The following is a 72,089-nucleotide window of genomic DNA, read 5'->3' on the forward strand; positions in this document are numbered from 1 at the left end:
CTGGCGACAATGTTAATTTTGCAATTAACTGCGTAATATTACGTCAGAAATATAATGTAATAAACTTAAGAATACGTACAAAATATGTTTTATTTATAAAAGAGATTGTGAATTATTTTTCCGTTACCACAGAAGACTATGAAAGTGATTACAAATTAAAAAACTCGAGTGAGTTTGTTGTGGACAGAACTCAGATCATGGCGCGTTTGGATCCCTTGTTGCTTTTAGTTTAAAGCTGTCGTTATAGAGGTGCTCAGTTGAATTCTAGTTTCCATGAAATTAGGCTTCTCTACCATCCTTCTCATTACGCACACAAGTGATCAGTATATATAATCCTTAGTGGATAGTAATAAGAAGAAATGAATGCACAAAGTATAACTTCACGTCTGTGCGCACACCATCGATCGTTCCATCACACCTTATCAATTAATTTTTTTCTTATTGGCCCCCGCTATTGGGGGCCTCTCGTACCCCTAACTTTTTGAGATTAGGGACTTTATTGTTCAATAATTTTTTTTTCAGTCTTTTCTTTATTTATCACTCTCTTTCACGTGTCACAATATCTTTCATTCTTTACTTTTGTCCTTCACAATATCTTTCGTTTTGCTCTTTTATACCTTCTTTCTTTCCTCGGCTTTCTTCCATCATCTTCTTACTCTAAGGTACATTTTATTTATTTTTATTCTTTAATTTTATCTTATATTTATTTTATCTTTATTTACACGTTTATTTTACTTTCTTAATTCTTTATTACACATTTCTTTTTCTATTTCTTATTATTAGTTTATTACAATTTATTTTGTGCAGAGTTTTATTTCTTTCAACCGCATCACTCGCCACCCCACGTGCGAAAGATAGGAATGATGGGCGACGGTTGTCGTCGCCCATCATAACGGCGATGCTCTCTATGTCTATCTTTAGCTTTGTTTTAGTCTCTAGGGCACTGCGCATCCGTGCATGTGCCACAAGGTGGGCCACGGTTTGGTCCACGTCCGGTTCGCAGTAGCACGAGGGGTCCTCCTTGGGCTTGAACCTATGAAGGTACTTAGAGAACCCCCCGTGTCCCGTGAAGAGCTGGGCCAAGATCGCGTCCACCCTGACCTTGCGGAGCACACGCCTTATCAATTAATTACACACTACGAGGTTTGCAAGCCGGACCGAGGTGCGCGACAGAGCATGGGCAAGTGTCAATCATTTTCTGAAGGCAGCCGCAATGCGGTCAGCCGCTGATCATTTGCTGAACAACTGTAAACCGCACGGCTGGTTTTAATTATAATATTAATTATTTTCACTTGCAATCGCGAGACTACTTGTTTAACTGATGTTCCAACTCAAGCGGTTGTTTAGGGTTTGGGGCCTAAACTGACTTCAGCGACTGCTGAGGCGGACGATGGTTCGACATCGTCTCAAATTATTGAAATAACACAACGGGGGTAATTAAGTATTGTGACCAACGTTGACCCCGTGAAGGATATTTCAAAATAACGTAACACAAGGGACTGTGATGAACGGAGTAACAAAAGCCTTTCACCGGCTCACAGGACAATCACCTAACGAGGTTTTAGTACAAACAAAGCGTTGGGTCGTAACCATCATTTCAGCCGCAAAGCGTCCGTCCCCGGATAAAGATCTCCTCAATATATTTCCAACAAGAGAGGTAGGAAGCAATGCAGTGTAGGATTCACTGCGCGTGCCGCTGTGTGATCCCCACTCCAGAATCTTTAGTATAGCGTGAATAGCTCATATTCTGGGATGAGCTGTAGGTGTTATTTACACAGCGTTAGAACTTCCTGACCCTCACCAAAGTACACAACAGCCGTCGAGAGAGTTTTAGTTGGTAGGAATCCTGTATAACCCTATTCTCTCCACAGGACGCAGCGTGTACACAATAGTTACCAGGACTGTTGTGGATATTTAAAATCTATACACGGCATGTATATACGCTTGCTTGGAACCACAGCATTCGATTAGTACAGGGTGGCACAAAATTTACGCAATGTTAGGTTGTGAAAGCTTATCTGACTTTCACAGCTTCGTAAGAGTCAGGGCTGTCAGCTATGTCATGTAACAAGAACCATGTGAGCAATATGCGATGGAAAAACGATTTTCTCTTGATGCGTCATATTCGCTGTGAGTCAGACATACATGAGGTGGCTTTCCTCGGCTGGCGATGGACAGGCATCGATTAGTTATCGCCCGTATTGTGCAGTAATGAAGTTCCAAGACGAGGTCAAGGTTTACACGTTTTATGTCGCTCAATACTCGAACACGCGGCCTGCAGTGAACCTAATTTCGTCAGAAGAACCAGTTTCTCGTCGACGTTGATCCATGCGTGAGTCAAATTCTGTGAAAACAGTAAACTTTTAATGTCTTTTGACTTGACAAACAGATTTAAGGTAAAAAAATGCCACAAGATTCAGACACAGAATTTTAACAAACCTGTCTTATATGGACAAGCCCTAAAGCGCCATTAGGCTCAGAGACGGGTGGAGGTGGCCGATGGAGCGATTTCAGCAAGGGTTCCAGCGGTAGTGTGACATCTGCTAAGAGGTCATTATGATTCGAAGATTACCCACAAAACCAGTACAAAACAGTTTTATTGGTTACGCACCTTTAAACCGGTGCACTAAGTTATGTTATTTACTTAGTCGTGGTTAAAATAGTAGCCTGAACCTGTCTTCTAACTCGCAGGAGAGCTACTACATATATACTTACATTCTGTATCCAAAAATAAAATCTCATAATCTATTTAAAACAACAGATTATTATAAGTAGAAAGGACATTTAAAATACCAGTACGAACGCATTATGTGAATATAAAATAATTGTCGAGAGATATTCCCGCGGTGCAACTTGTTTCGAATCATGAATATGAATCAATATTGCATAATTTCGCGCGCGGGCGCTGGTGACGACGCGGCCGGACGTCGGCGCGTAAACAAAACAAACGTTCACCTCGACGACGAGCGGCCGCGTCACGCGCCCCGGCCCTTAGTGTCGCAGACCGACTGCGCTCACGCTCCTGGATTTCTTTTTCTACGCGATCGGTGCTTCTCCCAGTAATTTTGCTCCACCTTCAGCAGGCTAAAACTTGATCACAGTACCGCACAAGCCCACGCACGTCACCTTACATATGGGTGAGCGTGTAAGGTGACGCGCATCTCACTATGAATATCAATGCATGTATGGAGTCTTATAATATTGTAATACACTAGCAATCGAGTTAAGGTTCAGTCCTTTCATCACCATCACCATATTAATTGACGTCCACCGCTAAGGATAGGAACAGTCTTGCGGTGCCTGCTTCCATCGACTTCCCGCGACCTTAACAATGTCGTCAGTTCTTTAGGCAGTCGTTAATTTGAAATGCTCAACCCTTATTTCACCAGCGCAAGCTGAGGTCTACTCGTCGTTCTTTGTGACCATAACCTTCAGTCACCAAATAAAGAGTCTAGGTGAGCGATTTTAAGAACTAATCCAGTGGAATAACTTATCTATAAGTCAAATCTCCCGTGGTTGGCCACAAGTTTCTTCACCACCATTTCGGTGGTAGAAAGTTCACACCCTGACAAGACTCTCTCCTGTAGATTTCCAATAGGACCGGAAGCGAATTACATTCAGCGTCTTTCGAGGATCTTAACAGGATCGTCTCTTCATTTTGTGGGTGGTCATACTGACGAGTTTAGAGGTCATAAGAGGTTTAAGAATGAGCACCATTAACGCCTGGCCAAATCAAAAAAAATATTCTAAAATGTAATGGAATTTGATAACTAAATTTTAAATAACGTACAGGTGTAACGATTATTATTTCAATTTAGATATTTTAGGTAAAAAAAAAATAGTTCGAGTATCACTAAAAATTAATCGTTCGGAAATGCCGACAGGAAAGCGGCACGCGAGGGTATTCCGAGCACGACGCGCTTTCCGCGGGAAAACCGCGGGGAATCGGCCGCCATCTTGCGACGCGTGCGCGACACAGATTCCGAACGATTGTACGAACTTACGTGTGGTCAGTGCCGCGCGCTTGCGAAATTATTAATTATGGTAATCGGCAACGAACTGGAAAAACATGAATCTGACGAGTTAAAAAAAAACCGCGCGGTGATGTATTGTTACCGTAGGTGCTCCTAGATGAAATCATTACGGCTTTGTAATGATTACTCACTTTATTTTGTAATTTTAGAGAGTCGTAATAGATTTTTTGTGCAGGGGGCCGTCCCAGTGATGCATTAGTGCGCCGGCCTTGACTCTCGCGAGGGCACGCTTCATTAAGTCAGTTACTTCGCTAACTATAGCACCATAACAGCAACAGTATATCCTTGTTTGGTCGTAAAAAATAGGTTTGGATGCCTACATATTCCTACCCGAGGAATACACGAGTTATACGATAGGCGGGACCATCAATAAATTTTGTTAAGTCCTTTTAAGATTCGTTGCGCCGTCGCAATTCTTCTAACTTATATATTGCGTGCAAAGTGATATGTGTTGTCCGGGTATGGGGTACATCTGTGGTAATAGGTATAAAGGAGATCTTACACAGAATTTTGCCTTTAGAAATCATTTCGGTAGACTCTAAACGTTTCAGAGATCTTTTTTATTAAAATAACTACCAAAAACCCAACAGCCAATAAAAACAGCACAAGTCATTTATGTCCACGTGTCTATATGTCATAATTGCAGCTATAATGAATAATTACCGTTACGATCTGTTCAATTTCGTAACTGTCCGCGGAGAATTCTTATGAAATATTGCGTACTCTGAGTCATTGGATTTGTAAAAGTGGCATCTAGCGCTATTTCTGCAGAGACATCATCATTTAATTCTTTTCGTATAAATAACACACGTTTTGTCTTCTAACTTACTGTTTATAAAGAGGATATAGAAATAAATTACATCTTAATCTCCTCTCGTTAATTAAATTACAAAAAAACGCCCAAACATAATTTATGTATTTACAGTTAGTTAACGCAGCTTTTTTGTTAGTAGAAATAAATAAATGTATTAGCAGTAAATAATCGCTTTATTAAAAAAGTTAAATACAAAATATCATAGCAAAAAATATTTATTGATGTGAAATATACCGAGAAGCGAAATAGTTTATTAACATCATCTAGCGGGAATATATGGCATGACAAGCAATAAGTTTTAAATGCGTTCGCTAGATGTCACTGCATGATATTTAAGTGGCTTGCCTTCGAAATTTATTTAGCTTACACTTCAGTCGACAGCACGGCGCACAAACCATTCAGCTCAATAATATATTGTCATTTTATTACTAAACTAACTACAAGGTATGGTTGACAATTGTGCGATATACACGTTCTTAACACCTAATTATAAAAATAAATCCATTTTTATTTTAAATTCTCTTCGTCAAACCAATACCTACTATTTGTATGTGTGATAATTCTACTTATCTCTGCTCTTACTTTTTCTCCAGAAAATTACTTCGTGGTTTAATTTAAGGTTGAATGTGGTAAAGGAATTATGAATAAGATTTTATTCTAAAATTATTGGAGAGCGTTCTTAGCCAATATCATAAAGTTTCATGTCATGTAAAATGTGCAGTGCGGAGGTGGGAGTGCAGCGACAGGAGGGCGCAGCGCTAGGGCGCGTAGGTGAAGAGCTCGTAGTCGCGCACGGTGAAGCTGTAGTCGGGCGCGAGCGAGGCGGGCGCGGCCGCGGGCGCGGCGGCGGGGTCGCCGTACGAGTGCAGGTTGCTGTAGCTCTCGCCGTTGCTGTTGCAGTTGTGCGTCAGCAGCAGGTCTGCGCCCGCGCCGAATATCGGCCCGCAGCTGCGCCGATGATAACAATGACAAACACTTTGTGAAAAGTTTTAATATATTTTCGATAGATGACGCTGTTTCCAAATCACTGAGAAATTAAATTTTTATTGCTGCCGTGATTCTAAATATAATATCCTAAAAGAGCAACATCCAACCAGACCTCAGTTCGATTTGTTGCTCAAGCATTTGCGTACCCAGTCGCGCCATGAGCATGATGCTGCATAAACCGATGCATCCGCCATACGACCGGTTCAAAATCCTATGTTTGTGTGAATTAAACCGTATGAATGTTTCTTTCGGAACATTATACTATTAAAATCACATTACTGTTTGTACACCAGTGACAATAGTATGAAGGTTTTCCAATCGCGTGACGCTTAAATTAGTGGCGTATAGCACTTTAGCCATTACTCGAAGTCCACAGTCTGTCAGAAAGACAATTATTCTGGTTCCTGTCGAAAATCGCAAATGAGTAATTAAGTCATATAATATAAAGGTTCAAGTGTGACAGTTATAAAAGTAATAATCCGAGCCCAAGTTTTCCAGTTTAATTATTATACAAATTTAGAAACACTATGCTGAGAGTAATCAAGTTTCAATAGATGGCGCTGAAATTAATAGTTGAGCAAGAAACATTTAAACACCACGATCAGAAATATTAAGATAAAAAGTGTCATAGTTTTAGGTCAGAGTACAGGGCGGACACTCACTCGGGGTGGTGGCAGAGCGCGAAGGGCTTCTTGAGCAGCGGGTAGCGCGCGGGCGGGTCGGCCAGCGAGAACAGCAGCCCGCGCTCCGCCGGCACGTAGCCGCCCGCGCCGCCCGCCGCCCAGCCCGCCTCGCAGAACCCGCCGATCACCTCGCCGCGCTGCAGCTGCACGCCCGAAACAGAACATCATCATCATCATCAACATCCGGCATCGCATTATACCTGTGCATGTACCCTTCACTTTTACTACCCGCTGCACGTCGGTACCGTACACATGTAAAAGGCAACCCTCAAACTATTTGATCACCACGCCAGCGATACACGATAGCGAGGAATAGATCTCTCCCAAAGATCGCCACTAAGACCGGGCTTTGACTATGTCGTTGTTCCCTAGTGAAAGCCTACACCTGATGCCTCTACCACTATGGTCGTCACTCAAAAATTCTGAAATATAAAACCGTGGTGTACGAATGTAGATGAGGAAAGAAAGGCGAGGTATAGGAGAAGATATGCAAGTGAGGAAAAAAAACGTGAATAATTTAAGGAAGATACACATTAAAAATTGTTAAATTTCATTTTCTGTTTCTGTTAAATTTAAGTTTCTGGTTCATTTGTCTCAGCAGATTAGAATTTCTAGCTTCTGACAGCTTATTATTTCTGCATGTAAATGCCTACTTAAACAAGGATAATTTAAATTTCGTACATTAATACGTATTGAGGGAAAGTCCCGTGTCGTACTCGAGGTGAGGGTATTTACCTGCACCAGCAGCAGAACGGGCGCGACGCCGTCGCAGTGCGAGTGGAAGGCCTGCGCGGAGAAGCCGTGCGCGGAGGCCCGGAACACCAGCCGCCAGCTCTGCTTCGGAGTGCCACACCTTTTCACGCAGTGAATAAATGTAGTTTCTTTTGTAGAAGAGTGATACGTTTCAGTTAGGATAAAAAATCAAGTATCTAGTACTTCAGATCTCTGCTTCTAAGGTTCTATACTCCGGTAATATCTATTTGGTAAATTGACAGTATGTTTAATATTTGTTGTAAAACAAGAAACACGCCAAAGTAAAATATTGATTTGTGCTGTATAAAGTTTTAGAAGCAATGAAGGCAGCTTACCAGTTGTTGATGAGGGACTGGAATGCACTCTTGTCCTGCTGCAGTATCACGGAGCCCACGAACATATTTACCGCGAGCCTGAGACCGAATACAATCACTGAATATTACATTCGGATCCACCTCGCTGGCAGGTGACAGGACTTGTACACAATGTAATATCTACGCGACTAATCCCACTTGGAGAGCAATGTTTGGGTAGGAATCGCATCAGGACTTTGTTTAGAAAAACCTAGAGACGATAAAGTATTAGTTCCAGTAGGTAGATTAAAGTGGACCAAGGTTCCTCACCTCTCATTAAGACCACAGCCAGTAGACGCATTGCCTCCCCCCAAGGTCGTCATGGTGACGGTTATTATGTTATATACCTAGACGGAAGACCAGCCTCAAGGTGTACAGACAATTTCATTAAAGTCACCTGAATGCAGACTCCTTCCTTCTAGAGAAAACCTAAAGAGGGAGGCTAAGGCCCAGCAATAAACATCCAACAGCTGACATGATGATGACGAGGAACAAAAGGAAAAGAAAAATACTGATGAAGTCACCGTCGTGGACCAAAAAGGCAGGGAAATTATGTGTGTGCTCGTTAATGAGACATTAAATAGGAATCTCTGTTATCTATTTGTATATATTTCGATTTTATTTTGGGTTCCAATAGGGACAGCATACCTGCCTGTTTGTACTGAATTCTTGTTATTAGGCTATGTTACTTAGAGCACAGAGACCTGGGCTGCGTGCGCTTGTCGGGGTCGGGGCGCGGGGCGGCGTGCAGCGCGGCGCGCCGGTAGCGCTCCAGCGACAGCTCCATGGGCACCGCGCCCGTCGGCTCCACCTCCTCCGCGAACACCGCGCTGTCTGATAACCAAACAACGCGTCAACAACACTTGTACAGTTGGAGCCAAAAAAAAACTCTGATACATCGTACTTTTGACCAGTACAACAATATGTCAAAAACTTAGTTTAAATCTAAAATTAAAAGTACAGTACACTATTAAATAAATTGTTCAAGAGTTTTTAGTCAATCTAATTGTGTGGAACTCGGTTTGTTGACTCACTAACTTAAACTTAAATAGACCGGCAAAAGTAATTGACGATTCGAAAGTGCGTAAAAATGGATATTTGATTAAAGATATTTCGAATTTTGAAATATATAGTACATATTTAGTTCACTTTTAACTACGTTTAAAGCAATGAATATAAAATTGATTAATTTTATGTTACATTAAACAGGCAAAATGGGAAACTTCTGATATGATGGCGGGATTTTTTGCTAATGCTAGTAAGGTAAGGTGATCAGTGGGCGCGAAGCTGATTACCAATGAGCAGCAGGCGCACGTGGTGCATGAGCGGCGCCAGGTGCAGGCAGACGCGGGCGCGCTCCTCCTCCGTCCAGTGCGCGGCGGGCTGCGTCACGCCGGCACGTTGTTTGGCCCACGCCAACGCGCAGCGCCACACCTCCTCCTCCTCCAGGCACAGCTGTAACACATACGCTCCGCTTTAGAAGCAATCTTATTCTACGATTTGGAAAGCTTATCTAAGCATTATCGTAAGGTGCTGCCAACCTTCACTTAATAATATCTTAATTAATAAAAGAAAAAATATTTTACATTTTTACACTAGCAATATGCATTTTAAAGAACGTGTTTAAGGGCAACAAACAAATTAAAATTGAGTAAACTTAAAACCAAAATTAACGTATACCTGTACTGTAACTAATAAACTGTTTAATTTCTTTTTTGTCAGTTAAATTCTTTACCTTTCTTGCTAGAAAAGAGCGTTATGGCTAGGTATCAAGGTATCCTCGTTTGAAGTATAACTGCTTTACTTTAAAATTTATAAAGATAGATTTAGATTTAAATTATTTCTTGTCAATTATATTAAAGTGCATATAAATTTAAAAATTTAATAAATCCAAGTAAGAAAACCACATAATATTTAAAAAAAATAAGCTTCATATTTAACATGTCAGCCTCCCCCAACGTTGGTGGTGACGGACCTTGCGTTGCCCGTATCCTACGATTCTGCGACCTTTGTCGCAAGTGCACCCGCACCGCCCGCGCCGCCTGTACCGACTCAGGGTCGCTACTCGAGAACCTTTCGATGCCATCAAAATTTATTCCAAAATATCGTAATTTTGATTAAATAAATTATAACTAAAGCGCCTGCGAAAAAATAATCGCAATGTTTTCAAAGCGCTGATAGACGAACATTGCTAGTTAGGAGCGAATGGAATCAATGATTTTTATCCCGTACAGAGTCCGAAGAAATAAGTTTGATGAGCGCCTCCTTGGGCAGGTTGAGGAATGCGTTGGTCTTAACGCAGTCCGCCGCGTTGTCGCCAATGAAGGCGATGCAGCGCTCCATGAACGACGACGCGCTCTTGCCGCCTGCAAATTGACAACAAAACTTAACAAGTGGCGGTGCTTTTGCTACACGGTAGCAACTGGTAGACCCGCATTCTGACTTCATACAAAGATAAAATGAAGTATTAAAGGATTATTTTAAATTTTTAATTACATTTGTACCGTGTATTTTAAAATAAAATTACTTTTATGTCTTTGTTTACGTATGTTTCGATTTAACTTTTAACACAAACTCAATTATGTATATTATTTAATGTAATTTAAAAATCATATATACTTTTTATTAAATAAAATTCGGTCTGTTAGTTAAAAAAATATATACTCTTTCATTCGTTTAAATAAGAAATGTAGTACTGTAATGTGTGTAATGTAGTACTACATTATAATAATCCCTTATGCTTATTGATCTCAGAAATCTAGAAACCGTTAAATAACAAATAAAAAGTAGGTTATAAATTTTATTTTTACTGGCGTTCGGTTACCTTTATGTTATTACTGCGAAATAAAGGAAATATTTTAATATTCAAACACATTCTTTGACAAATATTTGTTTAATACAACCATTTGTTGATCTTGTTTCAATCAATATAATCATAGACATTAATATATTCAGTACTAGGCGAACCCATTTATGCATTGCTGTGTAACATATTTAAAAAAAATAAGAGGCACTGTTGGTACCCAAAACTGATAAAAAATCAATACCTTCCCAGGGATGTAGTGTAGTGTAGTGTAGTTGTATGGTTTTTATCCATATAATCCATAGAGTACCAGACAGACACACATTCATTTTATATATAGTTTAACACAGTACAGTAGTATAAGTGTTGCAAGACTCAAAATGCTATCAGAATCAAAAAGCTCTTAAAATCAATTTAATTAATAAACTTTTTCAAAGAGATTAAAACTACATTATTAATGTCTAGCATAGACAATAAAACCTAATTGTAATGTTTTCTGTAGGAAGTGAATCTGCCATCTATGCAACCATATTGCTGTGCAGCTCATTATGATTTTAAAGTTAAAATACTTTCGTATACTTAGTAAACTGCAATCTATGAGCTCACACTCGGGTAAAACAATGTAACAGCAGGGATCTTTGACTATATAGCACACTAAACATAGTGAAGCTATAGCCAAACAAGTTTGGTGGAACTGCACAACAGAATTATTTTTTTCTTGCAAATTTTTAGCTATTACATTGCCATTTCTGGTCCAACACCTGAATGTTAAAGGAAGAGTGTTAGTCTCAAGACAAACAAATAGCTATAAAACTGATTGTTATGCATACACCTCCATACAGCAGCCATAAAAAACCTGTTCAGAAGCTTAATGATGGAAGAAATTAGAAGTCCACATGTACTAGCCAAAGACAATTCCCTAGGACCATAATCCTCAGCAATGACATTAATATTATGAGGAGAAATACAACCAAGTTAAATGCAATCACAATTAATTTTGTGATTATGCAGTTCTCCTTATTATCACAAGTTACTACAACACTATTTATAAAATCAACAAACTATAGGGAAAACTGCATTTAACTAATATAGTTGCACATATTTATAATTCTTCATAAAAATTAATAACTCTTTTGCAGATAACTGTATGGTAATACAATACATTCCTGTACAATGTCTAAATTATCATAAAATATATTTAAAAAGTTAATTGTAATAAAAGTGTGAATGATTTTTCAAGTGAAGCTTGAAATAAATTCAGTAAACTAATGCTCTCACTCCTCCAAACACAAAGTGTCATGGCAATATTTAGCGAGAGCAGCAGGGGGCCCCAGAGGCGACTGGAGCATTACCACAACCACTCTGATAAGAGTGCACAAATGAGAAGTTACCACAAAATACCTATTTGTGTTTGTATTTTCAGAGCATGGGGTATTTGAAAGCTTAAGTTGAAGAATGCCAATATAGGCGAGCTTAATCTGATTCTAGTTTTGTCCCATTTGAGTTATTTCAGATTTCTTCTCATAACATTCCAGCAGTCACTGTAAATGATTAAGGTAGATATAAATAAAATTTAGTCAGTAAATCTTCGGATAATAAAATTGCAGGATCAAGTGAAAATTTTAGTTTTAAAAGTTTGTTCTACTATATGTATTTATTCAACATTCCAGATAACAGCTTAAAGTTCAAGCAATGATGTTGTTTAAGCAGCATAAAGCAGGCTTCCAACAACATAGTACTAATAATACTCTAGCACTCAATCTCAGGATATAATAATTTAATTCTTTCTAAAACACTACATTGTAACTGACAGAATTAATTATTTAATGATCTAACTATACTACACTTGGTCTTATTTTCAGTACAAAAACTTGGCATCTCAATCATTCACTTATTTAATGATAATTGATAGTCATTTAATTTATCTTAAACATTACAGCTTTGTGAAATTAAATATGCTAAAGTATTGTATAAATTATTAAGGATTTAATGAAGATAGATAAAAAAATTGTATATATAAAAATATTTTACATAAGTCATAATAAACTATGTAATCAAAATCCCAGCAAACCTTTATAAACTGCACAAAATTTATTCAAATTATTTACATACATGCATATAAACAGATAATTTATAACAATAGAGTCTAGTGTACACTTCGTGCGAGTGATTGTTGGGAAAACAAATGAAAGTCGATTTGCAAATCTTAGTTTAATGAGGAAAATAACCTGCGCGGTACTTAGATTCACGAAGAAATAGAACTGCGTGCACAATTTCCTTACAATTCACTTATCGTCTAGGAATGTTCGATTTATTGGTAACATAACCTAATTCTGATCACACGGACGCGTTAGGATTCACATTCTGAATGAGCGTTATGTTGTCGCCCTTCATCATAATTCTCCCGATTTGTTTTCGGTTTTTCGTCTTCACGTGAACCTCCTCCGCGTCGTCTAGCACAATGTTCATATATTCGTCGAATCCCACGATGTGCCCTTCGATTCTCAAGTTTACGTTTTCATACAACCAAATCTGTACTCTACTTCTATTTTGTAAATATCTGAAGATCAGGTTAATGGGCTGTACCATAACCTTTTGTACTTTCGGAGGGCCTTTGTAAGCCATTTTTGTGTTTTTATTGTTTATTTAAAACTATTCACAGAGCTAAACCGCCAAAGCCGGGCGAAATACGCGCTTGTCAAAAAAGGAAGCCGTGCTGACATAGAGAAACAAATATGGCGACGTCGCTATCATAGATTAATTATCATAAACGTAGTTTTATAAAAGTTAAGTTCTAGTTTTGCATTTTCTCTCCAGTTTCTATATTTATATTACATAAATTAAATAATAGTCTGTTATGCTGTGTTGTCCGGATATAATAATAAAAGGCATTTCAAAAACTTTGGTTGACAGATAGTGACCACAGACAACAGATCAAATAACGTTTATTTATCGAACATATTTACTTACGTTCGGTAAAGTTAATTTTTACTACAAAAATTGTCTATTATTTAGTACACATTAATGATTCAATTCTAAAGTAAAAATAAAGTAAAAGAGAAAATTATCATTAAAAACAAATGTGTCGGCCAAATGCCTGTCGGAGAATTTCCGCTTACATTGCCAGTTATATTTATTTCTAGCTATTATAATTCCCTAAGATTAATTTCTGATAATGATATGAAATTTGAAAAGCTTTAAAACATTCGGAAGTAGTTTTATTAGAAAATCGTCCAATGTCTATCAAGCTACGATAGTATAAAATACTAGCAAAATATTTCAACGACTAATAGAAATACTGTGTGCTGTGCGGTTTACAAGAAATCAATTATATACTAAAATTATTACAGCTATATTAACTTTGTAAAAATATCACAAAAAAATCGTTCCTAATCACAATATGTTGAAATTTTTACTTCCAAGTGATATATTTAAAGTTAATAAATAATGAATAGTGTTTAGAATTAATCAACTATATAGAATAGATGGTAATTACAAGTTAGAAAAATTAACAAATAGTATTGAACATAGAAGTGCAAAAATGTGCGATGGCCGGGAATCGAACCCGGATCAACTGCTTGGAAGGCAACTATGCTGACCATTACACCACCATCGCCCATACTTAAGATGCTAAAATAATTAAATATATTACAAATTCATGTTTCTTACCAGGTCGATCTTGTATTTCCATAGCAGCAGCTAAAAGAGTACACGCGCTCTCTACACTCAGAGTAGACGTAACGTGATCTTCGCAGGCTGCTCGAAGATCTTCCAAACCCAAATCGGCCGCCAAGGTCATCATTTCGAACACGCCGGAATCTTGCAGTAAAAGCTGCCGAGATAATTAATTTTCAATGCAAAATTAAACTATTTTAAATATCATGGCAATATGTTAAATATTATTCTAATAGTTAACGCTATCTGTTATAACATTTGAAAAAATATATATATATTTTTTTGCTAATTTAAGTAAAGTAATAAACTTTATGCTTTATTGGTAGACCAATTTCTTCATTATTTGTTTGAAAATTTTTTATCATGTAAAATTAAAGATAAAAATACAAAAAATGCTTTGCTTAGAAAAGCTGTAACAATTTATAATTGTATTTCTTTATGTTAAATAAATCAAAAGCGTAGAAACAGAATATTTGCGTATGAATATAAATAGTGTTTTAACAAAATAATGTATCGTGGTACCTTGCCGGTGTAAACGTATTGTATGAAAAGCCGGAAGGTGTCGGGCTGCACGTGTGGCATTCGTATTGGTGTGGGCAGTGCGCCAACAGATGGCGTCACTGTGCACCCAGGAATTCTGCATATCTCGCCACGCTTTGTATTCTGGAAGCTTTTGCACCTACATCACGGTAATAAAATAAAATACTTTAACAAACACAATATATTATTAAACTCTAATAATAAATAAATAAAATTATAAACAGTCGTAATTAACCCGAAGGATGCAATACAGGCATGCAACTCTAGTGCAAAAATGAACAAAAATTAAACATTTTTTACAATCTAAATTATTTGCATCGAGAAATACTTTAAAGTCGACAGTTGATTATTATAATGCACGCTTGTGATGATATTTCGATATACTATATAGTATATTTTATTATTTAATAAACTAATTAAATTAAAGAAAAAGCGAAAAATGTATGTTCTGTTTATTTTTATTCTCTGCTGTCTTTTAGTTCAAAAGCCTATGTAACCATTCCAGTGCATTAAAGCACAGGTAAATTCGTCTAGAAGAAATATTACAGTGAATAATAATTTTTTAAGTAACTTATGCTATACATAAAAAGATTTTACTGAAAGAAGTATTTGAATACTCAAAATGTAAAATTAAATATATAATATATATATATATATATACATACACATATATATTATTGAATAATAATTATTGGTATATTTTTTATGGTTCACGGTAAAAGGCCATCGATTCCCGAAATATATTTTTGTGTAAAATAAACCTATGGTGTATGAAACGAAACATTGAAATATACGCAGTATAATGATATTTTCGCTTCGAAAATCTTGTTATTCTAATTTGATTTAATATTCTGTATTACACATGTTAGAAAATATATATCTAAATATAGATATATATTTTATAATATATAGGTCTTATTACATGAGGCAATTAAATCCAGACGACCATGGTATGGAAACATAAGTTATGTATTATAAATTCGGTATAATTCGTATTTATTTATACATTTAATGAATTAAAAAATTAACATAGCTCAAATAGACTTCCTGTGGCTGAAAAGACGATGATGTGATTTTATTGCGGGTCAATAGAGTTTCTAATTGCCTTGTATTGGTCACTTGCACAACTAAGCTGAATATATTAAACCGTTATTGGAAATTTTGCGAAGGTAATTGCAGTAAGTGAGAAGAAATGAATATCTAAGGAAATAGTTTCATCAAAGGAACGTCTTCTAAGTTATTGAATAAAAGTATAATGCAATTTGTCCCGGACAGTCCCGGCCGGGGCTGCCCCGGCTCGCCCCGTTCGAGTTGCGGTAATTAAAATCCAATAATCCCGGTGCAATTTATTAGTGCACTGTTCTTGAGCGCAGCTCTGCCGGAAAAGCTCGCGGGTCGCAGTTGCTAATTTTTCTTTTCACTTTAATTCAATTATATTCATTACTCGTGTATGTTAAGGGAAGAAAAAGAAAGAAAAGTGTGGTAGAAGCCAGGCCAAAACAAAACCATTGTCAATTTTTTGACGTTTTTTCTGCTGGCGTCGTTTCTTTTTTATCAGGTTCTCACTGCTATTCAAATGGTATTTGCAGATTCAACAGGCTTGAGGTGGCACGGCGCAGAGTGAGTCCCCCAGGGGCGCTTGGGCTCGGTTCGCTGTAAACTACTATTTTACCAAATTAGGATGCTGCCGAGCTCTTAGATCGCTTCGGTGACCTCTCTATAGAGTAACTAAGCGCAAGGGCCATCACGAGGGAACCTCAGCTTGAGCTATCACTTGTCAGTAATATCCGTTTAGCATTCCGACACAAGGGCATCCGATGCTGGAACCTGGGCTTGGCTGGTTGCTATTGCCTGCCCGCTGACGTTTGCAGCTCTATCTGACACCGATAACCAGCTCTCATGGTGATCTTAACTTGCATTTACTATCCAATGGCACTATTATATATTTGCATTTATATTTTTATTGGTATATTTCATTTAATTTTTTATTATATTATTAAATTACTATTTTATTCAATGTCGTCGTCGCTTTAATCCATAAACGTCTACTACAAGGCATAGGCCTCCACCGAAGATATCTATGAGAGGATGTACTGTACTAGCCACTCCTGGAGAGTAGGTTGGCGACGTGGTCTGATGTTATGGTTGGCGGAGGAGATGGAGGCTGCTGCCACGCTGCAAACTTGCTTGTGAGCAGTGGCAATCCTATATAATTAAAGTACGAATCATATATTGATATTTCGGGAATGTAACTCACGACCTACACTGGCAACTGTCAATCCTCTACCGCTGAACTATAACTGCTAGTGAATGTAACCAACGGATATATATAAAAAAATAATCAAATAACTTTCGATGCCCTTACTGAAAATTAGCGTTGTACAAGGGGTTAAGCTGCACGGCTGTACGTTGCTGTGCAAGAGTTGCCATTATTGGTACTTTAACTTTTTTGTCTTGCTTATTACAACTATAATAATTCTAGTAATTTGATGCATAATTTATTTGTTATAGTTGTAAGCCAACTATTAACCTTTCTTTTCTCTCTTCTTTTCTTTTCATATTGCCTATTTCGATACTTGTTATATTAAAGCACCATTTGGTAACTCCCGCTGTTGTGATATCTTCAACTCCTCGTTTTCTTACCGTCCACTTTACCAGTAATTATAAAACGTTTCAAGTAGTCAAGCGAGCAATATGACACTAATATAGCAGTAAACGTTGAAAGCAGGTTGTAGGTAGATAAAGAGCTCTGTATTTCCAGTATATGCTGTACAGAGATGTTTCACGGGTAAGCTGTTCATGGTTGTGTCGATATACTGTATCGTCACAATTTTCCATTTACTATTAATTAAAATGGAAGTTGTTAAACAAGACATTTTTATGAAGGTGGCAGCCCTGCGATACGGGTTCTGGCATAAGTTATGTGCGAACTTGAACGGCGCCTAAATATATTGAACTACCGGGCGTCAGGCGTGCTGGTGGACGACAAGTCCTTTTTTGTTATGCAAATTATTTTTTAAAAGCCATTTAATAATCCTTTACTATTTTATGGTTTTTTATACCGCAAAAACACGAACTAGCTTCTAAGACCGGTTAAAATATTGATAATGTTAATGTTATGTATCCGAACAGATAAAATATTTAGTGTGTTTATCCGAATGATGTTGCCTTTTCACATCTTTATCACATTCTCCCTTTCTATCTTGATCGTTGACGTAAAGATAACGTAATAAATAATTATTGTAATAATAAAACATTATTATAATGGAATAGTTTTGATCGGTGCAAGTCGAATTTGAGACAGATGAATAAAGAAGGAAATTATCTATTGTTAAAAAAAAAATGTTGCGTTTTGGTATTCTCGTAACATAATTAGGATTCATCCATTCTTATCATTTGTGTACGTTATGACAGAAATGCCAAGAAAGCCCGAATTATTAAAAACTAAAATCAAATTAAACTTCCAAATAATGGTAAAGGTCGACTTAAATCTGCGAAGGTCCTTGATAGTTGTGAGATCCTTGATTTGAGAAGATCACACAACAAACTCTATCATACTATTACATAAAGTCCTGGTTACTGAGAACAGGACCAGAGTATTCATAGCTCTACATAACGACTTCGTGCAGCATGGCAATACGAAGTGATCTCGTGTTACGGTCGCATTTTAAAAATCGGTCTTTTCTAATTTTATTTAAAGTCGATTTCTACTGAAAATTTCACATCATTATTGTTTCAGCCATACATACCACAGCTGGACATAAACTCCCCTCCTAAATTTCCAATAAGACCGGTCCTCTGTAGTATAAGAAGATTCTGTGAAACTGTTTTGCACTGAAAATGTGTTGCTGACACCAAAATAATTTTAGTGATAACAGAGTTGTTATAAATTCATTTAAAAAACTTTAAAATTAAACGGTTTTTTGATACCCATATTGTGGTGGTTGTGGAAAAATATGTAATACGCCATTTTGTATCGGCGGCCATCTTAGATTTATAATGTTATTGATTTTATTATATTGTATTGTCATCTAAATTAAATGTGTGTATACCAAATTTCAGATCAATCTGACACCGGGAAGGTGCTTAAATTTCAATTTCTAATTTTGACCCAAATAAACAAATTTCGTACGGATCGAACTAAATAAAACCGTTTAAAAATCGTGAATTTAAAAATCTACTTCGTGTATTTCTCCAAGAAATAAATTAATTCAGTTGTTCACAGCGAGGTATGGAGTCGCTCTATTGTAAAAGTATCCGTCCATATTAGTAGGGTCCAGCCTCGCTTCCGAAGTAAATATATTAAAAGAGATGGCGTCCCCGCGGGCGAGGGTATCCAATAACCCGCTCCGATGGCCAATATCATAGCTCGCCGACAATATTTGCCGGCGGCGCGGCCGCGGATGGAGACGCTCTATGAAGCCCCCGCTCCGCTGCTAAATATTTACCGGCTCTTTACTTGCGACGGGCAAATATACGACGGTAAAGCGATATTTTAAATCGATCTCCTTGGACACGCTCAAATAGGGATCCCGAAGTTCTTTACTATTTATGTGAGACGTGATTTTGCTTGACTAGCATGTGGATCAAAAACATAAACAACTGGAATTTTACTTAGCGGGCCTCTCCATGTTTTTCCGAAAATCCGAGATTCGATTTTGAACCATAACAATGTGAACATAGCTAATGAGGGCTGTTTTATGTTTTAAAGTGAAGAGAGTTATGAAATGTAGCGCTGGTCTATTTACCATCAAGGAAAAGTCATTCCATACGGCATTTGAAAATTCCGCGGGTTCGAGGCGTTAGGGCGCAGAGGTCGCATACCGTAAGACTTCTTTTAAGGTAGCGAAGCATGAGGGCTCCCGTAGGAGCCGCTACATACTACTGTTCCACCAGGTTGAAAAGCCGCAGACCTTTTAGATCATTTCAGTGGACGATCACACGATGATAATATCTGCTTAGTAATCCGGAACATAGGCGTTTTCATTTGTATAAGCAATGTAAATGGATCGACGGAGGCAGACCCGAGCACAGCGGTGGAGCGATCCCGTCGCCCCAAATTCCTGTATCAAGCCATCAATCAATGGTAGCGAAATGTAATTAATCGGCGCGTCTCGTCTGATCGCTTCGCAAAATTTACCCAACATCATTAATCAGCGCATTCTGCGGGTGTGCGGTGTTCTAATGGTTGTAACAGACTTACATCAACAGAGATTGTTTTTTTAAACAATTACTTAATGTTCATTTTATAACGATCTTAAGGAGAACAAAACGCTTTGGGCTGCGTTCAAGATATATATTTCTTTCGCTAAGTTTAACTTTGATTCGTACAGTTAAACTTTTGTAGTTTGTGCTGCGGTGATAAGTTACTTGTTTAAAAGCTTTTATACCTGTGTATATAAAGTGATCACCCTGACATATTTTATTTTAGTTCATATCTTTATCGGATTGCATCCGGCCAATAACTTCTGACGGTACAATTAAAGGAGGCGAATGTATAGCTCAGTTGGCAGCGAAAAGTTTTAATACCTATTACTAATCACACTGCATTAAGTGATCGCCCTGAAATATGTTATATATATTTTAATTTCTAGCAGTATAAAGTCTTTTGCAAAGAATTTTAAAAAGCTTACGGAACAGTACAGTTTGTCCTGTGCACTACTAAAAGGAAATATTACACATTACACGTTGGATCATTTTCCACCATCGAAGTTATATTCTAAAGGCACTAACAAAGTAGACAAAGTTAGTATTTATATTTTTTATTTATCCGGTAAGCACTTACCTAATATATATGTTCTGCTCTTATCTGTTTTATGCAGGTTCTCTAGCATGACTTTTTGCAGTTGCTTTGAAATATGGAATGGTATTTAGTTATAGTATTTAGTTATATGCTTAGCTGCAGCACCCTTGAGCTGAAATATAGTTTGCATAACACAATGGTGATCACTCTGACCTAAAGCTAAAATGTACCACTAAAAAGAATTCTCTTCGTACTGTATTTCTGAACTAAGAATATAAACTTCCAAAAAGCAGGTTCATCAGAATTTATAATTGTTTATATCGCATTACCGTAATTATTTTAACGCATGTTCTTCTCCGGTGCTTTTTAAAAATATCAATATACAAGTAATGGGCAGTGCTTTAAGCAAAAAAAGTATTATATGTAACTAAGAGTATCACACAGGAAAATATCCTCTCTCTTACAAAATTATGCAATGTTCAGAAAGCATTATAATCTACCATATTTCAAATATTTCCTATACAGCATAAGGTATAAGGATTCTGTCAAGAGAAATGAAATATGAGCTGCGTAATTTAGTTAAGAATATGTAAACGAAATGGGATAACGGCCCCGTCGCTCGAACACAATTCGTATGGGGCCGCGCGGGGCGGCGCGGGGGGCGCAGGGGGCGCGGGGCGAGGCGGTCCGCCATGATGGATGGAGAAAGCGCGCGAACGCTGACAGCGCGCGAGTGTCGCCACAGCTGATTAATATTGATCGTGCTTAATGCTATTTTGGAATAATCGGTTATATTTTTAGATACAATAAATACATTTAACTACTCTTTTAGTCCGCACTTATCGCTTTCCTGATGATGTAATAATGTAGTATTGCGGTTTTCAAAATGATTACCTCTGTGCTTTTGGGATATTTAAAAATTACTCAAGATTAGTTTATTTGTCCTAATTTTCGTATACCATAGGTATTTAAATTTGAGCTTTATACGAATAACACAAAGCATAAAGTTTGCATCCAATAGGTTGACAATGTCGATGTATTTTTTAAAATACAAAGAAGGTCGCTGGTTACAAATACTAGTCTTATTGAATTATGACAGATTTTACAGTCAAATTTAGAACCTTACGTAAAGTTACCAGATTGCTTTATTACGATTATAAGGTCTAAGCTTCGGTATTTGTTAAGTAATATGGCAATAATTTCAACATTGTGAAAACGTAATATTTTCTTCTATTTCATAATAATGTGTGTATTCCTATTGATGAATTTAACCTTAATATTAAAACAGATAAAAAAAATGAAATTATTGACAAAGAAATTTTTTTGAATGTCACATTGTAATTTAAATTGTTAGATCGTAGTAAACTAGTTCAGCTATTGATGGCGCCCATTTGCAAGTAAATATTTTTAATTACGGTATGTAAAAGGAGTTATAGGTAAGTAGTTTAAAACGCTCGTATGTAAATGACATAGATTCGCACTGTTCACAAACAAAGCTTAGACTTGGACTGGCCTACGGATAGAACCAACAATCCGCAATAGTCCCGCGTTGTTGAATTGACGCGGCTTATACCTGAAAAGATGCGTCGCGACAATAAAAAAATTAAAATTTGTTAAATATTCTTTTATAGTGTGGAAGATTTTTTAAGTGACAACCGAGTTTGAGATTGCTTTATGTATTAAGGACATTGTAAAAGAGATCACGAGAAAAACCGTCTGAGTTCGTTGTGGCAGTTTTAAGTTGAAAAATGTCGTTAGAGGGGGGTTTAATCTCCAATTTCTATCAGATTGAGCTCTTCCGTCATGCTTCTCATGTCGTACTTGAGCGATTGCTGGATAATAACATGATTAAATTAATAAACAGTATAATAATATTAAAGTTAACAACAATATTTATAAATTTTTGTTAAGATATACTTTTCAGAAATTGATCAAATTCGTTAATATATGTTCAAATATTATATAGTTATTTAATATATTGTGAAATTGTAATTAAACATATGTAAATAAGTTATAACATATTTATCATAGTGAAATTTCTAGATTTTTGTGTTATCTGTTGTATTTAAATTTATTTTTTAATATTCTACATTGTCGCGGTGGCTCGGAGCGGCGTCGCGTGTCGCGCGCGACCGCTCCATCAATCATGGCGGACGCCGCGCGCCAAATTATGTTTGTGCTTCTTGAGCGATGGCGCTCGCCGTTTACACAACTTGATGGATAAACAAGCTTTTCTACTCAAATTAATTTCCTTGTCACCTTTATTAAGTAAAACGTGATAGTCGAACTTCAGACAAATAGACGAAATGTTCTTTGGACATTTCTCTTTTACACACGGAATGAATTAGTATATTTTATAACATAAAGATAGATATTAATTATTTCAAATAGGTAAGAAACTCGATAGTTACTCATTTAACGCTAATTGTACAAATTTTTCGTGTTATAATATTCCATATGTCACGTAAAAGCATGAGACTCATACCAAACATGTTTGTCTCCTATATAATAAAGGGTGGGCCAAAAATTTTTGCAAATAGCAACACTTGATTTCTCCCAAACCGTGAGAGTAAGGGGCCAACGGCGAGACGGAGCACATCTCGACGATGTAATTTTTAAAAAATAAATTTTAATAAATGATAATTACGATAAATAAATCATAAACAAAATAGCATTTGTACTTTTATTTCTACACATGTTTCAAAAGTGCAAAAATTTATGGCCCACCCTATATATGTCACGTCGATGTTTTCTTATATTGCTTTGAATATATCGCGTATTAAAGTAAATTTGCTTCAAGGATTTTATTTCGGAAGCGAATACCTTGTCCCAAACAGGATAATTCATTTTTATGTAAATGTATAATTTACATGTGGTAGTTAATTTCCACAAGTTTTAATATTTTAAAAGAATGTATAGATCGCTACTGATTAAAATATTTAATTATTGGTAATAGATCAAGACATATCTGTTGTACCAAATATTAATTATTTAGTTCAACAGATATGTCTTATGAAAGTCAATACAAAACAAGGCGTATGTGAAAAACAGCACTAATTTAACAACGGAAAAAAGCACTAATTTTATTGCGTATGTCTGTAAAATATAAAAAAAAACATTTATATATATATCTATATGTAAACATAATTATACATATATTTTGACTAACAAGTCTGTTTATTATTTACTATATCTATTCTATTAATTTTGTAATATCTAAGAGAAAAAAATGTTTATATATATTTAGTATGAATAAGAAAAAAAATTATGATTTTAAAGTTTTTTGGTTCGTATCGAAAATGCGGATCTTTTCCACCAAATTGGTTATTGTTATATATCTATTGCAATATCAAATATTTGTATAAGTTGGTAAAAGAGCAATTAATTCGGTTGCGTTCTGAAACTACATGACTTCATTACGTTCTGAAGTAGTTTTAATGAGAGTCGTAAAAACGTTTTGAAATTCACAATTAATTGCATAAATCTACGCAATCATCGTTGTTAACTGCATTCATGTGATCGTTAAGGAACTGCACGCGGCGCACTCGCTTTTTGTAACGAATGTTGCCATGTTAACACGGAATTATTAATTCAACTTCGCTGCACGCAAACTAACAGCTCTTCCAAGAATCTCCATGCTTTATTAGCTGGCAACACTTCTTCGTTGACATCGTTATTGGTACCACAGAATGCTTATTGCGCATTACCGTTTACACCTTCACTAGCTTTAAGGTGGGAGAGCTCTGAAGTTCGAGAGCTCGTCACGGGACGTCATTTAAGAAAATGTTATCAGATTTTGAGGCTGAGAAGTGACCTTCATCTGAGCTGTCATTCGACATGTGTTTATCATACTGGTTCCAATATGCCGTAGACAATCCAACCGACACTCGATTGTTTGCTATAATGAAAACTTAAAAAAAAGTGTCTGAATAACAACAGCAACACATTCTGGGTTAATACGCGAAGAAATGTGCCCTCAATAGCGTTAAACACTTTTTAATAAATTATGTATGTATCATTGGTGACACTGAAAATTCACAGAACTGGCCATTTCGAAATAATATAAAAGGAAGAATTTTAAAATTTGAAAACAGAACACTTTTGTAATCTTTTCACGTAAATATCATTTAATCTAGTCACAAATTGGCGGCAATTTGAAAATCAGAATTCCGCCTTCATAATTATTGGCAGTCTACACAATCTCAGTGCAACCTTTCACACAAAGATGACTCTTATAGGTGACAAAATATAACGAATATATAAATTGACGTGTCTTACTGTTTTATAGCTAAAGTTGTTCCAAATTAAAAAAATTTCATCGATCAATTTCTTTTTAATTATATTTGAAAGTCTCTTTATTAAACAGGTAAGAATTACCTTCAATGAAGTGTGAAAGAGCTTCACAAGTGCTAGTTGTCAAGAAATTAGGCAAATAGCATACACTCTTTACAAGTTTGATGTTATTATACAGGTGATTAGTCATAAGTGGAAAAGCTTTAAAGATGTGAATTATATCACACCTATTTTAATCAACCTTTATAATGTGATCACTCTGAAATAAGTTATATTAATTTAAGTTTTTTTTATTGGATTGCGACGGGCCCGTAACTTCTAGTAGTTCTGCGTCTGCAGAGACAGAAAGTAAACTATAAATTTATAGTACGTACTATTTTCATTATGTTATTAATAATTTCTGAAACCATTGATTTTGGACATAGTAGTAGGGCGTGTTACATTATTTGACAGTATATCCACTGTATATTCACCCTTTAAAAGATCTTACACTATATGCAGCAAAAGTTAATGTACCGTAAAGGAAAATTAGCACGATATACATTTCTATTCCGACGCTGTTGCTAGACGCAGTGCTCTGATACAAGGCAGGCGATGGTGGTCTGTAATTTGCGACGAGGCCAGCAGCCGCTCCTGAATAGAGGAAAATTACAAAGTCCTTGCCCGCGCCGCCGCGCCGCCGCCGCGCTGCCACCGCCTTGTAGTTTGCTGTACGTAAGGACCAATTGATGTCTGTTTCATTACGCGCTATTGAATAGCCGGTTTGTTTTATGTTTTTAAATATTAATATTTACGATCTGATTTATATTCAAGCACCGTCGGGGAAGCTGATCGACGAGGTTGCGATAATAAATTCTGACCTGAATCATATTTGTGAGCGGAGCAAGGCTCTAAAGTAAATCCGTGCAGAATGATAGTCATTGTTATCGGCAGCCCTGGAACGCTGAGCGGGGTAAATTGGTCGCAGTTTCCTTGTACAATTTGTGACGATACCATTATCTCATTTAGCGATCATGTTAAAAATCTCGGGTTGTACCTGGATAGAGCATTCACACGGGGAGCTCAGCTTAAACATATTGAGGTCCTTACGTCTGCGGCGTCCTTGCGAAGATTACGCAACTACCTATCCTATCCTATCCTAGGCTATCAAGATTTCACTGGAGGTGTGACTGGATTCAATCCCTTCTCCTTCCAATTTTTGACTGAGCTGATGGCAGCTATATTAATTCTGCTAAAGAACATCTTAGTAATTTCGAGCACCTTTAGAGTATTTGTATTAGGTTCATTTTTGTTTTGCGCAAATATAACCATATTTCTGAATTTCATAATAAGTTCAAGTAGTTGCCGATTCGACTTCACCGGAATGCCCGCATCCTTTCTCTTCTATATAGTATCTTGTTTAACCCGCTTACTCCCTCTCACCTTAAATCTAGATTTTTTTTGCGTGACTCACATGATAAGTAGCTTAGATCATCGAAGAACCTGAAATTGACTATGCCTGCTCATTCTACTATGTTTATGGAGAACTGTTGTCGCTATCAGGTTATGGAATGAGTTACCAGAACCAGTTAGATGCACTACATCGCTGTCAGCGTTAAAAGAAATTGTAAAAGAGCACTTCCTTCGGCTTTAAAATGGGATATTGTGTAGCATTTCTTAATTATTCGTATTTATGTACCTTTTCCACATAAAAATATATTCAGATAATTGTAAGATAAAAACTTTTGACTCTCGTTGAGGATCCAGAAATAAACCAAAATGGATAACAATGCAATGAAAATCACATTTGATTCGAAATACGATGGTCTTTATAAGACTTCCACAGAAGTAATAATTATGGCACTAAATCTAACAGATCTACTAGTTTATAAATCTGAATAAATATAACAAAGAGTGATCATGTAAAAATATTTCTGAGTTTTTTGTGGGCTCTTCTCAGATCAGGATGCGCTTGGAGGCCTCGTAGCTTTAAGTTGAAAGATGCCATTATAAGAGAGTACAATCTGATCGTCAGTTCTATCAATTTGGACTCTTCTGTCAAAGTTCTCGTGATGTATACAAGTGAATAAAGGAACAGTGGGAAGCAAAAAACATTTTATTTATGAAAAACACTCGTTTCGTGTTCAATTTAAGTTATGAACACAGCGGGCTCGCGTCGGAACTGGGGCGGGGGGTGGGGGTGGGGGGCGTAACTGGAAATAATTACAGCTTCCCGAATCGAAACGTGTCGCGGAGCAAAAAGAACTTAAGCAGGCGCCACTCCGCGGCAAACGAGAAAAGTTAGACCGGCCGCGGCCGCGCGCCGTGCGTCGCCAACTGCGCGTGCCTCGATCTCCATTGAAGTTTAAATTTCTCAATTGAACACATTACAAAGTAATATAGGTCTGGCGTAAAAATCAGGGAGGAGTCAATAGCCTCCCTGATAAGCGAAAAAGAGACCAAAAATTCACTCATCACCCGCTGTAAAAAAATTATAAATAATGCTATAGAAAGCAATAAAAAGTAAATATTGCAAATAAATAAATAATAAAGACAAAATAAAAGCAAAATAATATATAATACAGTGATATAAAATAATTATAGAATCTAAGTAATAAAAATGTGATATAAAATAACAATGTAATTTAAGAAAATGTAAAAAGAAATGAGGAATGAATGAAAGGTGATACAGAGCAAAAGGGAAAGACAGTAGAATTGTGGAATGAAAGAATAGACCGAAAGACAATGTGAAGTATGAAAGAAGCGAAAGAAATATTAAAAAAATCTGTGAGAAATTAAATAAATTTGCCCAAAAAGTCCCTGTCCCACAAAAGATAGGGGGTACGAGAGGCCCCCAATAGCGGGGGCCATAAAAACAAAAAAAAGTAATATAGGTTGTCACGTAATTTATTATTACTGGCCTTATATATTCTTTCACATTATTTGGCAGTTGAAATCCTTAAGTGATCAATGTTCTTCAAAAGAAGAATTCCGGTAGAGTCAATTTTGAAAGCAATTTATACTGTGATCAAGAAGAAAGATGAAATCGTCATTTAAAATCGAGGCCACGTCCAAAAAATCAAAGATTTGTACCTTGAAAATTGTGGATGGACAATTACACACCTCGCTCATAGTGCTGGAATATCATTTGGCTCAGACCATTTTGAAGGATGTTTTGTCTTTTTTTGCCAAAAACTCGACTAATATCTTTCCGTAATCACCATATTAGCCTAATTTGGCTTCGCTTGACTTCTGGCTATTACGCAAACAACAACAGAATTAAAGGTCTCGAAGGCTATACCGGAAAAAGACTATTCCGATTGTCTCGATGAGTGAAAAAAGTGTTGGCAAAAGCGAGTTTTATCGGAGTGGGATTACTTGGAAGGAAATAAAATTGATCTGGAAAATAAATCAGTAATTCACATTATTTAAATTCTATTATTAGTTATAAATTAAATTAAGAATTGATCTATTGTAGATTATACGATATTTATGGCTATATATAAATCAGCTATGAAATGTGTGGAAACGTCTATAAATGCTTCTGCCATTAGGCCGTCAAACCTTCTAATCACACTATTTCATAAATATTATCATCACTATCACTAATAAGATAAGAACACCAGAAAACCACAATTTAATTGAAACTAGAATCAATTGGCTCCAAACGCATTCTGTGAGTCCTCAATAAACATTCTTTTCTTGGGCTTCACTATCTCTATCACACTTCATACTAAAATATTTTAAATATAGTTGAGAGCATATCCTGAAAATCCTTTCTTCGTATCCCTCACCGCTAAGGATTGTGACCCTTATTTGAAAAATTTTGGCGCACTATTTACGACACATGTGCCGATCTTCGGTGTAGTGCAGAGTTCCTCAAACTTTTTTGTGTCGTAGACCCCTTGCCATGTTTTTCCGTGTTGGGTAGACCCCCTTTTTACCTGATATTGACCTCCTGTAAATTTCTAACTGTAGTGAAGTTTAGTGTATGTTCAAAATATATTGCGACCACAAAGCGAATACCAACATCCTACAACTTACACAATTTTATAAACATTAATAATATTTTTTTACTTCATAGGTACTTTTATAAGTAATGTAAATGTTTTGAAATTATGAGATAGTATGATGTAAGTAAATAGGTACTATCAGTGTATGTTTTCAGATCCACTATCGTGGACCCCCATTTTCATTTCATGGACCCCCAAATTTTTTTCGCTGACGTAGACCCCTTGCATGTTGTCATAGACTCCTAGGGGTCGATATAGACCACTTTGGAAATCACTGGTGTAATGCATCAAGCGAGGTTCGGACCAGCGCATGCGTAGTCTCGTGGTCGACCAGTGATTCAAATATATTTATTTATAAATTCTTTTAATATGGCAAAAATGACCTTTACTTGTATTTTATCCATTCGCATAAAAGTTTGATTAACACATTATTTTAACTGACGTGGGGCTTTTGTTATAAATTTACCGTATACTCAATACGGCACACAAAGAGATGTAGAAACAGATTGTTGTATACCCACACGACACATTCTCTATTTGTTCGTAAGTAATTTAACAAGTGTATTGTATTAAGTTTAATTTGAACCGTCGCGTGGATCTATTGTGCGGCTGTCGCGGCGAATTCTAACAAAACACCGAAACCGCAGCCCCGCGCGCCGGAGCGCCCGGCTCGATGACGTCACGTCGCAACATGGCAGCCGACGCTGAACAAAGCGCGCGAAAATACAGAGTTTCTTAATGACTACCCGCATCGCCGCAATCGAAGTTGTACTGTCCGAACCGGTCGGTTTTTACGGACGCTGTGCGTGGTATTTAAGCGGTTTTATCTGGAAAGCGCTATTCAAATGTACTTTATAAATATGCAAGCGTCGTTATATATTTTCTAAGCAAAATTCTTTTCATAGATATATTTTATTTATATTAGATGTTGATGCAAAGGAAAAGTGCTACCAGTGTGTACCTACTAGTCTACTGTTGACTCATAAATATATGCACATAGTCTTTTTTTACGTGAACAAAATGGCTTCTTTCATCAGTAATATATGAGAGATCCTTTGAAAAGTTTTCACAATTCCCCAGCCCTGTCAATGATCGCCGCTCATGCAGCCTCGTCTAAGGGAAAAAAGTCTCCGCTTTTATTCCAAAGAAATGCGTGCCGGCATCTATCGAACTTAACTTCCCGGCTACTTCAACCAGCGCATCGGATTCCCCTGAGCTCCACGCCCAGAGATCAAAAGGACCAAGAAAGTTACAGGTGATTCTCAGCTAAGTCGACGGATCTGATTTTTATCTGTACTGCCAGTCATATTATGGCCTATGAAGATGATTAGTTCCCTCAGGCTCTTCGCCGCTGTAGCGAAAGCAGATAAACGTAACTGCCCCTTTTCCACTAAGAGCGGAAGCATCATGAAAATAATCCACGATTCAACAGTACTTATAAATGCCTGTTTGAATAAAGATATTTTGAATTTACATATATAAAAGGTTAATAAAATATAGTGGTAAACCTGTAGGAGTTTGAATAATAATATAAAGTAATTAAAAATCATGTGAACATATGTAATTTTTAGAAATAAATATAACTTTATTCTAAAACTAAATTGTTATGACATTTAATATACATATGTATGGTTTTTGAACGTTAGACAGCCAGCGCCATCTATGGTGGAAAAGGATTACCACCCGGAGAGTTAGTAATTTACTTTTAAAATATTGAAGCGATGTTACACAATTCCGGAAGTCATTTGAACTTTTGTTAATTAGATTCAAATTATTAATGGCGTAATGAATTTTTATACAAGAGAATATTGGTTAGCAGCCATCTTTCGCGAGGTCAGGCTTTTTATTGTTTGAGTACTTTCTCCATAATTTATAGCGGAAATGAAGTCGCAATGATGAAGAGAATGAATGAAGAAGAATGCTCTATTGACCTTATTTTTAAATATTAATTCATCCACTTCAGCACTACCTTACTAGCGTATCATCAACCGAGATAAATTTCCGCTAAAACTTAAAGAAAAACAATTATAAATAATTCGTTAGGATTTATTCGATGTACAACATCGGGACGCTTTGCTGTGTAAGTGCGCCGTGTTCGCTGCACTTCCCGTGTCGTGAATAGAGCTGAATTATTGCCATTGCAGGAAATTGCAGCGTGCTGCCGGTCAATATTGAGTCAACTGCAACGACTTCAATTGACCGCACTTCAATTTCTAATTGAATAAATCTTACAATGTGGCATTGACAACACTTATCTTTATAATGTAACGTTATCAAATCGTATTGACTTTGTTAACTGAAGTACACGAGAATGTGAGTTTCGACTTTTCTAAAACTTGTTAAAAGTGAGTTCTGCTACACAATGTGTAGATTTCTTGTATAATAAATTAACCAACGTTGAGGTACTGGAGATGTGTGAATTCTGATGATTGAATTGGACATAGACCTTGGCTCCTTGTAGTTGTAGAAACTACATAGCCACATCGTCAGCGGCGCATCGAAAAGGGGAATTCCACAGAAATATAATTATTAATATAAATGGTGCGAAAGAGAGCACTCCACAATACTTCTCAGCTTGTGATTGACAATCGATTTTTATTGGTCGAACATTGTTTTCATAGTTTTAAATCGGCATAAATATGGGCTAAGCTTGATATAAGTCTAAGTAACCTTACGTTCCGTAAACTCAGAACCGATGAAGTTGTAAAAGCCTCGCGCTAACAGCATCAACTTCAACATAAAAAAAATTTGGATATACAGACTTTGGACTTCGTGTGTTTATTATCTCCAAGACCTACTGGCCCTAGGAAGAAACCCACAAAGTGATCCAAGTTATGTTTGGAAAATCCCAAGGAAACCGTGAGCGTGGCAGTTCCCAGATCAAGCTATTGCTGCATCGTATTACTTGTGCTAGAAGGAACGCAGGGGCAGCACTTAGGGGAGTGAGGTAAAGCAAGGTAAAAGATAGATCCAACTGGAGAACCGGTGCAAAATAATAACTAGACTATATATCTTAAAATATTGGAAAAATTTTGGACACCTTAAGGCAGGAAAATTTAGTTTACTTTCATTTAATAATTAGCTTAGGTGTATACTAAATACTATACGTGGAATTAAATAGTAGAAAAACAGTAGATTGTTAAAACTAATCATCGACTATGTGACAACTGAATAACTCAACTTATTAAGAGAGAGAAAGAGATTTTGAACCAGATTACCACAAGAGAGTTTGCATTTTATTAGACTATGAAGTATAATGGTCACACGTTTAAGCAATTTCCAGTTATTTTGAAGGGTTTTCATTTATTTTGTACGTTAGACTTAAAAAAAAATTTGAATAGATTTTGGTAAACCATTTTTATCCACCGCACAAAAACACATTAGAGTATACTTAATTTTTAACTTATTTTTCAAAAATCATAGCCGGTTCATCTCTTACCCTCAATACAAATTTAGGAGGAGTGATATAAAAAATTAAAATAGTTTGTGTGGTGACGCTAGTGTCCGCAATTTCGTATGGATCCAGGCAGATGTTAAATTTACATGTAAATAGACGAAATTATTCCGGGACATGTGGTCCAGTGCGGCGGCGGAAAAACTTAAGTTGCTTGAAGTTGGCAAGTTATGCCGAAAGTTGGACGGCGCGCGCGAGGGCCGGAGCTGTGAAATCAAATAAATGCATCCCCCGCCGACACGTCCGCCTTGCAGCCATCATTGTACATCGCTTTCTTGTCAGCTTGTGTTCAACTATCCAAACATTTTATATTAAATTACGTAAAATTATTATTAAAGTTTCATATTTTAATTATCCAGAAGATGTAGAATATAATAATTTTTATGTTTTTTTATATTTGCATCTGTATTACAAAAAAAATATAAATCACATTATATCTATACAGTACAATCATTTTAAATGTTGGAACCCTTTTTTGTATCATATTATAATAATTGTAAATATTTTTGTAATATTTTTACTACACTGATTGTTTTTTGTACATTAATAAAATAAAATAAAGTAAAACCAAAAATCTTACGTGATTCTTATTACTTTCATTGGTTAAATTAATTTTACCAAATTGACACTCGTGTAAATGTTGACTATTGTTTCACATAGATGGCGCCTAAATAAAACTGTATATGCAAATTGTTTCCGAAGGAATAGGTTATACTAAGTTTGTTTATTTTGTTTTAGCCAGCAGTGCGTGGGTGCTTCGTGTATCCGGCGGGCACATCTGCGGCCGGCGCGGAGGCTGATGGATGCGGGAAGTTGCGCCGCCGCGGCCAAGTTTCGCGCAATTAATCTCACTTGCCAGCGATAAGCGTTGCCTTCTTGTTATTAATAATGTACTTCGCTGCATTAATTTCACGAAACTTTGCAAACTAATTTTGCCGCCGCGGCGTTTTTCCGCTGATTACGCTCCGTACAGAAACCGCATCGTAAATAATGTTAATACAATTTAATTGATCAGTTACGAAAGTTACTTCGTTTTTACAAACGGCCGCGGTCTGTGATTATTTTGTTTGCTTATCAGGATTCCAATAAGAATATACGTTAAAAAGTAAAAAGAGATTTTTTTTCTGAGTAATGAAATAAATACGATGAAAAAATAAGTCGTTTTCGAGGCGTCAATGTAAAATGGTAATTTTTATTTGCTACGGGAGGTCCTTTTTGTCCCAGGACAATCGAGCGATAAGTAAATAACTTATGGATCCGGTATAATTCAACAATCAAAAGTAATTCGGATTTAGTAAACTAGAATTAAAGAATTAGGAATAAAAACTAAAGAACTAGAATTAAAGGAAGAAAGTAATATGCTGAAGATTTCTTAAAGTTGTCAAGTTTTTAAGATAAATACTAGTCTTCTAATTATTACAGTTCATAGTACATTATTAAATTCTATAAACTTACTGTGTACCGAAAATAAAAATGTACAGAATAATGTGTCTATATTTTAAAATAGCGCCATCTATAGGAAGGCGTACAAACATATTTAACACGCTGTGGAAGTAGCGCCGGTTTACTAGGAGCTGACGGATGTGGGTTTATTATTAAAAGAATTACATTGAAATTAAAATTTATGAAGTAACGATGAATATTAATTCAAAAATTACTCCTTTAACATGGTTGCGGAACTTGAGGCGCACTCCATTGGGTAATTACGGGGATTTGACGCCGGGAGCGCTAAAATGAATTTGCATTTGCAAAGCCCGCCGCGCTAAATTTATGTGCATTCATGAAGCGGGATAATTTCTTTGCTCTTTGCCGGAGTTTCTAAGCGGGCAGCTAATTGAATAACATTAAGCTTATACGAGACCTGAACTACATAATATTAAACTTTTTGATAGAGAAAAAAAATCATACATATTTCAGTCGTTTTTTTAATTATTGTAATATATTAAATAACTATTTATTATGATTTTAAGTATTATATACAATTCTACTATTTTAATAGTATCACTAAATCCCGTATGGTCTAGTGGCTAGGATACCTGGCTTTCACCCAGGAGGCTCGGGTTCGATTCCCGGTACGGGAAAACCTTTTTTCACCTTTTGACAATCTGTATTTATACTTTTTATATTACTTTACCAAATTTATTTTAATATTAAATGACTTAAGAATAATAAAAAGGAAAATAAATATTAAGTAAAATATTCCCTAGCGTGAAAATACGCTTGGCGTATATTTCTGTAGTATCTCTTATAGGGCGTTCTCAAAAGCCTTATCTTTGGGTATTTATATGTTATATATTTTACGAGATGGGCTCACCTGGCCAGCAATATAATCCTATGGGCAAAGACCTTCTCCTCGGAGGTGCCGAGGATGAAGACCAGGTCAGCAGAGTCCTGGTCGTCTGCGAGTCGTTGCAGGTCGCGCAGGAGGCCCGGTAGCCCTGCCCGCTCTACAGACGCCGTGCAGCAGCTACCAGCCACCCGGCTACCCATCGCTGCTGACACTTTCTTTTTTCTGAGAATTTTGACTCCGTCCAAACACAGCCACAAACTTAATTATTGTCGATACACTTCGTTTTATGACAATACGCTATGAACAATGACTCACTTTGAATGATTTAGAACCGTAACAGTTTATCCATCGATAAATACTGTAATATTTATTTCACTAATGTATTAGAACTAAAGTTGAAGCTCAATTCAACAGTTATTTTGTAAACATAACCTCAAAGTGAGAGCTTCGAACAATATCTTAGCGAGTACACGAAGCGTTTTTCAACTGACGGCTCGATGTTGAGATTCTCCCGAGATTTAGAGCGCTGTGTGATATTTCTCGACACGGCTTTCTTGTGTCTTTCGTTGCAGGTAAAGGTACGGAACAGGTTTGTTTCTCAGGTAGAATAGTTTAACTATATATTTGTCTTTGTCATACAAGATTGTAGTTTTAATTCATGATAATTTTCACAAACTTAACCACAAGCCTCCGTGGCGCAATCGGCTAGCGCGTTCGGCTGTTAACCGAAAGGTTGGTGGTTCGAGCCCACCCGGGGGCGAAACTTTTTGTAGTAATTTTTTTCATATTTAAACTTATTTTTAAATTTATATTTATTTATTCCTAATGAGTACTCACATACAAAGTATCCTGGCATCGGTTAACGCGGGCAGCTCGTAAATAGCCTCGCTCCTTGTTATATCCCAATGGCCTGCTTACTGTTCCATAACTCATCCGACCGTCCAAATAAACCAGTGATTAATTTGCTTACACTGCGCCCAATGCACTGTTACAGGCGCCCACGTGCTGGGTTTATACGTAAAATATTTTCATTACAGCGTAAATAATGGACTCTTTACACTATAATTTTAAAATAACGATCTTTTAATATAATTAAACTCAATTAACCTTTATTTAATACGGTTGAGGTGGCTAAAAGCTTTAGATTTTGATTTGGTTGTTCATTTTCAAGACTTATCAAACTTTAATTAAAGTGTGCGCACGTGCTAATTAGATCTGTCTGTTCTTAAATATCTCGTGTGCGTCTTGTCAATATTCGCCTTTATCAATACTTGCTTCTATGCTATGTAACTTTATTCATTTCACGTTTTCTGTAATTTTCTTGTGTGTTTGTAAAAAACATTCCATTACGCTTTAAAAAAGCAAATGCTACTACGTGCTTTTGCTGACCTTTCAAAAACACGCTATAAGCATCAACAGTGTTTAAATTTTAATTTTTATAAAATAAATACATTTGATAAAAAACGGCCATTTTGTTAAACTAATGATTGATATATTGGTTGCAAAAGAGGTTTTACATCTATACAGTTTTTTTTTTTTTTAATAATGAGGAAGTACATTTATATGCTCTTTAATATAACATATAGATTCTTTTTTTTTAAATAGCATTTTTTTTACTGCGATCTCTGTTACTAGCATTTACCTGTGACTTCGCATAATAATTTGATTTGTTAAATATTGTTCGCTCATTTCATTTTACAAAATTAGATATGATTCGAGTTAATTAAATTTGCAATCGGACGATTCAATTCTGTCGGCGGCGCGTCAGCTTCGGTCTCGTCTAACAAAATCCACATTAACACAACGTCTAGTGCGGTCGTTTAGAAATTTAGCAGCCGGAAGTGCACGGCGTTCGGCGCTGACTGACAGTTCGGAAATTGCAGCCCGTCAGCGATCCTAACGGACGTGCGGTACGAGTTTCCGAACGCAACTATGTGGCGGCGACTCCGTAACAGCTGTTGCAAAATGGCGGCGCAGCGAACTCGTGAATTTATGATCACAATAACGTTTCAATTAACACGAACTTATAAGATTATTGTCCCCGAATCCGCTCAGAAAAGTAATAATTAATTACCTTAATTAAAAACAGTTGAAGTTAATCCATATTTATCTAAAACAGCCTACGATAACATAAATGTCTTTTTCAAACAATCTACAGTATATATCAATAATTTACATTTTAAAATAATGATATAAATTCTACTATAATATATTAAAACATGAAGAGTTTCAAATTAAAAAGTACATGTATGTGGTAATATTATTCGTAATCGTATTTGTTCAACGCATGAAGTTTAAAAGTTATATCACTTTATTAAACTTTTATAAAATCAAAGACCATTTACATAGACCTAAAACTTGTAAGGAGTCATTGAAAAAATCATTCTCGATATTCTCTTCTCCAAGCGCTTTCCGTTGTTGTAATGTTAGCTAAGCGGTGGCAATTACCTACAAAAAAGCCTAAGCTTCCTCGGGTCATTTCGCCAATTCACGGCAGGTCCGTCTGAACTACGTAAGAGCTGCAACATGTAGCGACCCGAGCTGAGACTTCGCAGGGCTTCCTCTGGATTTAGCAGCCCAAAACAAAGTTTAGGATAAACTGCTCAAACTGGCGTTATCTGTGAATCATTTGTTACTGTCCTTATATTACACAATTACACCAAATCAAATAGTACTTTTTTGACACCTCGTTTAACCATTATCATGGGTAGGACATCTTTCGTCCTTGTGTCAATGTCTTTCATTTTTTCCTCTAATTTCCTTCACAATACCTTTCGTTCCTTTACATACTTTCCTTGTATACATCGTCTCACTTCTTTCGCTTTCCCTACCGAGGTCTACAACATTACATTAATTATTTTTACCATTTGCTCAACAATTTTTTTCACTACCTATTTCGCACTTAATTCACATTTCTATTATTAGTTATTTTATCAATGTTGTTTATTGTTTCAAATATTTATTTATTAATTATTATTGTTTACTCTATTAACTTTTTGCAGAACTCTAAAAAGGTTTAGCGACACTCCTCTTTACTCCCCCGTGAGGCGATGTTCTTCTTCTCTAATTTGTTTGCATACCAAGTGTGGTATGCTCGTAGCGAACCAAATATAGGAATCAAATAGTATTTGACAATATTCCAGGGTCGAGACTAGAGATATGGAAGATTGTGGTGACAACAAAAAATACGACATCAAATTTTATAAGTATTGTCTTAAAATGAGAAAGGCTTAAAAAGATGCGTGCTGTGCTGAGTGGAAGTTAGGCGCGTACAAGTGTGTAACACAATGGACTGTCATAATTTGGTGGGCGCGCTGGGCGGCGTGCTGGGCGGCGCGGACGTGTTTATTGCTGGCAACGGGCTCGACGAAAGCAATATCGTCGGCCGCCTGCGTTCTGTCGGACATGCAGACAAATTAGCTACACAATAATTCTCCGCTTTGTTGTCGTGTACGATCACCATCGGTTTTACAAGTGTGGGATACTCTGATCGGATACATGCTCTTAATGAAAATTTTGTGATTTTTGTTGGTAGCTTTTACATACGTTTTCATTAAAGAAAATATCTCAGAAGATATTAATTTGATTAAATAGAAATCATATTTATTTATTATTACTAACTGTGCCCGAGACTTCGTCTTTATGTATGTAGCAATTAAACTGTTATAGGAGTTTTTCTAAAACAAAATTAAGTCACTCATACACCAGCCGCCTGCCAGTGTAAGTCCTGTCAAAATCGGTTCAGTCATATCAGAGATTAGCCAGAACAGATAGACAGAGCAAAATTAAAAAAAAATGTAATTTAGGTATATGTGCCGGGTATATATTCATATGAATCTGTAAAAAAGCGGTTATTTTAATGTTACCAGACAGACACTCCAATTTTGTTCATTTGTATAGATTAAGAAAGCATGTAGACTAATAATACATTGAGAAAAACAAGTATAACAGATTGTTGTTAACATGGATCAGAAGTTTCCACAGTTATTAACATGAATAGTTTGACGCGTTACTTTCACTGGTGTATATAAACTTTAATAGAAAAGATGACGAAATTAGGCGAATATTTATAAAATAAACTAAAAAAAATACACGGTGTGAGCGCCATCTACATTAGCAATTAATTTTCGATAAATTGTTTATTCCTAGAGTCGTATTACCAGTTTTGATATTAAACTTCGGAGAATGGACAGCAGCGCCCTCTGCCTATACCATAATATCACACTGCGATCGCCCATCCGCCTGTGAAGTGTGGCTTAATGGTTGATTTTCCCTTAGTTACCTTTGAGGGAGACCTATGCCTTCCAATGGGCGTCTATGGGCTGCAACGACGATGACTATGTCAAGATCACAAAAAGCCAAGTGACGAGAAAGTTCATTAAAAGCTTTCGCACTGCACAAGCACATCGAATTATTTTTGCAGTTGGTTGTTGCAAAGTATGTGGACCACCATGTCATCTAAAATTAACCAATGAGGGTTATCTTAAAACTCATTGATCGAGAGCTCCATGGGAAGCCTCATTTTAGAGCCGCCACGTAATACACTATCTCTGGATTGAAAGGTCTATCTCTTAGATTGCCTTGATAGACACTGAACACATGGTCTGTTAAAAACCCGCAACAAGCTTTGCATGTATTTACCATGCATAGTTTTTAATGTAATTAAAAATCCTGTACTTATTATAAAAGATTTATCTGGCTTTTGTTGGTAAAACTAATTGTGGCAGCAGTTTAATTGACTTTACGAAATATTAGCTGCAATCATCTTAGCTAATGAAATGCTCTAATTTTTGTGTAGTTAGCGCATTTCATTACCAAGTTGTATATCCAATTAAAAAAAAACATCTATAGTGTAGTTTTGCATATATCTAAGGTGACGTGGTCCAAATTAAAATAATCCTACAAAATAGTTTGGTGCAGACTTAATAGGAAAAATTAGCAATTGATTAGTAATTGAATGCTATTACTTTCTCGTCTAGATAACTACGTTATTTAAAAAAAAAACATGAATAAAAAATGCTTAACATGAAAAGCAGGCAAATGCAAAATTAAAATGTCGATTTTCAAATATTAACACATCTCTATGCCTGAACGCCTTAACTTCCAACGGCACCGATAGATGGCGCTGGTAGTAGTTAGTGAAGCGTGTATATTTGAAATGTATTAATAAAATTACAAACCCATTTTTATTAGTTTTAAAGGTAATTTTATAAGAGAGCTTACAAACTAACAATATTTTGACAAAAAGTACTACTTGACTGGTGTAATATGTAAAAAATTGAGATATATTAAAAGTATTGATTTATTTTTAATTCATGAAGTTAAAATGCATTGTCATTTCTTTTATTTTTTATATAATTTCCACCCTTTTCATATCCATTAGGTACTTGAGTAAAAATTATAATACTTTAAGAGTCGAAACTTTAGCTCCTAATCCTGTGAAGTAGTAGTGTGAAACGACTTGAGACGCGGTTCCTCCGGGAACTCTGGAGCTTCGCTGCCTTAAAAGAGGTGTCAAGCCGGGCACCTTCTGCACCTTGCCGCCTCCAACTCACGAAATTCGCAAATGCCCTTGTAGCAGTGAATGCCTGGACCAATTACAGAACTGTAAATGCAGAAAAGTCCTTTATCCTAAATAAAATGGAATACTGTTGTGTGAAGTAAGCCGTATTACTATTCAATACGGAATAGCTATACATTTTAATGGAGAATTTGCACAACAAACTTTTAAAATGGAGACATGTGATTAGGACGTATCCCTAAAATGTTAGAATTCCGTTGGTCACCCTAGTCCAACGTTGTTCCGAAGGAAACTAAACAGCCAGGTTGACGTACAAATGGGTGCTCCGCCGCTTTATTTTTATTGGACGGTATTTATGAGTTTCAAGGTTAATGTCTATCGGTTCCGGTCCGATCGCGTAAGCGCGCCACAGCTGCGGCGATACAGTGCGGTGTATAGAGGTTTCCAACATTGATTTCGTTTAATTTTTATATTATATAAATAACAATCTCTACTTAATAATCTTACATAAAACACAACCTAAACAACTGTTGACATGGTTAAGGTTGCGGTTGCGGACAGCGCAAAATCGGTCACAGTGGAAATCTTTTGGGGAAGGCCTATGCTTTGCAGGAGGCGTCTATCGGATGACGCGATAATGACGATGACATAAGTTAACATGTGACAATAAATATTTCATTTAAATGACATCGGAAAGTGAAAATTGTCTTGCTGTCAACGCTGTCACCCTGTACATCACTTTGTTATGACCATTTTTCTCTTTTATTTGGAATCATATGTCAAGCCCACTTTCACTTTTATGTTTAATAACGTAGCATCGATGATTTCATGTCAGTTTTAAGTGATCTTTCAGGATTATTTTAATATAGCGATAGTCAAAAAAGAAGCATTGATTGTGCAGTGGATCGCCCCTCGAATGTCAAATGCGTATTGAGTAACAGACCCAAACTATGTCTCCCGCGGGCTCTTTGGGGCACGGCAGCTTGGTGGTTTTTCAATACGATGAAATAAATAGTTTAAAATCTTAGTTCTAGGATACGTCAGACTTGCACCACCTAAAACTTCTACGCCTTTGGCAGATGCGATAGTGACGGCCGCAAACGCTGCCTCCTACATGAGATAAATTTACCCCACTGTACCCACGAAATCCGCACCGAAACCTAGTATATCACTGTCAGCCGTACTAACAATAAGAATTAAGTTAAAATTATTTAGATTTAACGTTAGGCCAAAATGACAGCTGTTTATCTATATTTTTTTATGTTACTTTGCTGTCCAAACGGCGTTTCAGATTGTCGCGTGCAGGAGGGAGCGGGACGCAGAAGGCGCTAAGCTTGACACCTCTTTTAAGTTAGCAAAGCTCAAGAGCTCCCTGGTAAGCCTCGGCTCGGGTCAATGTGACCACAATTTCACCGGACTGGGAAGCCTCTGAGCTGATCGCTTCGGTGAGTGGAGGTCGCTCCGTGGAGTGATTAGGCTCTAGGGTCCCATGGGGGGCCTTCGACTTGGGCCGTCAATTTTCGATAATACTCGTTTAGTATTCCGTCTCAAAGGCGCCCGAGATGCGAAGGTAACAAAAGAGATTTCCAACTGATCAGTTCCAACTCTTCGTTAAGCGGTGCGTCCTCTAAAGCCTTCCAGTGATCTCACTTGATAAAATTTTTAAAGACTGAAGTTATCCTGAAGAAGTGCATGCGTTTTGTATCATTTTGGGAAAATAAACTAAAAACATTTTTTGATTCATGTTGAAATATGCCATATTTATGGTCATTCCTTATTTAAACACATATTTTCTGTAATTGTGCATACGATTATCAAATTTCAATGAATTATTTGAATATAAAATATGAACAATTTGAGTCTCATTTCAAATTAGCGCGAGAGAAGTTCGGGCAGGAATTAAAAGTGAAATACGGAACGAGCGCAGTCGATATTCGCTCCATTAGTTCCCGCCGAAACTTTACTTTTAGAAAGTCACATTTTTTTTCTTTCTCCCAAAATGTGAAAGGCAAAGGTCTAGCATATGTCCAGCCAAATTTTACGCTTATTAAACGTTGAAAATTGTTGAAACTATTTGTATTTATTTTTGTTTAGTTTTTATGCGTGCACGTTAAGTTAAGAGCATTTTTATTTTGCAAAAACCAAAATTAGTTATGAACAATGTCGGCAAAATAACAATACTTTTCATTGTTTGTTGTGATAATGTTATAGACGACGCGTTATTTTTTTTATTAATTCTATTTATTTTGCCATGCCAGTAGAATACATGATTGGTTTTTATTGCTGCTGATATTTAAATCAAATTCGCAAGACTCTATTACAGAAATTTATTTTTATTGGTACATAAAGCTAAAATATTTATTTTTTAATAAAATAAATATTTTTTTATTAAAAATTTATACAGTCCTCTAACTTTTGTGCTAGATGAAGACCTCCGGTACGAAAGCCCTAATATATAAAGATGAAGTGTGTGCATTGTGTGAGCGCTCTGCGACGTGTGTGTGACTAAACAGCAAGAGGATATTTAATTAAAATTTCTAATTTATTAAAAATTACATATCGTTACTGAACCAATAGTTTAGTTTATTTACAATATAATATTAGAAGCCTTTTTATACGACACAGTTCTTAGTCAATTAACACAATTTAACATTTGTGTAATGTTATTTTTTAACGTATTTAACAGGATAATTTGTTATAGACACAAAATCTTTAAAGGAATGGATGTATATCTTATATATGTATATCTTTTTGGGGCCCATTGTACACCTCTATAATTTTTGGGACAGGGACTCTTAACAACTTTAAAAAATTCACTTTAATTTTCGCATTCTTCTTTTAGTCTTCTCGTAATCGTTCTACCAATCTTCTGGCACATTTCACGTGGCCTTTACGTCACACTCCTATTTATTTATAGTTTCCTTCTTTGCTCTGCCTCTCATTCTTTGTCTCTACCTCTATTATTATAATTTTATGGCATTTTATCACATTATATTCTTAATATATTGTTTAACGATTTAATTATATACTTATATCTCACTTTTTTCATTTATCACTTTTGTTAATATTAGCTAATTTTCTTTTACTTCGCTGTCAGTTATTGTAAGGTAGACCTTATTCAAAAGTCAATAGTTTCAGATATAATAAATAAGTTAAGTAATAAAAAACATTTTTAATAATTCAAATGACTGCATATTTAAATAAGCTATCATTTACTATTTGACCCGACAGATTTTTTATTGATAGAATTTAGCTAGCCTATGTGACACATACTAAAACAAAAATAAATTTATGTAACATATTTCAAAGTGATTACTTTGTAAAAGATGATTAACATTAGGTGTCATAGATTTTTGCTGGTAAATGCGTTTCACTCTTTCTAAACTTTTACACGTATAACCAATCACTCTGTATAAAGTATATGTAAAATGTTTGACTTTGTCTGTGCTGAATGTTTTTAACTTCCGATAATTTGAGTTGTTTTAAGATTAGTTTGAGAATATTATGTGCGGTTACTGGTCGAGTCATCTTCCCCGCGGTGTTGCAACGCGTCGGCCGCGACCACGGCTGCGCAACACAGGGCAGGAGCTTGTTGGTGAGCAAACAGTGGCCGCCGACGACATCAATCACTGTCAGCCGGCAGGCGATAGTTCTGTTTGCACACGATAATTCCTGCGCTCAATAGAAGGATTATTTTCTTTCTGGCGACGCGGCTCCGTATTTGCTAACACGTGTAGTTTCAGATAGCAACACTGATTGGAGGAGTGGGCATATATTTCTGTGCTTATCTTGTTTGTTTAACAACTGTCCCCGTGTTAAATTGATTTCCGTTGTCGGTTCACGGAAGAGTTCTAAATACGTTTAACTTAAAAAGTTTTTTTTTTATTTCGTTTTTGCAGCCGCATCGTATCGCTGATTAGTTTCACAGATTAAATAATATGTTCGAAATATAAATAATTATATGTTATCTATCAGTTTCTGGATACGGATCCGAGACGTAGTTAGTAATTCATTGAGCTATCGCGACCAAAGTCACGGAGATATCTTGAGGAACTGCTTGTCTAGGGGAGCACGTCGCACGTGCAGCCGACGAACCTATAGACGCGGCGTGGGTAGGCCCCCCACTAAGCGCAAGACTGATCACCGTGCCAATCTATAGCTTGCAGTGGGCGTCTATCTGCTGAAAAGATGAAGAATAAGCGCCCATTTTAAACACATTAAGTGTATTACTAGAAACAAACATTATTATTTTCCAATCCTTTAAAGAACTTGAATTAAAGCTATGTTTCTGATGTGTACTTTACACACTGTAGTAATGTTTTTATTGGAAGTAACGAGACGTCGATCTGTTTATTAATATAGCTTTAAATCTTCGCCACTCGAGGAGCCTGCCTCTTATCGGCGCTGATAACGTAACGAGGACAACAAATCACGGCGCCGTGTCTAACATACGTGTTGTTAATAAGATTGCATTATATATTGGTTTGTTACAATTTAAAATACAAGACATACACGTATCTTAGTAAACCCTCATTAAATATTTGGCAATTTTTTTTTACACTTTTTAGTTTATTTATTTACTTTATTGGAGATAAACAGTAACAAAAGACAGTAAAAATTACAAACTTCAATTCAACTACAATTGTTACCTTAAACCTATCTCACTGATAACATTTAATTAATCAAAGTCAAACAATAATAAAACAAAACAAAAACATTACTAAACAGAGATAACCAATCCAGCCCATTCTGCAGAACAGACAGTAATAGTTATCGAGTCACAGCAAGCAGTCACATTCCATTGGTTACTTTTACAACTTATTAAAAAGACGGTAAAAGTCTAATTTGCTAATACCGCATGTGATGTAATGAAGCCTGCTGAACTTCAGCAAGCTTAATTTGTAATTGCTAATTAAGCAATCGTTGCTACCCAGATAGAAAAGCCAGAAGATGACATAACAACAATGTTTTATATCAACTTCACCCTAATGTTGGCTGTTCTGGGATTCCCCGTGAAACCGAAATGTATTCCGTCTAACGTCTAAATGACGTCTATCATTGTTACCATCTAGGAGCTATCAGTGAAACAAATAAAGTTCCCGTGCAGGTGCCCCAATGTGTGCGATGTTCATCAGCAACAAATTTTAGGCAAACTCATCAACTTTTAAGAGACATGCGGCGAAACACGCAGCATTCAACTTGAAAGTTGACTTGAAGAAGACAAACTTGAAGAAGACGCATCAACACACAGCAACACATAATCAAACACGCTTTCGAAATACATCAACAAGCTGCGCATTGCAGCGATTTGCAGTGATACTCGTAACAACACAGCGACACGCAGCGACACGCAGCGACACGCAGCGACACGCAGCAACACGCAGCGACACGCAGCGACACACAGCGACACGGCGCGCCCGCGACGCTTACACACTTCAACGTGTCCTGACTTACCTTGACTCGTAGTCTTTAGAGTCTGACAGAGGTGACAACATTTTAGTTTTTTTTTGGCACGGTCTAGTTTAACAAAAAACATTATTGTAAAATCTAAACTCATTCATGTTCTCTAACTACAAACTATTCAATCTTAAAATATCATTATTCAAGTAGGTATTTACAGGCGGTTTTGGATCGTCCATTATTTTAACATTACAGGCTCCACTGCCTCGGAACGCTGATCTGTTGAGAAGAACTGGTAGGAAACTTATGCACATTATAATATCGATCATGTAAATGAGACAACAAACCAAGTTACATACATTTCGATCAACTAAAAACTATTGAATGCTGTAATAAGATTCATTTAATAACATAGATACATATGTTTTTTTTTGTTTATAATTTTTTTTTCTAAAATAAAAGTCTAAGTTACACCTTATTACATAAGCTATATGCCAGTATAAGTCTCACCAAAATCGGTCCTATTATTTCAGAGATTACCCAGAACAAACAGAGAGACGGACACAAAAATTAAAAAAAAATGTAATTTTGGTATATGTACTGTATGTATATTCATATGCATGTAGTAAAAAACGGTTAATATTACAAACAGACTCCCCAATTATATTTAATGTAAAAGTCACTAAAAATATATTTTAACTATATTTTGCACTTCTCGTTAGGTCGTCGGAAAAAGCTTGGTGCCGGTTGTTTCAAAGTGATTAACTTACCAACAAAATCAATTATTAGAATAAACAGGTTCCGGTGTCAACTATCAAATACAGCGACATTTCTGTTAGTTCGTCTTTATCAAAATTAAATACAGCGAAGCACTTGGTGTAAGTTCAATCTGTGTGGTCCAATTGACTATCAAATGAAACAACGCAACTCATAGGATTTGATTTATTCCTCAAGAAACTAATTTCTTGCTTGTTTTCATTATTTTATAACTTTCTTGGTTCCGGCTCACTTGTTTCCTTGCTTCTTACTGACTTGCTTTTTATTTTGCTAATTTAAACTAAAACCCCAGTTAATACGCGCGGTGTTCAATACTGCATTTCAGGATTTTAATCTATTTTCTGGATCAGATTAGTCTTTGCGGGAACCAGGCCGCTAAACGTGATGTACAAATTATTTATTATAATCTAAGCGGTTGGTACAATATCTACTGTTTGTATTGTTTACGGTTGCTGCTACCAACATCATCATTATTTCAAATCAGGCGTTCACCACTGGACACAGGCGGCCTGCACGCAGTGGTTTCCAACGATCTTAAGAAGGTCGTCTGTCCATATTGTCGGTTGTCACCAATTCTATTAAATTTAAAACTGTGTGCACCTGTAATATTTATAGATTTTAAAACTTATATTATAACATATATAAACTATGATAATATATGAATATTGCATTGTTTTTAGTGCACCTAAATTAATAACCAATGAATTAAATATCACGGATTGAAAGTTCCTTATGCATACAAATTTGTATCCGATCTCCAACACGCAAGTGATGGTCCAATGGAGTCAATTCCTACCATTGCTGAGTTCTTCACTCGGCTGCAGGTGACAAAAGACAAGTTAGCCGGTGACCCGAAAAAACCTGTGCCGGGTCTGACGTGGCGTCGGGCCGCGCGTCTCGTGAGTTGGGCACTCGTCTCTTTGAGGCGCAGATCAAAGCACACGCGCTTCTATTAGCCTTGATTACGGCGGCGCTCTCGGCGCTCCGCCCCGCCGGCGCTCCGCCCCGCCGGCCGCGGCTCCGCTGCCTTAATTAGCCATCACATGGTGCACTCCAGCAGCGGCGCAGCAGCCGTGCTTCGCGCTTCTCGAATCCATCGGCCGTGCGGGAGGCTCGGCTTTGCATAACAAAGCTTTGAGTTAATTAATCGTCGACGTTTGAGGGCTTCGAGTGCCGTTCCGAGCTTTTTGTTCAAAGCTCCTTCAGTACAAAGGTACAAAGTAAATAAGTTCTTTGCCGGATGACACTGCCTACCTGTTCGCGTTCAAGGACAACACTCAAAGCGATCCTTTTCATAGAAAAAACTTGTTTTTATTTTTAAGTGCGTAATAAAATTGTTTTCGTGAGGTCATCGACCTTGTTTTCTCTCATAAAAGTCGATTTAAAATTTTATTTATTCAAAAAAACATGTACCGGTTGTTTAGTTATATTTGTAAAAACTTTAGAGAGGTGAATGTGTGGATCATTTGTTAGCATAAAGCTTTAAAGTTTTTACACCTGTTGCCAATCACTTTGCATTAAGTGATTACTCTGAAATATGTTACATTAATGTATATTTTATTTAAGAATGCGACAGACTAATAAGTTCTGGTAAAACAAAATCTGCAGGGACAGATAGTAAATAATAATTATTTTTAATATTTATTAATCTGAATTTTGTAAACGATTTTTCTTATTATCATTATATTATTGAAAATAAATTAGTTAACAGCAAATGAGCAATAAATTCATCCTTTTGTAGCTTTCACACCTATTTCCTACCACATGTATACTTAAATATAATAAAAATGGAGATATAAATAAATATGTAATATATTCACCGTTTTAAATCCTTTACATCAAAAATCAATAAACTTGTATACAGTTCTACGTAAGAAATGAAGTTGAATTGTCTTTGTCAAACTTTGTTAAACAAAAGTTATCTCTTTTCTTATCTGTGTAACGATGGTAACGAACAATATTGTCTGTGCTAATTAGTTACAACTTTTTAATAAAATATGATTCAACTTATTTTGGTTAATTTATAAATAGATAAATGTAAACAAAGTATGTTTATTATTAAGATAAAATGTAAATATAGATTAATATATATTTAATAAATTGTCAGTCATAAACAGTGGCGTTGGTGGTGTAATGGTCAGCATAGTTGCCTTCCAAGCAGTTGATCCGGGTTCGATTCCCGGCCAACGCACACTTTTTGTTCAATTATTTTATTTACTGTTGTCATTCATTTTATTCTCGACTTAATTCATTTTATTATGTAAAACTAAAATCTTTACGAATATTCAGTGACGGTTGTGTAACGGAGAAATATTATATTGCCTCAGTTAATTTTCAAAACAATTTTTTTTCATATTTAATAAAATTGTAGCAAAGTAAAGTTATTTAAGATTATAAAAATGTTTAAAATAATATTTTTTTGAATAACCAGTTAATCATTTTAGTTACTAAACTTTCCAAGAGATGGCGCTACTGGTACTTTTTTTAGCAATTACCGAGTATCTTTGTTTATTACTTACATTGCATGTTCCTTATTATAGATAAATAATCACGCTAGCTTAATACGTTTTAAGCTATCAAATAGATGGTTTACTGTTGATTATTTCTTGAAAGAGTGTTAGATTGTAAACATTTTGTAAAGTCGTCGCGTTCAATTAAAGCCGTAGTGTGAGCGCTGAACCACTCACTACAAGCAAACATTTGTAACGATTAACTAAATCTGAATATTTGTATTTATAAAACAACAAGCCGCTCTCTCTGGGCGGTTCAGTGTATACAATTAGGCGCAAATTGCGTGGAATCCGATGTGTTTGCTCCCGGCACCGGAAATTGTGTCGACTGTCAATATTGGGGTGAACCGTGTGTTGCCTGAAAACCTTTATCACAAAGCCATAAGGTTTATATTCGTCGCTGTTGTCAGAGAGCCGATAAGTTTTCCCTACCTAATAATTGCACGTGATTGTCTTGCAACTAAGTTATTGTAAGTTATGTCGGGCGCGGAGCAGGCGACTGAATATTGATGTGTAAAAGTACAGGGTGTTGAAATAGGAATGGAAATGGTACACTGAGAATCTAACAAGGCAAATTAGAAGATATGGTTTAGTTGATCTTCTAAGATTGAACAGAAAATAGAGTATGATCCACTTAAAAATATTAAATTATTACATAAAAGAGCTCCATATTTAGTTGTTACAGATCAATGAAATATACTTAATGAATAGTACTATAAAGCCAGTATACCGATTACTTTAGTGTATTGTTGAAAAACTTGAGAATTCCGCCCGACTCTAAAACGACTCTGAAATGTAAGTTTCGAGAAGTAGTGCTGAAGGATAATCCTGCACACATCTTGGACGGCGAAACCAGGCAAAATACCTACGGGTGTTGTTTTCTACTTTGGTGCAATGAAACTAAGATAGTATTCGTCGACTTGTATAATACAACAAAGATCCAACGATACAATCGAACAGAGAGATAATTCCAATGCGGGTCGTGTGTCCGCAAGCAGTGCGCGTGGAGCGACGTCAGGAACGTTAAGTGGGCGAGTGAGCCACAAGCCCGATATTCATGAAACAAACAGACAACGAGACTTTTATCTATTTGCTTACAACGAGAACGCTTGAGTATTTTAGTCACATTGCCCGTAAAGTCAGAGATGACCACGAGAGATTTATCATTACAGGGAAGGTCGTGAGAAAAGATCACGGGGACACACAATGTGCTGGACAGATCAAATCTGCAGCATTTAATGGAATCAGGCGTTACCTCGCGGAAGTCCATCCTAAGTAAGAAAAGGACCAATATTATATACAATATTGGTCCTTTTCTTTCTTAAATCTGCAGCATTCTAAACAGTAACGATTACGATGCCATACGCAGGTTTGTCAAGCAGATAGTATCGTGTGAAGAGGGTCAAAACACTCAATAAGGCTTACGACACGAAGAGGACGAGGAATAGTCACTGAATACGAAAGGTTAGAGAGGAATTTATATACGTACAAGTTTGATAACTTCTCGTATCGATACGCGGGTGTTTATGAATTAAAAGAAAGCGGCGTCTCCACAGCTTGTCGGTATAAAGTGTCGCCTGTTCAAATAGACGTTTGAGTAATTAAAGTTTTAGCTAGCGGAGGAAGCAAAGAGGCGTCCCATTGGGCGCGGTCGTCGCCGGCGGCCCGCGGTGCTCGCTATTGAGATGGCAAACAGAGATGTAGCAAATGAACTGAAAGGATCTGGGTCGCACTTGCGGCTGCCCGTCTCGGGGGACTATTCTGCGATCGCTAGATATCACGCTGTAGTCGCGAATGTCGCACGACTTTCTCTAACCTGTAGCATCACTTCGTTAATTTTCTAAACTTTTTCATTGTATAAAAGCATAAAATTAGTAACGAAGTAGTAAGAAATGTATATAATATTTGGATAACACTATATTAAGCCTATGTTGATTTTCAAATATAATGAGAATTCTGGCGGGTAGCAGATGGAGACGAGACTTCCTAAAGAACGGTGTTTTGCATGAGAGACGTTTGCTTTTATTTCGGTATAAAGTATGTTCATAGTAGGGCGTGTATTGTAATACCGTACCTGACAAAAGAATCATACATTGAAACCAGGACAGATCTAACCAAATTACCTTTTTTTCTAATAGTTGTAACATTATGAAAATCTTTATTTTTTAAGTTTATTAATTACCTACATGGACTAGGCTATTTATGGGTCATATATTCATTCATTCATTTCAGCTAATAGACGACCACAGCAAGGCATATGTCTCTCGCAAAGATTGCCACAATTAACAGTGTTGCGCTGGCTGCGATTTCATCATGCGGCTTACCTAGCGAGGAGCTTAGGTGCTTTCTGCTTACTCGTGGTCGCCACTCGTGATTTGGTCTCATCAGCAGCCGGCTGCAGGTGTGATGTGCCTTCTGCTACTTCAGGCGAGAATTTCTTCCAGCTGCGTCGGTGATTGGGTAAAATGGGCCTCACCACTAGTGCTAGTTATTTTGGTTTATACACTTCTAGATTAGATCACTTTTCATTTGTACTGTACGACACTATATTGATAATGTTTAATAGTAATATCATTTTCCGGGAGGTCAGAATAGAGTGCTCCGAGCGGCTCTCGTGTCGAGTTTAATTTCCTCATACAAATGACAGTAACGTGCGGCGGGAGCGCCGCGGCGGCGGCGGAGGCTGTATTCCCACAGACCAGTATATATACTTCTACACTTCCGGTTTATTTATAGATATCTAATTACAGTATGTAATTTACCAAATAACATATTTCAGCGCCAGTTTTGAAGAATTCCATTTTGTAACTGTTTGGCAAAAAGTTTTATACCTAATATACGAATATTTAAATAATAAGAATCCTTGGCGGTGATGTCGTCTGATTGTTTTGATTTCATTTAGGCTTTATCTGACAGAGCGTATATATATACATATGTGTTAAAATTTATTAATAGATATGTTGTTGGGGAGTTTCTTCCTGTCTATTCTCCGAAACTAAAACACCCTTGAAGTAGAGTAGAGTCAAAAATAAATTAGATTAAAAATAAATAGATAATAAGGTTACGATCAATATGAGTTCTGTTAAGGTTATAATGATTAATAAACGTATATTTTTTTTATTTTTTATCTAATTCGCTGGTGCTGAATCACGCTCAAAGCCACAGGGGTCGAAGCAATGTACGCCGTCAAAGACCGACCGTCTTCAGGCAGCTGGTACGCGGCCGACCAGCTATTTTCGTTTTTAAATTTTGAAGTTCAAGGATTGGACTCCGATGACGGTGTGAAAGCCCTCGGGCTAACAGCAACAACTTCAACAGAGAATAACTAAGTAAATAGTGCAGCAGTAGTGCTGCACGGCGACTAACACTACATTACACCTGTAATGTTACAGAATAACTATACATAAAAAAATCTTATAATCATTCTATGAATAACGGAAGTTATTCATAGAATGATTATATAGCTATTTTTATATAGAATTGTTTTGTATTTTAAACGATCACGTGGGAATGTCGGTAGGAAAGTCGGTCCAGTGTTGAGATGTAACAATCAATAATCGAAGTAAATAGATGGTGAGGGATGATATATCCTAACCGGGTTAAAAACCCTTTTTAGAAATAAAGATGGCGTGATTAGGTAGCTAAAAAAGTAATAGCAAAAAAAAAATTAATTTATTATGATACGTAGCTGTTATAAGTTTTGATATATTCCGTTATATTAGCAACAGTAGTTAAAACATTTGTAGGTATAAAAATATTTGTTTCGTACTTAATAGTTGTACTAATATATTTGATTAACACGGTTGTCAAAGTTGAATAAATATGACGTTACAATATATAGTGACGTCATGTTTCCTAAAATAAAAAAACGGTCGGATTTCAGTTATGAAGTTACGAATCGACATAAGTGAGAGGTTACTCTGACGAGTTTATTGTTCTCGAGATAACTTTTACGATTGTCTTCAACACAGGTAGAGCCATTTCTTGCCGAGCTGTATTATCATTTAAAAATTGAACGAAAAATAGGTTTTTAATTTTTTTTTTCTAAAAAATTTTTTATTTTTTATCATCAGGTAACGTTTAGCTCACGTGATGTTTTAGGATTAAAATATTCCTTCACGCGGCGCCGCTGCATCCGATGTTCTCGAGGGCGGGATGGCTGGGCTCGGCGTCACGAGTGAGTTTCATTAGGCAGCGGCCTCCGAAACAAAAACGAGTGTACGCAACAATTCGCCCTTGCCGGTTCAAGTGCCGCGCGGGCCCTCCCGCCCGCCCCCGCGCCCGCCCCGGCGCCCGCCCCCGCGACGCGCTCGCGAAGCCCCCGCGCCTCGCTAAAAGCCATTAAGCGCGCCTTTGATCTGCGCCGCGCCGGCTTTGATTGCGCCGCTTCGACTGGCCACTTATAACTATTGCCCACTGCCTCCGGGCGCAGCGCTACTGTTTCCGTCTCCGCGGGAAATGTTTTCTTTGCTGTTGATTTTCTTTTTTTTATCTCTAGTTTTCGTAAATCGAATTTCAATAAGTTAGGCAGTTTCAAAAAAAAAGTTAATGCATTTGTTCAATTATATTAAAGACTGGAAACATTTTTAAGTCATTAAAGTCTAGATCACTTGATTAGATATAATATAAATTCGAATAAATGAATTTGCAGTTTACTGTAATTAAAATTCTTAGAAAAAAAAAAACAATTGCTCAAAATATTTATCGAAGATAAACGATATAAATCTAGAAGGATCACATGCTGGTTTTACAATTCTAGCCATGTAGGTGAAAAACACATACCAATGCTTATTCTTCATGCTTTGCAATTCATAATTGTTTAATTGATTTCTGTTAAATTGAAGTAGATTGTTGCAATGGTTTGTCCTGATCATCGTTTTAGCAATAGGACGTACACCGGTCACAAGTGTGTAGCATTCAGCACCTTCCGACGACTTTACTAAGATGTCTGTCTACCTCGTGTGCAAAGATTATATGGTTGTATTTTTCGTTGCGTTAAGCTGTACGAAAGTGGAGAATAGAAGTAGTTGTATTGAATACGCCGCGACTTCGAGCAGCCACTGTGCGGTGCGCATGATTTTGTTTTTCAAAATGCTTCACAGCACCGCATTGCGGTAGTAAATGTGAATCCTCGTTTTCGTTGCTAGTGAGCATTTAAAAATTCGAGTGGCAGAGACGGTAAAAATTCCTTTACACCGCCCGCCTGAAGCCCGCATTCGTAACAGATTTTCGCGGCGGGGAGCTTACAAAAGCTCCACTCGGGGCGCAAACAAGCTTTCGGATAAGAAGTAATTCTACAGGCGAAGTCTCTGAAGAGCGCGGCGTCCTCTTTGAGCGACGTTTGTCTTCTGCGCCGCAAATGTAATTAAGCGGCAACATTTTTGAAAGCGCGCGGCTTATTGTCGACAGCGCCGTGCTCACTCGTATATGTCTTATATATAAAAATATCACCGTGTAGATATCCTCCATTTAAAAAATTCAATAAAAGACGACGGAAACAATGTAAAGGAAACGTGTAATTAATGGTTTTACAATTAACAACAACTATACTCTAATGGGGTATAGTTAAGATTAAGTAGAGTTCGCGGTACGCGGGGCCGAATCGGAGGATCCTTTCTTAACAGGTACAAGACGGCTGCGACAACGCGGATATTGCTTTTGAGCGTCACGCATCCCTTTCGCGAACTTCGCCAAGTGCAGCTGGACACGGTACTGCTCCAGATGTTCGCGGGCTCGGGAAGTTATCGATAGAAATACATAAGGTCGGGTAAGAACTAAATTCTAGACAGATCATAAGCCAAATGAATATAATACTGAGACATTCTAAGTAAACCTAATATAAAAAATTATTGAAAAATGTTAAAAATAAATGAATAAATTGAATATACAAAGTAGACCAAGCAAATTTAAATAAGGAAAAACTGTAACAACGATACTGAAGAGAGTGAAGAGAGATATGGACGGAGGAAAAGAAGATCTGATCCCTGGAAGAGGAGAAATAACCTAAGTAAGAAAAGGACCAATATTTAGCCACTTTCGCACATGCAGTGCAGCGGGCTGGCGGTACACTTTGTTGCACGACTACCACTGCATGTGCTGAAGTGGCTAAATATTGGTCCTTTTCTTACTAACGATGGACTTCCGCAAAATAACGCTTGATTCCATTAAAGAGAACGACAATAATTGTTACCTGACACTTGTTAGCTTAATCCATCTCTGGGTCATCACATATCTGATAGACTAAACATTAGGACCCCTATAGCTTTGACTTGGAAGATGCTTTATAGGTAAGTTCAATCTGATTCTAGTTTCTCCTAGCATCCCTCTCATAATGTACACAAGGGGTAACATAACAAATTAATAAAACGCAACCTCCAAACCTTGTTTGATCGCGACACGCTCCGAAACTATTTAATAGATCTAATTGAATTACTGCAAAGTGTGATTTCCTTTAACTTAAACAATGGTTTCTTTTTTACTTACTTGCTACATTAATTATATTACAGGTATTAACTTATGGGACTAAGGAAACCCTGTATGAGGTCTTTGGCATCTTTTTGACAGTTCGTGGTGGTACAAAAAGGACAGATCTCGCACAGAGGTGACGCCGTCAGCAAAGGCGTGCCTCGGGACGTCCTGTGGAGAATTGTATTCCTATAACAGAAATGGAGTCGCGAGTGTTAAGAGTAGGGGACCTGAACTTCTACTAGTCTCTGTGACAAACTTGAGTCCGTTATTATAGTAAGGGTCAATTGCCGAGGGAATGTTACTGTGTAAAAATTTCACATAACTCTGTCTTTCCTCCCCAGAGCAGGATATGTCGAACATTCAGAGCAGTTTTCATCTTGAAGCCCATTAAATTGCTAAGTCTACAAGGTTCGTTCTAGAAGAGTATCTTGAACACAGGACATTGTAATCTGACATTAGTCGTGTGAGAATAATTATAGATTATATATTACGTTCTCAGTGTATGACGCCGTGTGACGTGCTCGTGAATCCTATGATCCCTCGACGATTATGCAGCTAGCTCCGTGTTTGCAATAACATTATAAAAACACCATTGATATGAAAAAATATGGAACAAACTTAAAAAGAAAATCTTTTATAATAATTAATTAGCTTTGTTACATTGCTGTTATAATAAAAAAGATTTCTAGCAGAGCGTGGTTTCGATCCACGGACCTCTGGGTTATGGGCCTAGCACGCTTCCACTGCGCCACTCTGCTCTCCAAATACGATTTGAAATATCCTTATAGTATTTCCATTATTTTGTTATTTGTGAATTCGAAGTTATAACATCATACTTATAAAGTTACAATAAAACCATGGCTTCTTTTCAACTTTGCCACGTGTGCAATGCCTTCAATATTCACGATCCAATGCTGTGCTTATAAATAGTAAAAAAACATGTTATGATTTGATCGGAAAAATTATGTTATGAAATTAGGTAAAAGTTCACTCAATATCCATATTTTTTAAATTAAGAACAGGTAAACATGTGGATATGTTTCTTTTAGATTTTATCAGACGTGTATTCACTTAAAATCATTTTTAGTTGATATTTCTAGAAAAAACGTAAATATCGCTAATAATAAACCTGTAAAGATGTTATTTCACATTCTTAACATGTTACACTCGTGCGATTGCCTGTAATTATATATCAAGGCGTTCCAAATTTGTATTCCACTATATCTGTATTGCTTCTTTTGGGTTTGGTAGCATTGGCTATTACGTACATACAGACTCGTACCATCACAATGTGGTTCAAATGTAAGACAGAATATAACACCAAATAAAAGAATAAAGTTTAAAAAAGACCTACATTTTAGTTTAGTTGTTTTATTTTTCTTTTTAAAGGTACCGTTAACATATAAGGCCAGTATGCATTTATAATAATATCTCGATCTATTTTGTTAAATTAATAATCAATTAGGTTTATGTACGCAGTATTCCAAGATATACATGTTTATATTAAACGAAAATAACAATAGAAATAGTAAAAAAAGAGTAAAAGAGGGACGGAAAGAAGGGGGAACTTAAAAACAATTAAAGTTTAAGTTACTTCAAACAAAAGGAAGGTTTTATGAAGTTAATTTGCGAGTAACATTGATGACAAGCGATAGAAAATATAGAAAAATTATGATATTTATTGAATCCAGTACAAAACATAACATTTAATTACGTAGTTAAATGATGGTAAGAGATAAAGAAGTGGTTTGACCGTGAAGCAGCGAGGAGTTGGCAGCGGGAGTCGTGGGAATCACACGCGGTCGATGAAATTCGATTCATTGCATCGGAGCTACACGCACTGACCGCGTGACTTCACGTTGTGCAATTCAGAACGAGAGACTACGCAGTTTTTGTATGCACGCGTGTATTGCGCAATGAATCAAATAACCTAAAATTATTATTAAAAAAAGGTACAAAAATTTTAAATCTTCATATAATTACTACACTGTAAATTTTAAATGTTTTAAATTCTTAATAAAAATAGAAAAAACTTGAAAAATTTAAATAAAAAAGTTTCTAGCAGAGCGTGGTTTCGATCCACGGACCTCTGGGTTATGGGCCCAGCACGCTTCCACTGCGCCACTCTGCTTTTATTTAGGATGTTGAAATTATGTATCAGTATCTCTTTATGTAATGTTAATATATTCTATTTAATATCTTTAATGCACAAATGTTTTTTAAAAAGTTTAATACTCAAACGCCTGCCTGTTGAGGGCTTAGTATCCGATTTACAGTTAATTCGATTAACCTTTATGATCTTAATCATCATAATAATCACAAACATTATATGTTATTTTCTATTAAATGTTATTAAAATGTTATTTTCGATGGATAATTTTTTTTGCTAAATTTTATGAAGGATATTTTTTAATTTCGTTAATTATAGTAAATTGTTATTTAAACATTATTGCATAATTGTAGCAACTAAATATTATTGATTATAAATTATCAAAATAATATAATATATTCTTTAATGAATATGCTATTATATATACTCTGTTTACAATATTAATTTTTCATTTTTATTTGTACAAAAAAGTTAATAATTTATAATCCATTCAGTTATAGTACACAATTCATTAATCAATTGTTTCAAATATAATAAATAACTTTTAATAATATTAAGTAAAAGAGTTTTTAATATTCAGATTATCGCGTATTAAAATTAATAATTGTTTACAATTTGTCGCTGCAGACTTTGTACTGGAAGAATCTGTTACATATCAAGAGAAAAAATAAGTTTTCGTAACATATTTTAGAGTTCCAGAGATAGAATTACTTTGTATAGGCTGGTTGCAAATAGGTGTAAATAGCTTAAAGCGTTTTGCTGACAAATGAAATACGTATGCCTTTTTAAAGATGTTCCAGCTATAGCCAATGATACTGCCTGTATACTGCACGTACATAGCGTTGTTTTCATTCCTTATCTACATTCAAACGAAGCCAGTCAATTCAAAATAGTCGTCAGAACTTTGATGCGCGTAGGAACGAGTGGCCTATAGTTGACTCAGCCAAACAAACGCCTTTGATGCTCCCCCTGCCGCGCCTCGGAAGTGGCTACAAAGGACGTCAGAATCGTCAGCCAGCGATGTCAGACGTTTTTCCAAATATTTTGTCATCTCTTTTAAGAATTACTCTGTCGGCGGTATCATTTTCTTTTCATGTCAAATATAATATGGTATCTTTATTATATATACCTTGTGGCAAGTTTCAGAATAACTTCTTTAGAATTACATTCGATTTTTAAAAAAATCATACATCAATAATTATTGAAATAGTTTTAATAAGTTACTTTAGTCGCCTGAATTCTCTGCTTGGTATAGACATCTGAAATAGAAGTCATGGCTGATGTGTGATCAGGGAGGTCAGGTGAAATCAAAAATGTCCACTGTAAGTGATGGCAATTTCTGTGATGATACTCGTGTACCGGACGCTGTTGAGCTACATTTTTATTTAAAATATATATTGATTAAAATCTATTTATGTTTGTTAGCGCGCTGGTGGCCATTGTGGCAGCAATACTTATTGAACGTACGAATTCAAACGCAGATTTAAAATCGGACGCCACCAGTGATGTTTTCAGTTGCAATTGTTGTATTTTTGTACACTCCATTTTACGTTTCACTTCAAGTTAAATGTCTATAAAATTACGTTACTTCTTAAAGGAGGTGTGAAGTCGTTACAGATTCACGTTGAAGAAAACCTGAAACGTTCTGTGCCATGTGGTGTTTTGCGTGGAAATTCTAAAGGTGTTGTAGGTGGGTAATCGAAAATTTCCTAATCATATTGGTACTTTTTACCCAGGAAAGCTTTTCATACAATATTATGTATTTCCAGGAATATATTTTGGTTATTTGGTTGCGATCACTAATTATATAGAATCCATCTGATTTGATACGGAAATAATCACTAATAAGCACAACTGGTCAAGTTGGAGCACTGTGCGACAAAGACAATGCTCTACAAAACCAAAACCGTTCCTATTTTTGCCGTAAATCATACTCTCCTGTATGTATGGGCCAAATCAAATGCCGTATATGGAAGTATTTGATTCCGAATCACTCTTTGCACTGTGCTCGCGTATTGTATCTCCGGCTTTGCGGACAGGTTGAGGTTTTTCTAATATAATTTACTTGGTTTAGTGTTACTAATAAACGTTTGAGTGAGAGCCTAGAGAAGAACTGAGATTTGTGATTGCGAGTTCGATTCCCGGGATCCTATATCTTATATACAGTAAGAGGCTTTTATTCGCGGGCTATATGTTACAAAAATATGCTGCGAATGTAGAAACCGTGAACATGGAAGGCTAATATACATTTAGGGTTATAAGGGATACATTCCTAAGTGACAATATAAAAAATCAGTTTAATTGAAGTTTTGTAATTTTCTTTTGCTTGGCAGTTTTTCAAAGCTACTTTCAATTCAGACTGAAACACAGCAGTCGCATTAGCAACTTGCCTTTTAAACATAAGATTTCGTTCCATAGACGAGTCAATGTTCGTAATAAAATCGCAAATCTTATTTACCATTCTTGAATCTTCAATAAGATTTTTCAAATTTAATGTCACGTTTCCAGTATTACAACTGTTAACTTTTTTATTAGACCATATGACGGAATTTACAAAGGAAAGGGTTGGATGCCTGTGGGAATCCTTGTATTATTATGTATGTACTTATACAGATAGTGTTTAGTGTTTACTTTTTAGAAAGTGGAAAATGTTGCATTATTTTATCCGCGAATAGTGAAAACGCGAATAAGAAGAACTGTAATTTACTTAGTGCATTAACTATATTGGATTGGAGCTGATCACAAATAAGTTTTCAGGCGATGGGCTGCAGCGATCTCTTAACACTACACTGCGATCGCCAACCCACATGCCAAGCGTGGCGATTATGGTATATCCTCCATAAATATCTTTAAAGGAAGCCTGTGTGTTGCAGTTTATCTGCTGAAACAACGGCGACGACGAATAAGAAAATGAATTTCTGTTTTTTATAAAATTTTATATTAGCACGTTGTTCAACATTCATGATGCGTGATAAATGCAGCCAGTATGATGAGCTCACTCTTATAGCTGTGGAAGTTAGTAGGCAACTTGTTAAAGTTTGCTAAAGCCTATCTCATCTACTAGTATTCATTCAAATGGCCGTATCCACGGTATCAAAATTATTCACCACATTTTTTACCAATATTTCTATTTTTATTCAACCATTCTGTTCTGTTCTTTTTTGTCATCATTTTTACCAGTTCTGTAGAAATCGTCAATATTTCTTTTCTCAGTTTCGTATCTCGTAGGTTTTGGTTCACTATTTCACGTAGGCAATGAAATATCTTTGATTTTCGCGTCGAAGTTTTGTTCACAGGTGTGAACAAGATTGTGCGCCTTAGTAAAATTTAGAATTCAAAGACTAAAATTAGGATCTTTTTTTCGTAGCCTCGCTTGATACATTATTGTTGGCAGTAGTAACGAATCTGCAGGTGTAGGTCGCAGCATTTTAGTCGTGTAAGTGCAAGTACCCCGGTGCCGCGTCGTCGCGCCGCTTTCTGGAGGCATCATTCCGCGAGTTAAAAATTCCCTGCGCGCGGGCCGCGCCTCATTAGGGATTCCCTTTGCCGCGCCCCCGCCCCCGCTCCGAGATATCTTACTTGCGATTCGGAAAACTACACGCCCGCGCCCACAGGCGGGTCCCCACTGACGGCGATTATGCAAATATAAATAAAAGCCTCCGAATTAATTTTATTATTATTATTTTTATTTTAAAGATTCTGGATTGGACATCACAGACTGACCAGAACAGTGAAGTACAAGGTTGCAGGCCACTTTCAACTTGTCTTTTGTGGTCGTCCTAGGGCTGGAATTATAATGATGAATATATACACCTCAATTTAGTAAACTTGTAGGCGTAAGTGTGCGCGGAAGTGCTAGTCTTCCTAAGGCTTGCTAGCATCAGGGTTTTTAGACAAACCATCCGTTCTATCCATTGTCATCTTGCCATCTGTTCTATGTACGTATCTCGTGTGCAGCTTGTCAGTCGCGGCGTCCTTTGTCTTACATGTCTTAGACCGTGACCGGCGCTTAAAATGTTGACTAAAACTTAAATTTAGCGTACAGTTGTTTCTGTGTTGTTTTATTAATATTTACAGAGAGGTTTAATATTGTATTCTTTTTTATTTAATTATTTAGATATAAGCTAGTAGATATACCCAAGACTGTGTACGTCTGCAATAGACAAACCTATTGAACAAGGTACAAAACCCTGTGAAATGAAAGTAACATATATTGTCACTATTTTGTTTAAAAATTCTAGAGGTTTTTTTTAAAAAAAAAAGTTTTTTTTTTAATAATTTTTTTTAATTATTTTTATAGAAACTATATTCCACAGACATTAGTATCCGTGCCTTTTCTTACAATGTCATTTAATATTTCCGAACCTATTACTATACGAAACTATTTCCTAACTTAGATTGATAATTATTTAAAAATAAGTTGAAGCCTACTTACTTATTATGATTTTTTTAAAGTTATCGGTGTCTTGTTAGTGTTTAACTTCGCTCCAACGACCACATCCTTGCCCCTCTTTTTAAAATAAAAAGCTTTATATGTATTGAATATATTTAAAAATCGCTGACAGTGGAACCGCGCCTCGTGTGCAAATCCTTGACGTGACGTATACGCGAGGAGCGTATGTTGCATTTAGCGCTGCACTCCAGCTCTTCTTAACCCACATGCGCCGCGTCGCAGCGCGGCCGCCGCACCGCATTGACACTTCCTCTGTACAGGGAAACTGATCAGACTGGAATGTCTGAACACGAACACTAATATAATCTTTATATATATATATTACTATTTAGTCGACGAAATATATAGGAAAAAATCCATAGTGAATTTATATGCGGTTTAGGTGCGGGAGGAGCAACAGTGTATCTATATAACCTGTTGAAGAATTTCGAACGAAAACGTTAACATTTCTGGAACGGAACATTTAAAATTTGATTACTTAAGTAGAAAATCCTGGCCGGAGAAAGTGAAAATCAGCGCAAAGAGACTTCGTAAGGTCGTATCTTGCCTCTCTCCCTACAACACGATGTACCCGATACTCACAAGATGAACCCATGGAATGCTAAGGAGTTACGCATCCATTTTTTTTCTTTTGGACTCCCCTTTTTAAGGTCAGCTCCTTTTCCTCTACTACAGTAAAGCAGGAACTATTCATATAATTAATAATAATATCTTCTAATCATTTCTCTTTTTTTCTCTTAACAATATCGTGCATTTCTTTTCTTACGTTTCTTTGGTTACGTTTTTTTGGATAAAAATACATCGCCTCACTTCCATCGCCTTCTGTGCAGGATCCTACTTTTACATTTTCATTTATTTTACATTTATTTGCTGTAGTTTAATGTTATTATTAATTTCTTCTCTTATTATCTATGTCACAGTCGACTTCTAAAATTATCACAGTTTTTATCACTTTTGTAAGTATTATCATTTATATCAGTTATTGTATATTTTATATCTAATATTAGGTCAACTAACTGGACCATGTTTACTCATGTAACAGAGAATTGTTTCTGTTGAAGGCTTTTACAGCTTCATCGGTGCTGAGTTTACGGAGCGGGATGACAGAGAAACGTTATAGGATGACTTTGACATACGGCACGCCGGGATAATAAACATTTTATACTTGTAGTCTTATAAATATGTGAAAACAATACCTTAATTGTTATTTTAATATTTTTTTATCAGAAATAAATAATGTGGCCTTTACCATATTAATGTTGCCGAGTATATCAATCGCAAAGGTAGTGTATTTATGTATCGTGGCTAAATTAAAAGATTTTCCGTAATTAGATTAGTTCCTGTACATGGTTTTATGTGAACAATAATTCAGGTTAAGTCTGTGTAAGAGTACCAGCTGACATTATCATTTCGCTCGTATGTCGACTACAGCTGGAAGCACACCTCTCGTTTATTTTCAAAAGGTCTGCTAGGAAATGGTTTACATGTAGCACCTTTCAATGACCGCCGACCACCCTGTGACTACTATGCGTCGTATCTCTCACTACTGTGGATTATGAACCTTTTTGGAAAGTGGCGCAGCCTGGTGTGATAGCTTCGGCTTCTGTAACTAATATAGCTTGAAATTAGTTTGTATACTACAAAAGGGTGATGTAAATGTATAAAGTGCTACACGTTATCCTCTTCCTGTATCAAGTGCAGTTCAGTGACCAGCGCTGACCACCTTTGCCAAATGCTCTCAAGCGGCGAAGTGTTCGCGGCGTCTTCAAGATCGATTCTTCGCAGGTGGCCGGTGCACCGTCGCGCTGCTGGCGCCCTCTCCCTCGCACCCGGCGCGCACCACTTTCTCTTGCCCCGCAAACGTCATTGCGTGTCGCATTGTCTGCCGCGCCGGGTCGACTCAAATTAAACTCTGGTTAGATAATTCTAAAGTTGCAACTGAGTTGTCCGGTCGCGGTGGAAGGGAAATTGGCATTTAGTTCTGGAGTAGAAAAGCCAGTTTTCCGCGGCACAATTCCTAAATGCTATCCGACAGGACGCCGCAGCCGGGGTAAGTTTGCGCGGGAGCTCTTCGCGGGCACCCCTTATGTGTATAGCCTTAAGGTCGACAGTCGCGCATGCTCGCTTTGACTAAATGCGCGATGAAGTCGGCCGGCGCAGGTACGGAGGCCCGCGGCCGCATTCGGCGACACGTACCGGCACGCGAATGTTTTTGTTATATTTTTACGGTTTATTCTTTTAACGGGAACGCGCCGGAAGTTCGCCATGTAAAGTTCGCAAGCGGATCCGCGGACCGGAAGTGCAGCGCGCTGCCAGCTTCCGCACACGGATTAATAATAAAGTTGTTATTGTGAAAGTTATTGATATGTTTGGGATACTGTACGAGCTGGTATAAACAATCTTCAGTTCGGACCTACGTAAGTAATATTGCATTGAACTCTACAACCAGGTAGTTCTAGGCGTTGGTTTTAAGTAATAACTTACTAAGCAGTTAGACGGTTGAAAGTTACAGTTTAAATAGTGGGAAATACGCGAGCAGAGGTTGCGCGTGGGTCGTTGACCCCGGTTGCCATGGCGACGGCGGTCACCATGTGCGCGGGTCCCGGCGCGGCGGCTGCAGGAGCGGCTTTGGGGTGCTCCCGATAAACTAATTAAGTGCTTACACTGAGTTATTACTTCATTTGTGGTGAATAACACTTTGCACTACATTTTAAGCTTTTAAAATAGCGTGATATTGGGTTTGAAAGGTGACGTGGGTCAAATTACGAGCATTATACCGTCTACATGTTTATAACAACTGGTAACTATTAACAAGCTCGGCACAATTGAATTGAGACATTCGCGGGGATATTAAAAAAAATTATTCATTATTGTTTTTGAACTACTTTTATGTAAATAGAACTGTCCATGGTGCTTGTTTATTTATTGCTGCGTTTGTGGAGCTTCATCAACTCTTATCATGGCAAGAAATGGTTTTATTTACAATTTTTTATTTACGTACTCTTCTTCTGTCTTTTTCGATGTCTTACATTTCTTTCCGTTCTTTCCTTCCTCTCTGACCTAAGTCTTCTTTTCTAGTCACCATCGGTAGTTCAAGGTGCTACCATCCTGGCTATATGGCAAAAATTACTACTCTGTGTAGACAGTCGATGAAAAGGCTAGTTTCGATTTTATGATCGCGCAGATATGTTGACGAGAAATGCAGTGAAGTGTAGTGATTCTGCTAGCACCTTATCTGAAAAGCAACCAGACAATCTCTATACGGTTTATGTTTCTGGCATTAAATGAGAAAAATCAAATAACTCATTAGAGGTTTTTTCACTGACATTTGCGAAATTTGATTTCGCTTGGGGGCGCCATCTATATTGAAATGGAAGAAACACTTGCTCTACACATAATAAATTAAAACGAATTTTCAACGGATTATATCGCGGTTTATCTTTAATATTCGCGACATTTCAAATGTCTTGCAGCCGCCGTGGTCACGTGTGTGACTTTGGAGCTGCAAGTCGATATAGTGGTTCCGAGGTAGCTTTGTTTAAATATAATTGTATTTCACTTTATTTTTTAAGTTTTAAGCCAACATATGTGCGGTGGTTGTCGATTTCGCCACATCTATGATTCTTGCGATCACATCTTGAATCTGGTCTGTGTAACACTGCATGATGGACACTAGCGTATAGCCTGAGGGTGTCTGTTGTTCCACGGATGAAGATGACTTCGCTGTTTAGCTTCCGAGCCTCGCGGATTGTGAGCGTCCTTGATCCTGCCTCTTCACCGTGGCCTTGGCAAATGGGATGCTGTTTATCTCCTTAGGCGTGTGTCAGGTACAGGATGTTTCTCTGTTTTGTGACAAACGATCCTGAGCCTATATCCTTAATGCACACGTTAAATCTTCTCCAACCTTTATTAAAATTTAAAATACTTTCTAAGCCCAAACCTTTTTTCGCTTATAAGCCTTCGGCTAATTTAATAAGCTTTCATATAACAGTGTTTCTGGAATATAAGTACACATTTTAGTAGTATTTTGCATTTCTGCGACTAAGCGTCATTTCTATACAAATCATTTATTTCACAATATTTTTAAATAGTAATACATAAACATAATATAATTATATGTTCATTACAGTATCATAATTCTCTTATGATTCATTTTACATTAATATCAAAATGTTCTAACCACAATAACCAATGTTATGTACAAGTTGATAGTTAATTATGTTGAAGGTGGTGAATGTTGTGTATACTTCTGAATAGCGCACATTTTACATGTTGTATCTTTGTTGTAATATGAACTGCTGTTAGTGTGGTGTAGTGTGAGTCTCTCATCATCTTCGTGGCAGCTGATAGACACCTGCTTCAAGATAAGCTGTCCTCGTCAGTCCAATTAATACGGGGTCTACTGAAGCCATATTGACCGCACGGAGGTCGCCGATCGAGAATATGCTGACCCCAACAGCCTTCGAATACACGAGTGATGTACCCCTCCTACTGTTGCATTAGACTAGTAGTTCTACGCACTACGCGCTCATTTACGATTTGATTTTGCAGCAAAACTCCGGGCATGGCCTTCTCGATTTATTTTTATATTGAGTCTTCTCATAAGGACCATAGTGTACCGTTATATATAGAAATATTTAAACATTAATTCCCTCATGTACGTTATCAAAAGAATGCAAGAAGAATCAAATTTGATAGAATTAGCAACTCCTTTATAACGGCATTAAAGGTTTTAAATTCGCTTTAATCTGGGAAGATACCACAATAAAATCTGATGGGTTTTTTGTGACCCTTTCATTATATCTTTTAAATAATAATTAATAGAATCACTTACACAAATAATAGATACTGATAGAATTATTTATCCTATACGTCTATATACCGAAATGTCTTCTTGTAGGCTTTACTTAAAATCAATAACTATTTTGTAAGCATTTGTGTGCTGTTTAACAATACGTGCCCCGTGAAATATCTCTGAATTATAATATAATAAATGTTAAAAGTGTTTTTAAAAATATTTGGGAAAGAATCCTAAAACAAATAATATATATATATATATATATATATAAAACAATTTTTACAATCAAGGTATTTCTGTTATTTTAAAATTAGAATAAGGTTAATTTACAGAGAAAGCAGGCAAGTGCAAGTCGATAAATAAATAAAGTAATGAACTAGAAATACTGAGGCATGTCAATACAGCCTGGCTGCGGCGTAGCGGGGCACAAATAGAATTTTTAATAACATTACTCGTTCCATGTCACTAGCGGTGCGTGCATAAGCAAGGAACAAGCGCTTCAAAATATTGCCATCAAAAAAAATCTATGGCCTTTGGGTTTTGAGTGCTGTTATTCCTCCTCAGTACTGTGGCTATGAGATCACCTGCTGGCACCCTGTGCGAACTAGCTGCTGTTCAAAAATCGAATACATATTTCTCTTATGTGATAAATATTTCACTGAGATAAACTCTATTTTAAGAACGTGAACACACGGAAAGTTTCATATCATCATCATTATTACCATATCAGCTATAGGGCGTCTAATGTTGGGCATAGACTTTCTCCAAAAAATTCCAATAGTGAGAGTTGAAAGCAATCTGCATACAGCGTCCTTCAATAGCCACAATAAGATCGTCTATCAACCTTATAGCCAGATCCTTAAGCTTGCTGGTCCGTGGTCTTCACTTCAGAACCTCGAGGCCTCAGCAGATAAGTTTTCTACGCGCGATTTGGCCTCTTAACTGCCACTTTAAGCTGACTAAATGCTAGGCTATCGGGGTTTCGTACACGCTTTATTAATGTTCAGTATAAGCATGTGGGTATACCTGTGTAGATATTTGTACACATTAGTAAAAACTAAGTGCGTAGGTGTCAATATTTTTTGAAAACCCAGAGTAAACACTTTCATGTTTAAAACATATTTGTCGATAGATGGCGTTAGGTGTTCTTAAAAGTATTTCGTGCAATGATCATAACAATTTAATATACAGTTTTATTGAATTTTGAAACATGAAGAAATATTTAAACATTAAATTATAAATTAATGTATATATGGTGAGGTTATGATGTCAGTTGCGTTGCCTAGATCACAGACGAAAGAGAACTTACCCATCCCGCGCTGCGGAGGTTGTAGTTGCACTATCACCTTGACTAATAACATATTTAATCGACAAATTAGTTGTCTATTTATTTATTTATTAAAGCATTATTACATCAAAAATAATCAAAAAATAATAATAATGTATATCTATGGGGAGGTCAATGTCCAGGGATTGACGTTCTACGGCCGAAATGATGGTGGCACGACAACGATTTGCATAAAATTATTATTATTATAGTGCAGTGCTACAACAATTAAAGAGAAGATGTTACTAGGTACAAATATTTACTTTTAAACTCAAGTTAAAGCTTATGTAAACCTTTAACTTGAGTTTCATTACATACAAAACACAAGTAACAAGTTAACATTAAATTTTTGAGATTACGATGCTCTTAAGCAAAAATTAAAAAAAATATTATACAAACAATAGAAGTAAGTAACTTATCGTGAAACATTCTAACACTATATGACTAATAGGATACGTCAATTGAGATAGTTTAAGTTAGTATAAAAGGTACAGTAGACAGAGAGAAAAGCCTTAAGGCTTTCCGCTGTAGAATGGAAAGCAGACAAGGAGAAGAAGATAAGTAATGTATAAGATAGGTTGACATATATACATACTAATAAAGAATTAAAATTAGATCAATAGAAGATATAATGTAAAATAATAATGCAGAGTTTAAAAGCCGGTCAGCCTAGGAAAAATAAGAAATAGAATTAGAAAAAATATAAATAAAAAGCAAACTGAAAAAATTGTTATACTACATATAAAAAGTCTCTGCCACTTGATGGTAGAAGTAAAAGGCTAGAAAATAAAACACTATGCGACGGAAAAAGGGTTACATTTAAATATAAAACTATTAAACTTGAATTAAATGTAATAGGAACCAGTATTTGCAGTATTTTTTATTGTTAGGATCTATGTTCTACAGACATTAGCGACCACGCTTTTATTTTTACATGTGTGTTATATTAATATTAATGTTCCAGTGATTACTAGGTTCTTCAATCTATATTAATGACTTTTTACAATGTCCTGTTTTTAAAATTACTGATTAACATAATAATAAAAAGTAGCATATTAAAAAAATACCGGACGCTCGCCTACACAAGTCAAAAGTTCAGTAGCTGGACTAGCTTTTTATATTGAAATATCGTATTTCTAGCATCACTACAGAAATAATAACCGTGGGCGGCAGTGTTCAGTTAAGTATACGAATAATATCTGTTCTTTGTTAAAGTATTTTAAAAATTAAAATTGAACCTTTGTCGAGAGGCGTTTTTTAAGTACATTTGTAAATAAACCTTTAGAGAACGAGGTCAATATGTGACCTCGAGACTTAATAGCAAATCTTTAATTATGATTACTTATTAAGAACATTTGTAACGATAAAAGAAAACGTCACCGTTCAAAGTTCTTCTATAGAGGCTCTTGGATCTGTCATAGCCTTCTTTTAAGTTGAAAGGTACACTTAAAGAAAAACGTGTTTTGATTATAGCTTGAGTTCCATTGATTTTATATGTGTTTAAGTTAGAAATTACTTAAGTGAATACTTTATTTCGTCCATTTTAAACCAGAGATCACTGAATAGAAATTGAAAGTGTGACGTATGGTTGTAAATTACTGATTTTAATCATTGGTTAGCTGTGAACTTTCAACACTAAACAAAAGCATATTGTACACCTATCCCCCGATTTACACGGTACTCGTTTTACACGTTTTCGCTTTTACACGGTCTTCAAAAGTTTTTTTTTTTTAATAACCGATTTTATTACCATCTCTCATAATGTAAATATTTCTGCTTCAAACATCGAATCGGCACAAATAATTTCGAGTGATGTAAGTGAATTCGAATCTTCGATTGCGAAAAAAAGAATGAGAGTAATTTCTTTTTTGTTCTTCTGTTTAATGTATATTGTAATTAAATATAAAAAAAACAGTTTTTCTGTAATATATTAAATGTTTTAACTTGTCAATGCGTTTATTTTTATTTCTGTGTACACCTAAAATTATTGAAAAAAAAATCACAACTGCTAAATAGCAAAATCATGCATTTTCTGCGAGTTTTTCGATTTACACGGTTTTGACTTGAAAATTTTTAATTTTCGATTTACATGTTTCTCTCGGGAACATATCTACCGTGTAAATCGGGGGATAGGTGTATTTGCACACGTAGTACACACACGCGCACAGACACCAACACACGCGCAGGTGGCATGTCAGCCCGCACTTGACTGTCGGCTATTGTTTAGCGATTCATAGCGGGGTGTAAAGTTTTATAGCCGGTCGCGCAGCGGCAACAGGCAGCTGTCCCACGCCCACTCAAACTGATTAACGACCGATTTACTGCAATTTGCTTAACAATACCTACAGTGGGCAATGATTGTTGGTATAAATTTTAAATCACGATGCCTTATTAACTGATAGTTCATTATAAGTAACGCTTCTCTTTTGTTTTGCTAGAATCGAGGAATAGGCCAAAATACCAGTAAGGAGACTACGGTCTCCTTTCCAAAAACTGTATCACGTCCTTATGATTGGACACATATGAGATTCAGTAGTGAAAATATTACTAGAATGATATTCACGTGTTTGGCTTTCACTTTCTAATCTCCTCCTTGCGTCGTATCCGTGGCTCGTTGCCCATTTTGGAGATATTTTCGCGGACTATGTTATATAATCTATGCCGGCCTTCGTGTATTGCTTCTGCTTCTGCGGTGTCGATTGCAGTTCAGACATGGTTTGACAAACGCATGGATGTTATGCCTTGTGGTTGCAGTCCATACACTTTGTCTGGCGAACTAAACGTTAACTTGATCAACTATATCATAGAGAATTAAATACGCTTTCATACTTTCTGAATGGTATTCTTTAACTGGTCAATGTGAACACGGCTTTCTAGTTACTGCTCAATGGACATTACTAAGCTAACTAACAATAATGAGTCAATATTGTTGTGAATGCGAATAAACTATAGTTATGGGTTTATCAAGACACATAGACCAAAGATCATGAGATTATGTCTCTAAGATTAGCGCCGTGGAAATAAGTGTTAGTGATTTTTTTGATACTTAGATGTCTCTTTGTGGGATTTTTAAATTTTGAATGGTTCTTATGGTTTCTTGAAAATTTTGTGATTTTCTGCATATTTCTTGTGGCTACTTTGACTCTTTGTTACTTTATTAAAATGATACTTTATATATTTATTAAGATTATAATGATTTTCCGTGTGTTTCTTGGGATTGTTATGATTCTTCTTGAAATAAAGGTTCATTTTTAAAGTAGTTCTGGGTGATGATTGTAATGCGTTTAAAACGAGTAACTCGGTGCGGCGCGGCGTCGCGCGCGGGCCGAGGGGCCGCCGCGGCCGGTAAGCGGAGCCGCGGCCGCAGGTTCACACCTCGCGCGGTGTCGCCTGTCGCCGAGGGTGTCGCAAATTAAATTGCTCTTGTATTAGGTGCAGGGTGGGGCGCTCCCTCGCGCGCGTTCAATGTTGTCTTAAAGACTGCGTTTTTTGCTCGCGCCCCGTCTACCTTTTAATTGGCATTCCAAGTTTTGTTTTGATCATCAACATAATGTTAATACAAGCTATGTATCCTGAAAAATATACGTAGCCACGGATTTATACTTATATATATATGACGATGTCCTTAAAAAGATATATATATATATATATCTTTTACATCATCTATGCCGGTCTTCGTGTATTGCTTCTGCTTCTGCGGTATCGATTGCAGTTTAGATATGATTTGACAAGCGCATGGATGTTCAGCCTTGTGGTTGCAATCCATACATTTTGTTCGGTAAATAATATATATATATATATATATCTTTTTAAGGACATCGTAACGGTAGAGAAAGACATTCTTTAAATAGAACTATAATAAATACAGAATGATTGGTTGTAAGGTTAAAAGCTTAAAAGTGATATTGCACATTTGTCAGCATAAAGCTTTAAAACTTTTACACCTATTTCCAATCACCCTGTATATAATGGTCACTCTTAAAACCCTTTAGAAATGGGACAAGCCAATAACGTCTGTCGGTACAAAATCTGCAAGGGCCGATAGTAAACAATAATTTATATTAATATGAAGTAAATGAAAACGTATTTTCTTAGTAAATTACAAAGATAATGAAAAGTGTTATTGGTTAATTTTAAAACCTTCGATTTTTGAATAAGGTATATCATACATAGTTGACCGAAAATAAGCTATGCATTCGTCTCTTAATAGCTAGAGATTACTAGCTGCAAATAATATACCCTCCCTTGTAATGCCTCAGAATTATCATGCAGTAAATAAAAATGTTGTGAAAAAAGATATAAAAAATTCTG

The 72,089-nt window shown here is 36.4% G+C and overlaps 2 protein-coding genes and 4 non-coding genes across 6 annotated transcripts; 3 read left to right on the forward strand and 3 right to left on the reverse strand.

The window, feature by feature from the left end:
* Positions 1-5,593: 5,593 nt before the first annotated feature.
* On the reverse strand, positions 5,594-34,861 carry LOC137919404 (BTB/POZ domain-containing protein 19). Its single transcript, XM_068762472.1, has 10 exons — positions 34,439-34,861; positions 14,625-14,781; positions 14,097-14,259; positions 9,857-9,990; positions 8,920-9,079; positions 8,329-8,458; positions 7,607-7,684; positions 7,254-7,371; positions 6,498-6,661; positions 5,594-5,796 (listed from the first exon to the last, which is right to left on the reverse strand). Exons 1-10 carry the CDS (start codon positions 34,612-34,614, stop codon positions 5,607-5,609), a joined length of 1,470 nt encoding a protein of 489 aa, XP_068618573.1. The 5' UTR covers positions 34,615-34,861; the 3' UTR covers positions 5,594-5,606.
* SmE (Small ribonucleoprotein particle protein SmE) lies at positions 12,624-13,147 on the reverse strand. Its single transcript, XM_068762502.1, has one exon. The coding sequence runs from the start codon at positions 13,050-13,052 to the stop codon at positions 12,765-12,767; it is 288 nt and encodes a 95-aa protein (XP_068618603.1). The 5' UTR covers positions 13,053-13,147; the 3' UTR covers positions 12,624-12,764.
* TRNAG-UCC (transfer RNA glycine (anticodon UCC)) lies at positions 13,972-14,043 on the reverse strand. Its single transcript has one exon. It is a non-coding gene; the product is annotated as a tRNA-Gly (tRNA).
* Positions 34,134-34,205, forward strand: TRNAE-UUC (transfer RNA glutamic acid (anticodon UUC)). Its single transcript has one exon. It is a non-coding gene; the product is annotated as a tRNA-Glu (tRNA).
* Positions 34,862-35,100: 239 nt separating the features above from the next.
* Positions 35,101-35,174, forward strand: TRNAN-GUU (transfer RNA asparagine (anticodon GUU)). The gene has a single exon. It is a non-coding gene; the product is annotated as a tRNA-Asn (tRNA).
* Positions 35,175-48,231: 13,057 nt separating this feature from the next.
* On the forward strand, positions 48,232-48,303 carry TRNAG-UCC (transfer RNA glycine (anticodon UCC)). Its single transcript has one exon. It is a non-coding gene; the product is annotated as a tRNA-Gly (tRNA).
* Positions 48,304-72,089: the final 23,786 nt, after the last annotated feature.

Source organism: Battus philenor, unplaced genomic scaffold, assembly GCF_028537555.1.
Source record: "Battus philenor isolate CCGP_79_NKW_IND1 unplaced genomic scaffold, ilBatPhil1.0.hap1 SCAF_16, whole genome shotgun sequence".
In the NCBI taxonomy this organism is placed as follows: domain Eukaryota; kingdom Metazoa; phylum Arthropoda; class Insecta; order Lepidoptera; family Papilionidae; genus Battus; species Battus philenor.

What these genes read in the sequence shown, in the direction of transcription:
- SmE (XM_068762502.1), bottom strand. Translation starts at nt 13,052, where the DNA reads ATGGCTTACAAAGGCCCTCCGAAAGTACAAAAGGTTATGGTACAGCCC.
- LOC137919404 (XM_068762472.1), bottom strand. Translation starts at nt 34,614, where the DNA reads ATGGGTAGCCGGGTGGCTGGTAGCTGCTGCACGGCGTCTGTAGAGCGG. An exon ending in AGGATTATATTGCTGGCCAG is followed by an intron (nt 14,782 to 34,438) that starts GTGAGCCCATCT and finishes ACCGTGATGTAG; the next exon opens with GTGCAAAAGCTTCCAGAATA. An exon ending in AACTTATTTCTTCGGACTCT is followed by an intron (nt 9,080 to 9,856) that starts GTACGGGATAAA and finishes TATGTGTTACAG; the next exon opens with CTGTGCCTGGAGGAGGAGGA.